General features: G+C 50.5%; 3 protein-coding genes across 3 annotated transcripts; all 3 read left to right on the forward strand.

Annotated features, from left to right (window-relative positions):
- Positions 1–9271: 9271 nt before the first annotated feature.
- LOC308610471 (Golgi-associated RAB2B interactor protein 3-like) lies at positions 9272–9875 on the forward strand (the record flags this gene model as incomplete). The annotated part of the gene is made up of 2 exons (XM_081259597.1): positions 9272–9802; positions 9849–9875. The coding sequence occupies 2 exons, from the start codon at positions 9272–9274 to the stop codon at positions 9873–9875; spliced, it is 558 nt and encodes a 185-aa protein (XP_081115723.1).
- Positions 9876–33025: 23150 nt separating this feature from the next.
- Positions 33026–48015, forward strand: LOC308610472 (uncharacterized protein; the record flags this gene model as incomplete). The annotated part of the gene is made up of 4 exons (XM_081259598.1): positions 33026–33628; positions 40213–40821; positions 47406–47942; positions 47989–48015. 4 exons carry the CDS (start codon positions 33026–33028, stop codon positions 48013–48015), a joined length of 1776 nt encoding a protein of 591 aa, XP_081115724.1.
- A 6841-nt stretch (positions 48016–54856) lies between these two features.
- Positions 54857–55460, forward strand: LOC308610473 (Golgi-associated RAB2B interactor protein 3-like; the record flags this gene model as incomplete). Its single annotated transcript, XM_081259599.1, has 2 exons — positions 54857–55387; positions 55434–55460. 2 exons carry the CDS (start codon positions 54857–54859, stop codon positions 55458–55460), a joined length of 558 nt encoding a protein of 185 aa, XP_081115725.1.
- Between the last annotated feature and the right edge of the window lie 16149 nt (positions 55461–71609).

The following is a 71609-nucleotide window of genomic DNA, read 5'->3' on the forward strand; positions in this document are numbered from 1 at the left end:
ACTGCAGCCGTGAAAAGCGCCGAAGGAGCAGCGGCAGGGTTGACCATGGGCCTGGCGGGAGCCACCATCAAGGATCCAGGAGAAAGCGGATCCGGCGAGGACACTGCAGGTGCTGCCAGCTTATCCTTGCAGGACACGAACCTGGTCTTGGCCGATGATGCCAGCACATCCTCGACGGGGGCAGATGGTCCAGAGAGCAGCATGAGCATGGTGTTGCCAGTTGCAGTCACAACCAGCAAGCCTGCTGCTGGAAGAGCTGAAGGGAAGGTCGCAGACCCCGTGGTCTCCACCTTGCAGACCGAAGGCTACATGTCTGAACGGGATGGAAGCCAGAAGGGCTTCCACCCCAGGGATGAAGCCTGGAGAGAAAAAAAGAAAAGAAGGACACGTCTTCATCGAGGAAAAGTTCCCATCACCGCAGGACACGTGAAGGTCACCACAGGACAGGAGGGGACAAGACCCAGAAATCATCCTCCCACTGGTCCTCATCTGGCCATGGAAACTCCAAAGTTGACAAAGGACGGGAGGACAGCTCGCAAACTGAGGAACAGCCAGTCCGCCACCAGTTCAGGGACTCTAAGTAAGACATCCAGTAAGATCCTCTCCTTCTTTAGGAGCTTCAGAGTCATTCCTGGTTCAGAAACAAGGCTCACACATGACCATTGAGAGGCAGACAAAGCCCCGGTTGGCTTCCATGTTTAGCACACATTTGCTAAAAGGGGAGAAAAAAACAAGGACATGATAAACACAAAATTCACAATACTGGATTTCTGTAGGGTCAAAACAAGGGAGGGATGGTCTGGGAGGAAAAGCTATTATGCAAAGCGGTATGTCCATGGGAATGTATTATCGTTTCCATTTTATTTTAACGTCTCTGACATCAGGATGATTCTTATACTGCTGTCAGCCAAGTGGCAGTCACTGCCTTAGAAATATCTCAACCAATTTGTTTCACTGTTGTTTTCCTTTCAATATATGCACAAGAGATGGATGACAAAGTCTGAAAGGTATCTTTCAAGAACTATAACATAAAGAAACTAAGGGACATAAATACTCACTATCCAGGAACACAAGAAAGGTTTAGATATATTGCTAAGGAATAACAGAATAATCCAAAATGCTCTGTACTGATGAACTATGCAAATTATGTATGCATGTGGAAAGCGATTCTAAAAATAAAAAAAATCATAAATGAGATTATGAAATCTCATTTCATACTGAGATTATGCATTTTTAAATGTCCATCATAAAAAAGTCTTTCCAGTTTAAAAAAAAGTTGTAAATAAATTTCATGAGTCCATGAAAATCATTAAATTGTTAACAACACTTGATGACAGTTGGATTAGAGTAACTGTTGATAACAGTTAACAACCGTCGGATTTGAGAAGAATGCCTCTGAGAACCATGTGTGTTTTTTGTTTTGCGGTTTTTTTTTTTTTTGCGGTATGCGGGCCTCTCGCTGCTGTGGCCTCTCCCATTGCGGAGCACAGGCTCCGGACGCACAGGCTCAGCGGCCATGGCTCACGGGCCCAGCGGCTCCACGGCATGTAGGATCTTCCCGGACAGGGACACGAACCCGTGCCCCCTGCATCGGCAGGCGGACTCCCAACCACTGCGCCACCAGGGAAGCCCCATGTGTCTTTGTATGAACCGGGGAGTCATCTGCTAGCCTTGCAATTCTCTGCTCATTCCCTTCTGTGACAACAGGGTCTACTAGGATGGAAGTTGGGTTTCCAGTAAAACTTAGGGACTTTCTCTGCAGAGCAAATTAAGTGGTAGAGGTGGAGGAGGTGAGAAATAAGATACGGATTCTGGGAGGAGTGGTAGCTTGGGAGGATGAGAGGAAGCCCTTCTCAGTTGCTCTGGTGGGTGGCTGGAAAATCCCATCTTGTGATTTCCGATACACAAAGACCAATAGATTGTGGGGATCAATGTGTCCTGGGAGTTACCTCTTGAAGCAGTGGGTCTTGGTAAGAGGAGAGAAAGAGCCATGTTCTCTAAGACCTGAGAGGGGTTTGGGGGAAGCCTTCCGGAAATGTGAGGAGTTACGGGGTAGAGGAGGGAGATAAAGGGGAACTCTTTCCAAAGCCTTTGACTCAGAGCCCCAGATTTTCACCATGCCAGAGGCTGAATCAGCCTACTTAAAACAGCTTCATCTTAGGATTCTGTACCCTTGGCTTTACCTTTTGTCTTTCTTAGCCTGTATTAGGCATTCTCACTCCCTCACCCCAAAGGACTTCTTTAACGTGAACCTAGTTAGTCCACTATGCAGGGCGTTAGCTGAGCAGACCCACAGTTGACACAATTTACACCTCCAGTGCAGTAGTAAAGTGGAGGTGGGGACTTGCCCACCGCAACGTGCCCTGCCTGGCACTTGCTCTGGATTTCCTTTTCTATCTTGACGGTTCATCAAGAGACACATGCACAGATACCTACGTATTTCAAAGCAACAGGCATCTTCCTCTGGAGGGAGACATCAATTTGGGTATCAAGTCAGTACACCCTATCAGATAAAGGCCAATATTTTGGACAGCAATATTCATCACCGTGGTAGCAATTCTGCAGCTGCAAGTGCAATTACGCAATGGATGGTTGATTACAAACTGACCAATGTCCCAAACTTCAAGTCTGGCAACACACATACATACTAGAAAGGGTTTTTTTCCCTACAGCAAAATAAGGTCATTCACAGGATTGTTGAAGATGTGCTACGGTGGGAGGCATATTGAAGGCAGTGTCGTGGCTGGCACAGCAAGCGTGATGTGATGCTGGGGAACACAGCAGGGGCCACGCCATGCAAGGCTTTGAGGTCCATTTAAAGGAGTTTGATTTCTGACCTTGGAGTGATGCAAAGCCATGATATGTTTTCAAGAGGGGAGTGGCCTGATCAAATGTGCACTTTGTGGAGGGTACTGTGGTTTCTGTGAAAAGAAGTATTTGGCTGGGGGGGTTGTTAATATGGGACTTTATGTTACTTCCTATTTGGGGCCACAGGATCTATATAATGAGGAGATTGGAGGGTATGCTTTGAAAGACACCGTTCCATTTGAAATATCCACGTGGGGTGCATTTCTTCAACGAAGGACTTGTGGCCCCAGCTGCTGGGGGTGCATCCCACAGAAAGCCTTCAGCTGGCAGTGAGTTTGGAAATTGCCTGGGTTCCTCACCCGAGGTGCACGGCAAGAAATGATTGATGTGGAGTGTGAAGGTCAGGCCGTCGTAGCCCAACACAGACCCTCTCGGAAGGGTCACTCCAGTTCAAGAGCTCAGCTTCGGGCTTCCCTGGTGGCGCAGTGGTTGGGAGTCCGCCTGCCGACACAGGGGACACGGGTTCGTGCCCCGGTCCGGGAGGGCCCCACATGCCGCGGAGCGGCTGGGCCCGTGAGCCATGGCTCCGGAGCCTGTGCTCCGCAACGAGAGAGGCCACAACAGTGAGAGGCCCGCGTACCGCAAAAAAAAAAAAAAAACAAACAAAAAAACAAGCAGGGGTCAAGGAGGGAAGGATTGGGAGTTTGGGATTAGCAGATACAAACTACAGGATGGATAAACAGCAGGGTCCTACTGTAGAGCACAGAGAACTATATTCAGTATCCTGTGATAAACCATAATGGAAAAGAATAGGAAAAAGAATGTATGTATACAAAAAACTGAATCAGAAATTAACCGAAGAAATTAACACAACACAAATTAACACAACATTGTAAATCAACTATACATTAATAAAAAAGAAGAAGGAAAAGAAAATAAATACAATCCAAGTTTGGGTTACCTTTGTGGGGAGGGAGCATGCAGAAGAGGGGCTGGCAGGGATCTATTTCTTGCTCTGGGTGGCAGCTACAAGGGTGTTCACTTTCTTGTTACTCATTAAGCTATATTTATGCTTTCTGCACTTTCATGAATGTGTGTTATATTTCACAATAAAAAGTTTCTAAAACTGTAAGAAATATAAATATAAATATAAACAAAAGTTAGCCTCCTTGAAAAGAGAAAATGGGTGAGAAAATTCTCCATATCCTGGAAATGACAGTACCAGTGGGACTCTGACAGGTAGCAGCACTCTTTCTAAGTTCCTGCCAGCACTGGGCTGTATACGCTGGGGGCACAGAGAACAGCAATCCCCATAGGATGCCTGCCCTTAGCAAGTACACGGTCCACTTCCAGGATTTTATCCCCAGGACATCATTCAGCAGAAGCGCCAAGATGATGGAGATCTGTAACAACAACAAGACTGGAAGCCACCCAGATATTTACAAGAGCAGGAGGGTTTTCTCAACCTTTTGAGTAGAAAGACTATCCAGCCTACCCACACCTATACCCTGGCAGGGTCAGCCTCTTCCCTATGGACGTGGTGGTTGGTTTAGGGGGAGGCTGGTGAGCCTGCCCCAAGGGGGTGGGGGCTTGGACGCTCAACAAAGGGGTGTGTGATGCGATGGTGACGGGTCACAAAGGGCTTGCGGTATAAATAGGGTCGGGTCAAGAGACTCTGGCAGAGTCCTGCAGGGAGGTGACGAGGTGCTTTCGTTCCCTCTCTCTCTCTCCCTCCGAGACTCAGTTTGTGGCTGGTGGCTCTGTCTTGAACGAAGAGAGCCATGAGCAGTGAGAGTTTACCTCATTACACGGCCAACAGCTACTGTTCAGTGGGGATGTCGAGGACCTCCATGGGGGTCCTGCAACGACAACTGTACGAGGGAGGAGAGTATGACATTTTCAAGCACGCTCCCATGTTGGAGAGCGACTTTATCCAGGTCAGCAAGGAAGGAGAACTGATTGACCTAGACAACCGCGTCCGAACGGTGACTGTGGGCGTCGCATCCACCAGCCCCCTCTTCCCGCTACCTGACGTCATGCTGCTGGCCCGACCAAGGAGAGTCTGTGCCGGGGTCACCAAGGGGAGAGGTTGCAAGCCCGTGAAGACCCTAGAGCTCACCAGGCTGCTCCCCTTGAAGTTTGTCAAGATCTCCATCCACAACCGGGAGAAACAGCAGCTGTGCCTGAATCTTGCTACCGGCCGGACTTTCTACCTGCAGCTGTGCCCCTCTTCCGACGCACAAGAAGACCTCTTTTCCTATTGGGAAAAGCTTGTCTATATCCTGAGACCACCGGTAGACAGTTACAGCAGTACCCCGATGCTCCAAACTGGAGATGCAGCGACTACAGAGGATGCCAACATCCTAGTGGTAAGCACCGACAGGGACTCAAGAACACGGGGCAGGGTGCTTTGGGAGAGCAGGGCAAAGCTGGTCCTTCATAGCCTTTGGTGCTCTCTGAGACTCGCCTGGGAAATACCTTCTACCGTTGAAAAGGGTCAGGGACAAACGAGCTATCACTACGGGAGTCCCCACACGGGAGAGGTTCCGAGTGCTTCTCCACCTTGTCCCACGAGGCCGAATTTCAGAGAGACCTTAGGTATCATCTCGGCTGCACTGGTCTCATCACCAGGGCTGTAATCCCTCCTACAGCATCCTGACTGTCTGCTCTCTTCCTGAACACTTACCCCAGCCCAGGTAGTCTCAGCAGGTGGGGAACGTCATTCACAGCTAGGAAGTCCTTCCTTCATTGTGTCTCCCCGGGACTCCGACATGCTGACTCAAATCAGCCCAACCCGTGGAGTCACCAAAATGTAGAAGGTGTGCATCCCTTGACCCAGGAACCCCACTTCTAGGAATCTGTCCTGCAGGGAGAGAAGCACAAGGGTATAAAGTTAAAGTGCATAGCATCATGGAGAATTGTATCAGTGCTCTCCCTGGCCCTGGGACTGTTCAAGTACAGTGGAGTGGCCGTTTGACAGGGGTGCAGTAGATGGGGTCTTGCATCCAATGGGAGCTTAGACTGGGTGATTTCAAAGGTTATTCTAAGTATAAGGCCTTGAGTTGCTCAGCTCCAGGATGAGAGAGGAGCGGACAGTTCTGAGCTCACTTTCTGTCATCTCTATCTTACCTGTCTCTCCTCCCCTTGGCTCAGACCACAGAGCTCCACAGAGAAAGGGATCAGGATGAGGTTGGGCTTCGCAAGCTTCGTGACGTGACTGGAGCCACGTCTTGTGCTTATGTGGGGGGAGAGGGAATCCATCATGCCCCCCGTGGGTCACCTGCAGCCCTGAAAGGCGCCGAAGGATCGGCGGCAGGGATGACCGTGGGCCTGGCGGGAGCCACCATCGAGGATCCAGGAGAAAGCGGATCCGGCCAGGCCACTGCAGGTGCTGCCAGCCTATCCCTGCAGGACACGAGCCTGGTCTCGGCGGATGTTGCCAGCACATCCTCGACGGGGGCAGATGGTCCAGAGAGCAGCATGAGCATGGTGTTGCCAGGTGCAGTCACAACCAGCAAGCCTGCTGCTGGAAGAGCTGAAGGGAAGGTCGCAGCCCCCGTGGTCTCCACCTTGCAGAGCGAAGGCTACACGTCTGAAGGGGATGGAAGCCAGAAGGTCTCCCACCCCAGGGATGAAGCCTGGAAGGAAAAAAAGGAAAGAAGGACACGTCTTCATCGAGGAAAAGTTCCCATCACCGCAGGACAGGTGAAGGTCACCACAGGACACGAGGGGACAAGACCCAGAAAGCATCCTCCCACTGGTCCTCATGCGGCCATGAAAACCCCAAAGTTGACCAAGGAGGGGAGGACAGCTCGCAGACGGAGGAAGAGCCAGCCCGCCACCAGTTCGGGGACTCTAAGTAAGGCATCCAGTGAGATCCTCTCCTTCTTTAGGCGCTTCAGTCACTCCTGATTCAGCACCAAGGCTCACACATGACCACTGGGAGGTAGACAAAGCCCCGGTTGGCTTGGGTCCTTCCCTAGAGAGGCAGTTCCTACTTTCTTTAATAAAGGAAACCGTACAACTCCAAAAGAAATGCTATCTTGTGTTTTCTATGTCCCCTCGCCTGGTAGGGACTTGACAGTGACTTCTGTGATGCGAATTGTGCTTTGGCCTGAGACCCCAGAATCAAAATTTTGTTGTACAAGATAGGTATTAAGTATCATTCAGCCATTCACTAGGGCTGGAAATAGATGCACTATACAGAAATGTTCATTGCGAGGTTGCGAATCTTTGGAAATAAGATTTACTATGTAAATATAGTTTGGGGAGAAGATAAGCTGGGGGAGGTGACTGCGTGATGTGTAAACTTGCGTTGCTGAATTAATTACTGAATTCATCAAGTATTTACGGGGTGTCTGTGCCGTGCTGTGCCTAGCACGAGGCTATGTTATGGAAAAACCATCCTTTTCTCAGCAAAGCCCTTTGGTTTGGTTATGGGCACTCTGTAGAAGGCAAGGAAATAAGCACAGAAAAAGGTTTTGGTCGCTTGCTCGCAGGTCACACGTGCATAGCCACTGCCCGAAAGAGAAGCCTGTTTTCCCAGCAAGGCTTCTCCAGGGCACGTAGGGTGGAGGGAGGACAAGTCTGCAGCCGGGGCTGAGCTTTAGGCCATAGCTGGGGTCAGAGGTTCACCTTATGAAAACAGAAACTCTCTCTGGCTTGTAAGGAAATGAAACCATTGGGAGTTATTTTACTTTGTGTAGGGTAAAACAGAACACGGGGGGGATCAGGGTTGTCATTGGCTCAACAAAGGGACACAATCTTTATGGTAGAAGCAGCACCAACGAGGAGTCAGGAAATCTGAGTTCCTATCCTGTCTGGGCCACTGACTCTCCTGGGTCACTCTGCCTCTCTGTAATGGTACCTCTGTGGGCAGCCACGGGGTCCCCAACTGTAAAACCAATGGATTGGACCGCTGCAGTGATTCTTACCCTTGGTTGTATGTTGGGAGTTCCCTGGGGAGCTTCAAAACAAACAAACAAACAAACATTGATAGCCTGACCCCAATCCCAGAGATTCTGATGACATTTAGGTGGGGTAAGCCCTCCAGCACCGGGAGTTTTAAAAATCTCACCCAATAATTCTACTGTGCAGCAGCCAAGTTGGAAAACCACTGGGCTAGGAGGTCTGGGGGGCCTCTTTCAGCCCCAGTATGCCATAACTTTACAGTGGAAGACAGTAGTTCTCCAACATTCACATGCATAAGGATCACCTGGGAAGCCTATTTAAAAAATAACATTTCTCACCACATGATAGCCCTTATACGTGGACTCTAAAGTACGACGCAAATGAACATATCTGCAAAACAGAAACAGACTCCCAGACATAGGGAAGAGACTTGGGGTTTTCAGTGGGGTTGGGGGCGGGGAAGGATTGGGAGTTTGGGATTAGCAGATACAAACTACAGGGTGGATAAACAGCAGGGTCCTACTGTAGAGCACAGAGAACTATAGTCAGTATCCTGTGATAAACCATAATGGAAAAGAATAGGAAAAAGACTATACATGAAATATACAAAGAATACACATGAAACTGAATCAGAAATTAACACAACAGAAACGAATACAACCTTGTAAATCAACTACACTGTCAATAAAAAAGAAGGGGGAAAAGAAAAAAAATAGAAGCCAAGGTTGGGTTCCCTTTGTGGGGAGGGAGCATGCAGAAGAGGGGCTGGCCGGGTTCTATTTCTTGCTCTGGGTGGCAGCTACAAGGGTGCTCACTTTCTTGTTACTCATTAAGCTATATATTTATGGTTTGTGCACTTTCATGAGTGTGTGTTGTATTTCACAATAAAAACAGTTTCTAAAACTGTAAAAAAAAAAAAAACCACAAATATAAAAAGTTAGCCTCCTTGAAAAGAGAAAATGGGTGAGAAAATTCTCCATATCCTGGAAATGACAGTACCAGTGGGACTCTGACAGGTAGCAGCACTCTTTCTAAGTTCCTGCCAGCACTGGGCTGTATACGCTGGGGGCACAGAGAACAGCAATCCCCATAGGATGCCTGCCCTTAGCAAGTACACGGTCCACTTCCAGGATTTTATCCCCAGGACATCATTCAGCAGAAGCGCCAAGATGATGGAGATCTGTAACAACAACAAGACTGGAAGCCACCCAGATATTTACAAGAGCAGGAGGGTTTTCTCAACCTTTTGAGTAGAAAGACTATCCAGCCTACCCACACCTATACCCTGGCAGGGTCAGCCTGTTCCCTATGGACATGGTGGTTGGTTTAGGGGGAGGCTGGTGAGCCTGCCCCAAGGGGGTGGGGACTTGGAGGCTCAACAAAGGGGTGTGCGATGTGATGGTGACGGGTCACAAAGGACTTGCGGTATAAATATGGTCGGGCCAAGAGACTCTGGCAGAGTCCTGCAGGGAGGTGACGAGTTGCTTTCGTTCCCTCTCTCTCTCCGAGACTCAATTTGTGGCTGGTGGCTCTGTCTTGAACGAAGAGAGCCATGAGCAGTGAGAGTTTACCTCATTACACGGCCAATAGCTACTGTTCAGTGGGGGTGTTGAGGACCTCCATGGGGGTCCTGCAACGACAACTGTACGAGGGAGGAGAGTATGACATTTTCAAGTACGCTCCCATGTTTGAGAGCGACTTTATCCAGGTCAGCAAGAAAGGAGAACTGATTGACCTAGACAACCGCGTCCGAAGGGTGACTGTGGGTGTCGCATCCACCAGCCCCCTCTTCCCACTACCTGACGTCATGCTGCTGGCCCGAACAACGAAAGTCTGTGAAGAGCATGTCAGACGCGCCGGGATCACCAAGGGGAGAGGTTGCAAGCCCGTGAAGACCCTAGAGCTCACCAGGCTGCTTCCCTTGAAGTTTGTCAAGATCTCCATCCACAACCGTGAGAAACAGCAGCTGTGCCTGAATCTTGCTACCGGCCGGACTTTCTATCTGCAGCTGTGCCCCTCTTCCGATGCACAAAAAGACCTCTTTTCCCATTGGGAAAAGCTTGTCTATATCCTGAGACCACCGGTAGACAGTTACAGCAGTACCCCGATGCTCCAAACTGGAGATGCAGCGACTACAGAGGATGCCAAAATCCTAGTGGGAAGCACCCACAGAGACTCAAGAACACGGGGCAGGGTGCTTTGGGAGAGCAGGGCAAAGCTGGTCCTTCATAGCCTTTGGTGCTCTCTGAGACTCACCTGGGAAATACCTTCTATTGTTGAAAAGGGTCAGGGACAAACGAGCTATCACTATGGGATTCACCACACTGGAGAGGTTCCGAGTGCTTCTCCACCTTGTCCCACAGGGCTGAATTTCAGAGAGACCTTAGGTATCATTATCAGCTGCACTGGTCTCCTCACCAGGGCTGTAATCCCTCCTACAGCATCCTGACTGTCTGGTCTCTTCTTGAACACTTACCCCAGCCCAGGTAGTCTCATCAGTTGTGGAACATCATTCACAGTTAGGAAGTCCTTCCTTCATTGTGTCTCCCCGTGACGCCGACATGCTGATTCAAATCAGCCCAACCCGTGGAGTCACCAAAATGCAGAAGGTGTGCATCCCTTGACCCGGGAACCCCACTTCTAGGAGTCTGTCCTGCAGAGAGAGAAGCACAAGGGTATAAAATTAAAGTGTGTATCATGGAGAACTGTATCAGTGCTTTCCCTGACCCTGGGACTGTTCAAGTAAAATGGAGTGGCCGTTTGAGAGCGGTGCAGTAGATGGGATCTAGCATCCAATGGGAGCTTAGACTGGGTGATCTCAAAGGTTATTCTAAGTATAAGCCCTTGAGTTGCTCAGCTCCAGGATGAGAGAGGAGCAGACAGTTCAGATCTCACTTTCTGTCATCTCTAACTTACCTGATTCTCCTCCCCTTGGCTCAGACCACAGAGCTCCACAGAGAAAGGGATCAGGATGAGGCTGGGCTTCACAAGCTTCGTGACGTGACTGGAGCCACAAAAAGTGCCGAAGGATCAGCAGGAGGAATGACCATGGGCCTGGCGGGAGCCACCATCAAGGATCCAGGAGAAAGCGGATCCGGCGAGGCCACTGCAGGTATCCCCGATGGATCAACTGCAGGCGTGAAAAGCGCCGAAGGATCAGCGGCAGGGTTGTCCATGGGCCTGGCGGGAGCCATTATCCAGGATCCAGGAGAAAGCAGATCCGGCGAGGCCATTGCAGGTACCCACCATGGATCTACTACCGCCGTGAAAAGCGACGAAGGAACAGTGGCAGGAATGGCCATGGGCCTGGCTGGAGCCACCATCAAGGAGCCACCATCAAGGATCCTGGAGAAAGCGGATCCGGCGAGGCCATTGCAGGTGCCACCATAGATCAAGTGCAGCCGTGAAAAGCTCCGAAGAATCAGCGGCAGGGATGACCACGGACCTGGCGGGAGCCACGGTCAAGGATCCAGGAAAAAGCGGATCCGGCGAGGCCACTGCAGGTGCCCCCCTTGGATCAACTGCAGCCGTGAAAAGCGCCGATGGATCAGCGGCAGGGATGACCACGGACCTGGCTGTAGCCACCATCAAGGATCCAAGAGAAAGCGGATTCAGCGAGGCCATTGCAGGTGCCCCCCATGTCTCAACTGCAGCCGTGAAAACCGCCGAAGGATCAGCGGCAGGGATGACCACCGGTCTGGCGGGAGCCACCATCAAGGATCCAGGAGAAAGCGGATCCGGTGAGGCCACTGCAGGTGCCCCCCCATGGATCAACTGCAGCCGTGAAATGCATCGAAGGATCAGCGGCAGGGATGTCCATGGGCCTGGCGGGAGCCATTATCAAGGATCCAGGAGAAAGCGGATCCGGCGAGGCCATTGCAGGTGCCCCCCATGGATCAAATGCAGCCGTGAAAAGCGCCGAAGGATCAGCGGCAGGAATGGCCATGGGCCTGGCTGGAGCCACCATCAAGGATCCAGGAGAAAGCGGATCTGGCGAGGCCATTGCAGGTGCCCCCCATGGATCAACTGCAGCCGTGAAAAGCGCCGAAGGATCAGCGGCAGGGTTGACCATGGGCCTGGCGGGAGCCACCATCAAGGATCCAGGAGAAAGCGGATCTGGCGAGGCCATTGCAGGTGCCCCCCATGGATCAACTGCAGCCGTGAAAAGCGCCGAAGGAGCAGCGGCAGGGTTGACCATGGGCCTGGCGGGAGCCACCATCAAGGATCCAGGAGAAAGCGGATCCGGCGAGGACACTGCAGGTGCTGCCAGCTTATCCTTGCAGGACACGAACCTGGTCTTGGCCGATGATGCCAGCACATCCTCGACGGGGGCAGATGGTCCAGAGAGCAGCATGAGCATGGTGTTGCCAGTTGCAGTCACAACCAGCAAGCCTGCTGCTGGAAGAGCTGAAGGGAAGGTCGCAGACCCCGTGGTCTCCACCTTGCAGACCGAAGGCTACATGTCTGAACGGGATGGAAGCCAGAAGGGCTTCCACCCCAGGGATGAAGCCTGGAGAGAAAAAAAGAAAAGAAGGACACGTCTTCATCGAGGAAAAGTTCCCATCACCGCAGGACACGTGAAGGTCACCACAGGACAGGAGGGGACAAGACCCAGAAATCATCCTCCCACTGGTCCTCATCTGGCCATGGAAACTCCAAAGTTGACAAAGGACGGGAGGACAGCTCGCAAACTGAGGAACAGCCAGTCCGCCACCAGTTCAGGGACTCTAAGTAAGACATCCAGTAAGATCCTCTCCTTCTTTAGGAGCTTCAGAGTCATTCCTGGTTCAGAAACAAGGCTCACACATGACCATTGAGAGGCAGACAAAGCCCCGGTTGGCTTCCATGTTTAGCACACATTTGCTAAAAGGGGAGAAAAAAACAAGGACATGATAAACACAAAATTCACAATACTGGATTTCTGTAGGGTCAAAACAAGGGAGGGATGGTCTGGGAGGAAAAGCTATTATGCAAAGCGGTATGTCCATGGGAATGTATTATCGTTTCCATTTTATTTTAACATCTCTGACATCAGGATGATTCTTATACTGCTGTCAGCCAAGTGGCAGTCACTGCCTTAGAAATATCTCAACCAATTTGTTTCACTGTTGTTTTCCTTTCAATATATGCACAAGAGATGGATGACAAAGTCTGAAAGATATCTTTCAAGAACTATAACATAAAGAAACTAAGGGACATAAATACTCACTATCCAGGAACACAAGAAAGGTTTAGATATATTGCTAAGGAATAACAGAATAATCCAAAATGCTCTGTACTGATGAACTATGCAAATTATGTATGCATGTGGAAAGCGATTCTAAAAATAAAAAAAATCATAAATGAGATTATGAAATCTCATTTCATACTGAGATTATGCATTTTTAAATGTCCATCATAAAAAAGTCTTTCCAGTTTAAAAAAAAGTTGTAAATAAATTTCATGAGTCCATGAAAATCATTAAATTGTTAACAACACTTGATAACAGTTGGATTAGAGTAACTGTTGATAACAGTTAACAACCGTCGGATTTGAGAAGAATGCCTCTGAGAACCATGTGTGTTTTTTGTTTTGCGGTTTGTTTTTTTTTTGCGGTATGCGGGCCTCTCGCTGCTGTGGCCTCTCCCATTGCGGAGCACAGGCTCCGGACGCACAGGCTCAGCGGCCATGGCTCACGGGCCCAGCGGCTCCACGGCATGTAGGATCTTCCCGGACAGGGACACGAACCCGTGCCCCCTGCATCGGCAGGCGGACTCCCAACCACTGCGCCACCAGGGAAGCCCCATGTGTCTTTGTATGAACCGGGGAGTCATCTGCTAGCCTTGCAATTCTCTGCTCATTCCCTTCTGTGACAACAGGGTCTACTAGGATGGAAGTTGGGTTTCCAGTAAAACTTAGGGACTTTCTCTGCAGAGCAAATTAAGTGGTAGAGGTGGAGGAGGTGAGAAATAAGATACGGATTCTGGGAGGAGTGGTAGCTTGGGAGGATGAGAGGAAGCCCTTCTCAGTTGCTCTGGTGGGTGGCTGGAAAATCCCATCTTGTGATTTCCGATACACAAAGACCAATAGATTGTGGGGATCAATGTGTCCTGGGAGTTACCTCTTGAAGCAGTGGGTCTTGGTAAGAGGAGAGAAAGAGCCATGTTCTCTAAGACCTGAGAGGGGTTTGGGGGAAGCCTTCCGGAAATGTGAGGAGTTACGGGGTAGAGGAGGGAGATAAAGGGGAACTCTTTCCAAAGCCTTTGACTCAGAGCCCCAGATTTTCACCATGCCAGAGGCTGAATCAGCCTACTTAAAACAGCTTCATCTTAGGATTCTGTACCCTTGGCTTTACCTTTTGTCTTTCTTAGCCTGTATTAGGCATTCTCACTCCCTCACCCCAAAGGACTTCTTTAACGTGAACCTAGTTAGTCCACTATGCAGGGCGTTAGCTGAGCAGACCCACAGTTGACACAATTTACACCTCCAGTGCAGTAGTAAAGTGGAGGTGGGGACTTGCCCACCGCAACGTGCCCTGCCTGGCACTTGCTCTGGATTTCCTTTTCTATCTTGACGGTTCATCAAGAGACACATGCACAGATACCTACGTATTTCAAAGCAACAGGCATCTTCCTCTGGAGGGAGACATCAATTTGGGTATCAAGTCAGTACACCCTATCAGATAAAGGCCAATATTTTGGACAGCAATATTCATCACCGTGGTAGCAATTCTGCAGCTGCAAGTGCAATTACGCAATGGATGGTTGATTACAAACTGACCAATGTCCCAAACTTCAAGTCTGGCAACACACATACATACTAGAAAGGGTTTTTTTCCCTACAGCAAAATAAGGTCATTCACAGGATTGTTGAAGATGTGCTACGGTGGGAGGCATATTGAAGGCAGTGTCGTGGCTGGCACAGCAAGCGTGATGTGATGCTGGGGAACACAGCAGGGGCCACGCCATGCAAGGCTTTGAGGTCCATTTAAAGGAGTTTGATTTCTGACCTTGGAGTGATGCAAAGCCATGATATGTTTTCAAGAGGGGAGTGGCCTGATCAAATGTGCACTTTGTGGAGGGTACTGTGGTTTCTGTGAAAAGAAGTATTTGGCTGGGGGGGTTGTTAATATGGGACTTTATGTTACTTCCTATTTGGGGCCACAGGATCTATATAATGAGGAGATTGGAGGGTATGCTTTGAAAGACACCGTTCCATTTGAAATATCCACGTGGGGTGCATTTCTTCAACGAAGGACTTGTGGCCCCAGCTGCTGGGGGTGCATCCCACAGAAAGCCTTCAGCTGGCAGTGAGTTTGGAAATTGCCTGGGTTCCTCACCCGAGGTGCACGGCAAGAAATGATTGATGTGGAGTGTGAAGGTCAGGCCGTCGTAGCCCAACACAGACCCTCTCGGAAGGGTCACTCCAGTTCAAGAGCTCAGCTTCGGGCTTCCCTGGTGGCGCAGTGGTTGGGAGTCCGCCTGCCGACACAGGGGACACGGGTTCGTGCCCCGGTCCGGGAGGGCCCCACATGCCGCGGAGCGGCTGGGCCCGTGAGCCATGGCTCCGGAGCCTGTGCTCCGCAACGAGAGAGGCCACAACAGTGAGAGGCCCGCGTACCGCAAAAAAAAAAAAAAAACAAACAAAAAAACAAGCAGGGGTCAAGGAGGGAAGGATTGGGAGTTTGGGATTAGCAGATACAAACTACAGGATGGATAAACAGCAGGGTCCTACTGTAGAGCACAGAGAACTATATTCAGTATCCTGTGATAAACCATAATGGAAAAGAATAGGAAAAAGAATGTATGTATACAAAAAACTGAATCAGAAATTAACCGAAGAAATTAACACAACACAAATTAACACAACATTGTAAATCAACTATACATTAATAAAAAAGAAGAAGGAAAAGAAAATAAATACAATCCAAGTTTGGGTTACCTTTGTGGGGAGGGAGCATGCAGAAGAGGGGCTGGCAGGGATCTATTTCTTGCTCTGGGTGGCAGCTACAAGGGTGTTCACTTTCTTGTTACTCATTAAGCTATATTTATGCTTTCTGCACTTTCATGAATGTGTGTTATATTTCACAATAAAAAGTTTCTAAAACTGTAAGAAATATAAATATAAATATAAACAAAAGTTAGCCTCCTTGAAAAGAGAAAATGGGTGAGAAAATTCTCCATATCCTGGAAATGACAGTACCAGTGGGACTCTGACAGGTAGCAGCACTCTTTCTAAGTTCCTGCCAGCACTGGGCTGTATACGCTGGGGGCACAGAGAACAGCAATCCCCATAGGATGCCTGCCCTTAGCAAGTACACGGTCCACTTCCAGGATTTTATCCCCAGGACATCATTCAGCAGAAGCGCCAAGATGATGGAGATCTGTAACAACAACAAGACTGGAAGCCACCCAGATATTTACAAGAGCAGGAGGGTTTTCTCAACCTTTTGAGTAGAAAGACTATCCAGCCTACCCACACCTATACCCTGGCAGGGTCAGCCTCTTCCCTATGGACGTGGTGGTTGGTTTAGGGGGAGGCTGGTGAGCCTGCCCCAAGGGGGTGGGGGCTTGGACGCTCAACAAAGGGGTGTGTGATGCGATGGTGACGGGTCACAAAGGGCTTGCGGTATAAATAGGGTCGGGTCAAGAGACTCTGGCAGAGTCCTGCAGGGAGGTGACGAGGTGCTTTCGTTCCCTCTCTCTCTCTCCCTCCGAGACTCAGTTTGTGGCTGGTGGCTCTGTCTTGAACGAAGAGAGCCATGAGCAGTGAGAGTTTACCTCATTACACGGCCAACAGCTACTGTTCAGTGGGGGTGTCGAGGACCTCCATGGGGGTCCTGCAACGACAACTGTACGAGGGAGGAGAGTATGACATTTTCAAGCACGCTCCCATGTTGGAGAGCGACTTTATCCAGGTCAGCAAGGAAGGAGAACTGATTGACCTAGACAACCGCGTCCGAACGGTGACTGTGGGCGTCGCATCCACCAGCCCCCTCTTCCCGCTACCTGACGTCATGCTGCTGGCCCGACCAAGGAGAGTCTGTGCCGGGGTCACCAAGGGGAGAGGTTGCAAGCCCGTGAAGACCCTAGAGCTCACCAGGCTGCTCCCCTTGAAGTTTGTCAAGATCTCCATCCACAACCGGGAGAAACAGCAGCTGTGCCTGAATCTTGCTACCGGCCGGACTTTCTACCTGCAGCTGTGCCCCTCTTCCGACGCACAAGAAGACCTCTTTTCCTATTGGGAAAAGCTTGTCTATATCCTGAGACCACCGGTAGACAGTTACAGCAGTACCCCGATGCTCCAAACTGGAGATGCAGCGACTACAGAGGATGCCAACATCCTAGTGGTAAGCACCGACAGGGACTCAAGAACACGGGGCAGGGTGCTTTGGGAGAGCAGGGCAAAGCTGGTCCTTCATAGCCTTTGGTGCTCTCTGAGACTCGCCTGGGAAATACCTTCTACCGTTGAAAAGGGTCAGGGACAAACGAGCTATCACTACGGGAGTCCCCACACGGGAGAGGTTCCGAGTGCTTCTCCACCTTGTCCCACGAGGCCGAATTTCAGAGAGACCTTAGGTATCATCTCGGCTGCACTGGTCTCATCACCAGGGCTGTAATCCCTCCTACAGCATCCTGACTGTCTGCTCTCTTCCTGAACACTTACCCCAGCCCAGGTAGTCTCAGCAGGTGGGGAACGTCATTCACAGCTAGGAAGTCCTTCCTTCATTGTGTCTCCCCGGGACTCCGACATGCTGACTCAAATCAGCCCAACCCGTGGAGTCACCAAAATGTAGAAGGTGTGCATCCCTTGACCCAGGAACCCCACTTCTAGGAATCTGTCCTGCAGGGAGAGAAGCACAAGGGTATAAAGTTAAAGTGCATAGCATCATGGAGAATTGTATCAGTGCTCTCCCTGGCCCTGGGACTGTTCAAGTACAGTGGAGTGGCCGTTTGACAGGGGTGCAGTAGATGGGGTCTTGCATCCAATGGGAGCTTAGACTGGGTGATTTCAAAGGTTATTCTAAGTATAAGGCCTTGAGTTGCTCAGCTCCAGGATGAGAGAGGAGCGGACAGTTCTGAGCTCACTTTCTGTCATCTCTATCTTACCTGTCTCTCCTCCCCTTGGCTCAGACCACAGAGCTCCACAGAGAAAGGGATCAGGATGAGGTTGGGCTTCGCAAGCTTCGTGACGTGACTGGAGCCACGTCTTGTGCTTATGTGGGGGGAGAGGGAATCCATCATGCCCCCCGTGGGTCACCTGCAGCCCTGAAAGGCGCCGAAGGATCGGCGGCAGGGATGACCGTGGGCCTGGCGGGAGCCACCATCGAGGATCCAGGAGAAAGCAGATCCGGCCAGGCCACTGCAGGTGCTGCCAGCCTATCCCTGCAGGACACGAGCCTGGTCTCGGCGGATGTTGCCAGCACATCCTCGACGGGGGCAGATGGTCCAGAGAGCAGCATGAGCATGGTGTTGCCAGGTGCAGTCACAACCAGCAAGCCTGCTGCTGGAAGAGCTGAAGGGAAGGTCGCAGCCCCCGTGGTCTCCACCTTGCAGAGCGAAGGCTACACGTCTGAAGGGGATGGAAGCCAGAAGGTCTCCCACCCCAGGGATGAAGCCTGGAAGGAAAAAAAGGAAAGAAGGACACGTCTTCATCGAGGAAAAGTTCCCATCACCGCAGGACAGGTGAAGGTCACCACAGGACACGAGGGGACAAGACCCAGAAAGCATCCTCCCACTGGTCCTCATGCGGCCATGAAAACCCCAAAGTTGACCAAGGAGGGGAGGACAGCTCGCAGACGGAGGAAGAGCCAGCCCGCCACCAGTTCGGGGACTCTAAGTAAGGCATCCAGTGAGATCCTCTCCTTCTTTAGGCGCTTCAGTCACTCCTGATTCAGCACCAAGGCTCACACATGACCACTGGGAGGTAGACAAAGCCCCGGTTGGCTTGGGTCCTTCCCTAGAGAGGCAGTTCCTACTTTCTTTAATAAAGGAAACCGTACAACTCCAAAAGAAATGCTATCTTGTGTTTTCTATGTCCCCTCGCCTGGTAGGGACTTGACAGTGACTTCTGTGATGCGAATTGTGCTTTGGCCTGAGACCCCAGAATCAAAATTTTGTTGTACAAGATAGGTATTAAGTATCATTCAGCCATTCACTAGGGCTGGAAATAGATGCACTATACAGAAATGTTCATTGCGAGGTTGCGAATCTTTGGAAATAAGATTTACTATGTAAATATAGTTTGGGGAGAAGATAAGCTGGGGGAGGTGACTGCGTGATGTGTAAACTTGCGTTGCTGAATTAATTACTGAATTCATCAAGTATTTACGGGGTGTCTGTGCCGTGCTGTGCCTAGCACGAGGCTATGTTATGGAAAAACCATCCTTTTCTCAGCAAAGCCCTTTGGTTTGGTTATGGGCACTCTGTAGAAGGCAAGGAAATAAGCACAGAAAAAGGTTTTGGTCGCTTGCTCGCAGGTCACACGTGCATAGCCACTGCCCGAAAGAGAAGCCTGTTTTCCCAGCAAGGCTTCTCCAGGGCACGTAGGGTGGAGGGAGGACAAGTCTGCAGCCGGGGCTGAGCTTTAGGCCATAGCTGGGGTCAGAGGTTCACCTTATGAAAACAGAAACTCTCTCTGGCTTGTAAGGAAATGAAACCATTGGGAGTTATTTTACTTTGTGTAGGGTAAAACAGAACACGGGGGGGATCAGGGTTGTCATTGGCTCAACAAAGGGACACAATCTTTATGGTAGAAGCAGCACCAACGAGGAGTCAGGAAATCTGAGTTCCTATCCTGTCTGGGCCACTGACTCTCCTGGGTCACTCTGCCTCTCTGTAATGGTACCTCTGTGGGCAGCCACGGGGTCCCCAACTGTAAAACCAATGGATTGGACCGCTGCAGTGATTCTTACCCTTGGTTGTATGTTGGGAGTTCCCTGGGGAGCTTCAAAACAAACAAACAAACAAACATTGATAGCCTGACCCCAATCCCAGAGATTCTGATGACATTTAGGTGGGGTAAGCCCTCCAGCACCGGGAGTTTTAAAAATCTCACCCAATAATTCTACTGTGCAGCAGCCAAGTTGGAAAACCACTGGGCTAGGAGGTCTGGGGGGCCTCTTTCAGCCCCAGTATGCCATAACTTTACAGTGGAAGACAGTAGTTCTCCAACATTCACATGCATAAGGATCACCTGGGAAGCCTATTTAAAAAATAACATTTCTCACCACATGATAGCCCTTATACGTGGACTCTAAAGTACGACGCAAATGAACATATCTGCAAAACAGAAACAGACTCCCAGACATAGGGAAGAGACTTGGGGTTTTCAGTGGGGTTGGGGGCGGGGAAGGATTGGGAGTTTGGGATTAGCAGATACAAACTACAGGGTGGATAAACAGCAGGGTCCTACTGTAGAGCACAGAGAACTATAGTCAGTATCCTGTGATAAACCATAATGGAAAAGAATAGGAAAAAGACTATACATGAAATATACAAAGAATACACATGAAACTGAATCAGAAATTAACACAACAGAAACGAATACAACCTTGTAAATCAACTACACTGTCAATAAAAAAGAAGGGGGAAAAGAAAAAAAATAGAAGCCAAGGTTGGGTTCCCTTTGTGGGGAGGGAGCATGCAGAAGAGGGGCTGGCCGGGTTCTATTTCTTGCTCTGGGTGGCAGCTACAAGGGTGCTCACTTTCTTGTTACTCATTAAGCTATATATTTATGGTTTGTGCACTTTCATGAGTGTGTGTTGTATTTCACAATAAAAACAGTTTCTAAAACTGTAAAAAAAAAAAAAACCACAAATATAAAAAGTTAGCCTCCTTGAAAAGAGAAAATGGGTGAGAAAATTCTCCATATCCTGGAAATGACAGTACCAGTGGGACTCTGACAGGTAGCAGCACTCTTTCTAAGTTCCTGCCAGCACTGGGCTGTATACGCTGGGGGCACAGAGAACAGCAATCCCCATAGGATGCCTGCCCTTAGCAAGTACACGGTCCACTTCCAGGATTTTATCCCCAGGACATCATTCAGCAGAAGCGCCAAGATGATGGAGATCTGTAACAACAACAAGACTGGAAGCCACCCAGATATTTACAAGAGCAGGAGGGTTTTCTCAACCTTTTGAGTAGAAAGACTATCCAGCCTACCCACACCTATACCCTGGCAGGGTCAGCCTGTTCCCTATGGACATGGTGGTTGGTTTAGGGGGAGGCTGGTGAGCCTGCCCCAAGGGGGTGGGGACTTGGAGGCTCAACAAAGGGGTGTGCGATGTGATGGTGACGGGTCACAAAGGACTTGCGGTATAAATATGGTCGGGCCAAGAGACTCTGGCAGAGTCCTGCAGGGAGGTGACGAGTTGCTTTCGTTCCCTCTCTCTCTCCGAGACTCAATTTGTGGCTGGTGGCTCTGTCTTGAACGAAGAGAGCCATGAGCAGTGAGAGTTTACCTCATTACACGGCCAATAGCTACTGTTCAGTGGGGGTGTTGAGGACCTCCATGGGGGTCCTGCAACGACAACTGTACGAGGGAGGAGAGTATGACATTTTCAAGTACGCTCCCATGTTTGAGAGCGACTTTATCCAGGTCAGCAAGAAAGGAGAACTGATTGACCTAGACAACCGCGTCCGAAGGGTGACTGTGGGTGTCGCATCCACCAGCCCCCTCTTCCCACTACCTGACGTCATGCTGCTGGCCCGAACAACGAAAGTCTGTGAAGAGCATGTCAGACGCGCCGGGATCACCAAGGGGAGAGGTTGCAAGCCCGTGAAGACCCTAGAGCTCACCAGGCTGCTTCCCTTGAAGTTTGTCAAGATCTCCATCCACAACCGTGAGAAACAGCAGCTGTGCCTGAATCTTGCTACCGGCCGGACTTTCTATCTGCAGCTGTGCCCCTCTTCCGATGCACAAAAAGACCTCTTTTCCCATTGGGAAAAGCTTGTCTATATCCTGAGACCACCGGTAGACAGTTACAGCAGTACCCCGATGCTCCAAACTGGAGATGCAGCGACTACAGAGGATGCCAAAATCCTAGTGGGAAGCACCCACAGAGACTCAAGAACACGGGGCAGGGTGCTTTGGGAGAGCAGGGCAAAGCTGGTCCTTCATAGCCTTTGGTGCTCTCTGAGACTCACCTGGGAAATACCTTCTATTGTTGAAAAGGGTCAGGGACAAACGAGCTATCACTATGGGATTCACCACACTGGAGAGGTTCCGAGTGCTTCTCCACCTTGTCCCACAGGGCTGAATTTCAGAGAGACCTTAGGTATCATTATCAGCTGCACTGGTCTCCTCACCAGGGCTGTAATCCCTCCTACAGCATCCTGACTGTCTGGTCTCTTCTTGAACACTTACCCCAGCCCAGGTAGTCTCATCAGTTGTGGAACATCATTCACAGTTAGGAAGTCCTTCCTTCATTGTGTCTCCCCGTGACGCCGACATGCTGATTCAAATCAGCCCAACCCGTGGAGTCACCAAAATGCAGAAGGTGTGCATCCCTTGACCCGGGAACCCCACTTCTAGGAGTCTGTCCTGCAGAGAGAGAAGCACAAGGGTATAAAATTAAAGTGTGTATCATGGAGAACTGTATCAGTGCTTTCCCTGACCCTGGGACTGTTCAAGTAAAATGGAGTGGCCGTTTGAGAGCGGTGCAGTAGATGGGATCTAGCATCCAATGGGAGCTTAGACTGGGTGATCTCAAAGGTTATTCTAAGTATAAGCCCTTGAGTTGCTCAGCTCCAGGATGAGAGAGGAGCAGACAGTTCAGATCTCACTTTCTGTCATCTCTAACTTACCTGATTCTCCTCCCCTTGGCTCAGACCACAGAGCTCCACAGAGAAAGGGATCAGGATGAGGCTGGGCTTCACAAGCTTCGTGACGTGACTGGAGCCACAAAAAGTGCCGAAGGATCAGCAGGAGGAATGACCATGGGCCTGGCGGGAGCCACCATCAAGGATCCAGGAGAAAGCGGATCCGGCGAGGCCACTGCAGGTATCCCCGATGGATCAACTGCAGGCGTGAAAAGCGCCGAAGGATCAGCGGCAGGGTTGTCCATGGGCCTGGCGGGAGCCATTATCCAGGATCCAGGAGAAAGCAGATCCGGCGAGGCCATTGCAGGTACCCACCATGGATCTACTACCGCCGTGAAAAGCGACGAAGGAACAGTGGCAGGAATGGCCATGGGCCTGGCTGGAGCCACCATCAAGGAGCCACCATCAAGGATCCTGGAGAAAGCGGATCCGGCGAGGCCATTGCAGGTGCCACCATAGATCAAGTGCAGCCGTGAAAAGCTCCGAAGAATCAGCGGCAGGGATGACCACGGACCTGGCGGGAGCCACGGTCAAGGATCCAGGAAAAAGCGGATCCGGCGAGGCCACTGCAGGTGCCCCCCTTGGATCAACTGCAGCCGTGAAAAGCGCCGATGGATCAGCGGCAGGGATGACCACGGACCTGGCTGTAGCCACCATCAAGGATCCAAGAGAAAGCGGATTCAGCGAGGCCATTGCAGGTGCCCCCCATGTCTCAACTGCAGCCGTGAAAACCGCCGAAGGATCAGCGGCAGGGATGACCACCGGTCTGGCGGGAGCCACCATCAAGGATCCAGGAGAAAGCGGATCCGGTGAGGCCACTGCAGGTGCCCCCCCATGGATCAACTGCAGCCGTGAAATGCATCGAAGGATCAGCGGCAGGGATGTCCATGGGCCTGGCGGGAGCCATTATCAAGGATCCAGGAGAAAGCGGATCCGGCGAGGCCATTGCAGGTGCCCCCCATGGATCAAATGCAGCCGTGAAAAGCGCCGAAGGATCAGCGGCAGGAATGGCCATGGGCCTGGCTGGAGCCACCATCAAGGATCCAGGAGAAAGCGGATCTGGCGAGGCCATTGCAGGTGCCCCCCATGGATCAACTGCAGCCGTGAAAAGCGCCGAAGGATCAGCGGCAGGGTTGACCATGGGCCTGGCGGGAGCCACCATCAAGGATCCAGGAGAAAGCGGATCTGGCGAGGCCATTGCAGGTGCCCCCCATGGATCAACTGCAGCCGTGAAAAGCGCCGAAGGAGCAGCGGCAGGGTTGACCATGGGCCTGGCGGGAGCCACCATCAAGGATCCAGGAGAAAGCGGATCCGGCGAGGACACTGCAGGTGCTGCCAGCTTATCCTTGCAGGACACGAACCTGGTCTTGGCCGATGATGCCAGCACATCCTCGACGGGGGCAGATGGTCCAGAGAGCAGCATGAGCATGGTGTTGCCAGTTGCAGTCACAACCAGCAAGCCTGCTGCTGGAAGAGCTGAAGGGAAGGTCGCAGACCCCGTGGTCTCCACCTTGCAGACCGAAGGCTACATGTCTGAACGGGATGGAAGCCAGAAGGGCTTCCACCCCAGGGATGAAGCCTGGAGAGAAAAAAAGAAAAGAAGGACACGTCTTCATCGAGGAAAAGTTCCCATCACCGCAGGACACGTGAAGGTCACCACAGGACAGGAGGGGACAAGACCCAGAAATCATCCTCCCACTGGTCCTCATCTGGCCATGGAAACTCCAAAGTTGACAAAGGACGGGAGGACAGCTCGCAAACTGAGGAACAGCCAGTCCGCCACCAGTTCAGGGACTCTAAGTAAGACATCCAGTAAGATCCTCTCCTTCTTTAGGAGCTTCAGAGTCATTCCTGGTTCAGAAACAAGGCTCACACATGACCATTGAGAGGCAGACAAAGCCCCGGTTGGCTTCCATGTTTAGCACACATTTGCTAAAAGGGGAGAAAAAAACAAGGACATGATAAACACAAAATTCACAATACTGGATTTCTGTAGGGTCAAAACAAGGGAGGGATGGTCTGGGAGGAAAAGCTATTATGCAAAGCGGTATGTCCATGGGAATGTATTATCGTTTCCATTTTATTTTAACGTCTCTGACATCAGGATGATTCTTATACTGCTGTCAGCCAAGTGGCAGTCACTGCCTTAGAAATATCTCAACCAATTTGTTTCACTGTTGTTTTCCTTTCAATATATGCACAAGAGATGGATGACAAAGTCTGAAAGGTATCTTTCAAGAACTATAACATAAAGAAACTAAGGGACATAAATACTCACTATCCAGGAACACAAGAAAGGTTTAGATATATTGCTAAGGAATAACAGAATAATCCAAAATGCTCTGTACTGATGAACTATGCAAATTATGTATGCATGTGGAAAGCGATTCTAAAAATAAAAAAAATCATAAATGAGATTATGAAATCTCATTTCATACTGAGATTATGCATTTTTAAATGTCCATCATAAAAAAGTCTTTCCAGTTTAAAAAAAAGTTGTAAATAAATTTCATGAGTCCATGAAAATCATTAAATTGTTAACAACACTTGATGACAGTTGGATTAGAGTAACTGTTGATAACAGTTAACAACCGTCGGATTTGAGAAGAATGCCTCTGAGAACCATGTGTGTTTTTTGTTTTGCGGTTTTTTTTTTTTTTGCGGTATGCGGGCCTCTCGCTGCTGTGGCCTCTCCCATTGCGGAGCACAGGCTCCGGACGCACAGGCTCAGCGGCCATGGCTCACGGGCCCAGCGGCTCCACGGCATGTAGGATCTTCCCGGACAGGGACACGAACCCGTGCCCCCTGCATCGGCAGGCGGACTCCCAACCACTGCGCCACCAGGGAAGCCCCATGTGTCTTTGTATGAACCGGGGAGTCATCTGCTAGCCTTGCAATTCTCTGCTCATTCCCTTCTGTGACAACAGGGTCTACTAGGATGGAAGTTGGGTTTCCAGTAAAACTTAGGGACTTTCTCTGCAGAGCAAATTAAGTGGTAGAGGTGGAGGAGGTGAGAAATAAGATACGGATTCTGGGAGGAGTGGTAGCTTGGGAGGATGAGAGGAAGCCCTTCTCAGTTGCTCTGGTGGGTGGCTGGAAAATCCCATCTTGTGATTTCCGATACACAAAGACCAATAGATTGTGGGGATCAATGTGTCCTGGGAGTTACCTCTTGAAGCAGTGGGTCTTGGTAAGAGGAGAGAAAGAGCCATGTTCTCTAAGACCTGAGAGGGGTTTGGGGGAAGCCTTCCGGAAATGTGAGGAGTTACGGGGTAGAGGAGGGAGATAAAGGGGAACTCTTTCCAAAGCCTTTGACTCAGAGCCCCAGATTTTCACCATGCCAGAGGCTGAATCAGCCTACTTAAAACAGCTTCATCTTAGGATTCTGTACCCTTGGCTTTACCTTTTGTCTTTCTTAGCCTGTATTAGGCATTCTCACTCCCTCACCCCAAAGGACTTCTTTAACGTGAACCTAGTTAGTCCACTATGCAGGGCGTTAGCTGAGCAGACCCACAGTTGACACAATTTACACCTCCAGTGCAGTAGTAAAGTGGAGGTGGGGACTTGCCCACCGCAACGTGCCCTGCCTGGCACTTGCTCTGGATTTCCTTTTCTATCTTGACGGTTCATCAAGAGACACATGCACAGATACCTACGTATTTCAAAGCAACAGGCATCTTCCTCTGGAGGGAGACATCAATTTGGGTATCAAGTCAGTACACCCTATCAGATAAAGGCCAATATTTTGGACAGCAATATTCATCACCGTGGTAGCAATTCTGCAGCTGCAAGTGCAATTACGCAATGGATGGTTGATTACAAACTGACCAATGTCCCAAACTTCAAGTCTGGCAACACACATACATACTAGAAAGGGTTTTTTTCCCTACAGCAAAATAAGGTCATTCACAGGATTGTTGAAGATGTGCTACGGTGGGAGGCATATTGAAGGCAGTGTCGTGGCTGGCACAGCAAGCGTGATGTGATGCTGGGGAACACAGCAGGGGCCACGCCATGCAAGGCTTTGAGGTCCATTTAAAGGAGTTTGATTTCTGACCTTGGAGTGATGCAAAGCCATGATATGTTTTCAAGAGGGGAGTGGCCTGATCAAATGTGCACTTTGTGGAGGGTACTGTGGTTTCTGTGAAAAGAAGTATTTGGCTGGGGGGGTTGTTAATATGGGACTTTATGTTACTTCTTATTTGGGGCCACAGGATCTATATAATGAGGAGATTGGAGGGTATGCTTTGAAAGACACCGTTCCATTTGAAATATCCACGTGGGGTGCATTTCTTCAACGAAGGACTTGTGGCCCCAGCTGCTGGGGGTGCATCCCACAGAAAGCCTTCAGCTGGCAGTGAGTTTGGAAATTGCCTGGGTTCCTCACCCAAGGTGCACGGCAAGAAATGATTGATGTGGAGTGTGAAGGTCAGGCCGTCGTAGCCCAACACAGACCCTCTCGGAAGGGTCACTCCAGTTCAAGAGCTCAGCTTCGGGCTTCCCTGGTGGCGCAGTGGTTGGGAGTCTGCCTGCCGACACAGGGGACACGGGTTCGTGCCCCGGTCCGGGAGGGCCCCACATGCCGCGGAGCGGCTGGGCCCGTGAGCCATGGCTCCGGAGCCTGTGCTCCGCAACGAGAGAGGCCACAACAGTGAGAGGCCCGCGTACCGCAAAAAAAAAAAAAAAAAAAAAAAAAAAAAACAAGCAGGGGTCAAGGAGGGAAGGATTGGGAGTTTGGGATTAGCAGATACAAACTACAGGATGGATAAACAGCAGGGTCCTACTGTAGAGCACAGAGAACTATATTCAGTATCCTGTGATAAACCATAATGGAAAAGAATAGGAAAAAGAATGTATGTATACAAAAAACTGAATCAGAAATTAACCGAAGAAATTAACACAACACAAATTAACACAACATTGTAAATCAACTATACATCAATAAAAAAGAAGAAGGAAAAGAAAATAAATACAATCCAAGTTTGGGTTACCTTTGTGGGGAGGGAGCATGCAGAAGAGGGGCTGGCAGGGTTCTATTTCTTGCTCTGGGTGGCAGCTACAAGGGTGTTCACTTTCTTGTTACTCATTAAGCTATATTTATGCTTTCTGCACTTTCATGAATGTGTGTTATATTTCACAATAAAAAGTTTCTAAAACTGTAAAAAATATAAATATAAATATAAATATAAACAAAAGTTAGCCTCCTTGAAAAGAGAAAATGGGTGAGAAAATTCTCCATATCCTGGAAATGACAGTACCAGTGGGACTCTGACAGGTAGCAGCACTCTTTCTAAGTTCCTGCCAGCACTGGGCTGTATACGCTGGGGGCACAGAGAACAGCAATCCCCATAGGATGCCTGCCCTTAGCAAGTACACGGTCCACTTCCAGGATTTTATCCCCAGGACATCATTCAGCAGAAGCGCCAAGATGATGGAGATCTGTAACAACAACAAGACTGGAAGCCACCCAGATATTTACAAGAGCAGGAGGGTTTTCTCAACCTTTTGAGTAGAAAGACTATCCAGCCTACCCACACCTATACCCTGGCAGGGTCAGCCTCTTCCCTATGGACGTGGTGGTTGGTTTAGGGGGAGGCTGGTGAGCCTGCCCCAAGGGGGTGGGGGCTTGGACGCTCAACAAAGGGGTGTGTGATGCGATGGTGACGGGTCACAAAGGGCTTGCGGTATAAATAGGGTCGGGTCAAGAGACTCTGGCAGAGTCCTGCAGGGAGGTGACGAGGTGCTTTCGTTCCCTCTCTCTCTCTCCCTCCGAGACTCAGTTTGTGGCTGGTGGCTCTGTCTTGAACGAAGAGAGCCATGAGCAGTGAGAGTTTACCTCATTACACGGCCAACAGCTACTGTTCAGTGGGGGTGTCGAGGACCTCCATGGGGGTCCTGCAACGACAACTGTACGAGGGAGGAGAGTATGACATTTTCAAGCACGCTCCCATGTTGGAGAGCGACTTTATCCAGGTCAGCAAGGAAGGAGAACTGATTGACCTAGACAACCGCGTCCGAACGGTGACTGTGGGCGTCGCATCCACCAGCCCCCTCTTCCCGCTACCTGACGTCATGCTGCTGGCCCGACCAAGGAGAGTCTGTGCCGGGGTCACCAAGGGGAGAGGTTGCAAGCCCGTGAAGACCCTAGAGCTCACCAGGCTGCTCCCCTTGAAGTTTGTCAAGATCTCCATCCACAACCGGGAGAAACAGCAGCTGTGCCTGAATCTTGCTACCGGCCGGACTTTCTACCTGCAGCTGTGCCCCTCTTCCGACGCACAAGAAGACCTCTTTTCCTATTGGGAAAAGCTTGTCTATATCCTGAGACCACCGGTAGACAGTTACAGCAGTACCCCGATGCTCCAAACTGGAGATGCAGCGACTACAGAGGATGCCAACATCCTAGTGGTAAGCACCGACAGGGACTCAAGAACACGGGGCAGGGTGCTTTGGGAGAGCAGGGCAAAGCTGGTCCTTCATAGCCTTTGGTGCTCTCTGAGACTCGCCTGGGAAATACCTTCTACCGTTGAAAAGGGTCAGGGACAAACGAGCTATCACTACGGGAGTCCCCACACGGGAGAGGTTCCGAGTGCTTCTCCACCTTGTCCCACGAGGCCGAATTTCAGAGAGACCTTAGGTATCATCTCGGCTGCACTGGTCTCATCACCAGGGCTGTAATCCCTCCTACAGCATCCTGACTGTCTGCTCTCTTCCTGAACACTTACCCCAGCCCAGGTAGTCTCAGCAGGTGGGGAACGTCATTCACAGCTAGGAAGTCCTTCCTTCATTGTGTCTCCCCGGGACTCCGACATGCTGACTCAAATCAGCCCAACCCGTGGAGTCACCAAAATGTAGAAGGTGTGCATCCCTTGACCCAGGAACCCCACTTCTAGGAATCTGTCCTGCAGGGAGAGAAGCACAAGGGTATAAAGTTAAAGTGCATAGCATCATGGAGAATTGTATCAGTGCTCTCCCTGGCCCTGGGACTGTTCAAGTACAGTGGAGTGGCCGTTTGACAGGGGTGCAGTAGATGGGGTCTTGCATCCAATGGGAGCTTAGACTGGGTGATTTCAAAGGTTATTCTAAGTATAAGGCCTTGAGTTGCTCAGCTCCAGGATGAGAGAGGAGCGGACAGTTCTGAGCTCACTTTCTGTCATCTCTATCTTACCTGTCTCTCCTCCCCTTGGCTCAGACCACAGAGCTCCACAGAGAAAGGGATCAGGATGAGGTTGGGCTTCGCAAGCTTCGTGACGTGACTGGAGCCACGTCTTGTGCTTATGTGGGGGGAGAGGGAATCCATCATGCCCCCCGTGGGTCACCTGCAGCCCTGAAAGGCGCCGAAGGATCGGCGGCAGGGATGACCGTGGGCCTGGCGGGAGCCACCATCGAGGATCCAGGAGAAAGCGGATCCGGCCAGGCCACTGCAGGTGCTGCCAGCCTATCCCTGCAGGACACGAGCCTGGTCTCGGCGGATGTTGCCAGCACATCCTCGACGGGGGCAGATGGTCCAGAGAGCAGCATGAGCATGGTGTTGCCAGGTGCAGTCACAACCAGCAAGCCTGCTGCTGGAAGAGCTGAAGGGAAGGTCGCAGCCCCCGTGGTCTCCACCTTGCAGAGCGAAGGCTACACGTCTGAAGGGGATGGAAGCCAGAAGGTCTCCCACCCCAGGGATGAAGCCTGGAAGGAAAAAAAGGAAAGAAGGACACGTCTTCATCGAGGAAAAGTTCCCATCACCGCAGGACAGGTGAAGGTCACCACAGGACACGAGGGGACAAGACCCAGAAAGCATCCTCCCACTGGTCCTCATGCGGCCATGAAAACCCCAAAGTTGACCAAGGAGGGGAGGACAGCTCGCAGACGGAGGAAGAGCCAGCCCGCCACCAGTTCGGGGACTCTAAGTAAGGCATCCAGTGAGATCCTCTCCTTCTTTAGGCGCTTCAGTCACTCCTGATTCAGCACCAAGGCTCACACATGACCACTGGGAGGTAGACAAAGCCCCGGTTGGCTTGGGTCCTTCCCTAGAGAGGCAGTTCCTACTTTCTTTAATAAAGGAAACCGTACAACTCCAAAAGAAATGCTATCTTGTGTTTTCTATGTCCCCTCGCCTGGTAGGGACTTGACAGTGACTTCTGTGATGCGAATTGTGCTTTGGCCTGAGACCCCAGAATCAAAATTTTGTTGTACAAGATAGGTATTAAGTATCATTCAGCCATTCACTAGGGCTGGAAATAGATGCACTATACAGAAATGTTCATTGCGAGGTTGCGAATCTTTGGAAATAAGATTTACTATGTAAATATAGTTTGGGGAGAAGATAAGCTGGGGGAGGTGACTGCGTGATGTGTAAACTTGCGTTGCTGAATTAATTACTGAATTCATCAAGTATTTACGGGGTGTCTGTGCCGTGCTGTGCCTAGCACGAGGCTATGTTATGGAAAAACCATCCTTTTCTCAGCAAAGCCCTTTGGTTTGGTTATGGGCACTCTGTAGAAGGCAAGGAAATAAGCACAGAAAAAGGTTTTGGTCGCTTGCTCGCAGGTCACACGTGCATAGCCACTGCCCGAAAGAGAAGCCTGTTTTCCCAGCAAGGCTTCTCCAGGGCACGTAGGGTGGAGGGAGGACAAGTCTGCAGCCGGGGCTGAGCTTTAGGCCATAGCTGGGGTCAGAGGTTCACCTTATGAAAACAGAAACTCTCTCTGGCTTGTAAGGAAATGAAACCATTGGGAGTTATTTTACTTTGTGTAGGGTAAAACAGAACACGGGGGGGATCAGGGTTGTCATTGGCTCAACAAAGGGACACAATCTTTATGGTAGAAGCAGCACCAACGAGGAGTCAGGAAATCTGAGTTCCTATCCTGTCTGGGCCACTGACTCTCCTGGGTCACTCTGCCTCTCTGTAATGGTACCTCTGTGGGCAGCCACGGGGTCCCCAACTGTAAAACCAATGGATTGGACCGCTGCAGTGATTCTTACCCTTGGTTGTATGTTGGGAGTTCCCTGGGGAGCTTCAAAACAAACAAACAAACAAACAAACAAACATTGATAGCCTGACCCCAATCCCAGAGATTCTGATGACATTTAGGTGGGGTAAGCCCTCCAGCACCGGGAGTTTTAAAAATCTCACCCAATAATTCTACTGTGCAGCAGCCAAGTTGGAAAACCACTGGGCTAGGAGGTCTGGGGGGCCTCTTTCAGCCCCAGTATGCCATAACTTTACAGTGGAAGACAGTAGTTCTCCAACATTCACATGCATAAGGATCACCTGGGAAGCCTATTTAAAAAATAACATTTCTCACCACATGATAGCCCTTATACGTGGACTCTAAAGTACGACGCAAATGAACATATCTGCAAAACAGAAACAGACTCCCAGACATAGGGAAGAGACTTGGGGTTTTCAGTGGGGTTGGGGGCGGGGAAGGATTGGGAGTTTGGGATTAGCAGATACAAACTACAGGGTGGATAAACAGCAGGGTCCTACTGTAGAGCACAGAGAACTATAGTCAGTATCCTGTGATAAACCATAATGGAAAAGAATAGGAAAAAGACTATACATGAAATATACAAAGAATACACATGAAACTGAATCAGAAATTAACACAACAGAAACGAATACAACCTTGTAAATCAACTACACTGTCAATAAAAAAGAAGGGGGAAAAGAAAAAAAATAGAAGCCAAGGTTGGGTTCCCTTTGTGGGGAGGGAGCATGCAGAAGAGGGGCTGGCAGGGTTCTATTTCTTGCTCTGGGTGGCAGCTACAAGGGTGCTCACTTTCTTGTTACTCATTAAGCTATATATTTATGGTTTGTGCACTTTCATGAGTGTGTGTTGTATTTCACAATAAAAACAGTTTCTAAAACTGTAAAAAAAAAAACCCACAAATATAAAAAGTTAGCCTCCTTGAAAAGAGAAAATGGGTGAGAAAATTCTCCATATCCTGGAAATGACAGTACCAGTGGGACTCTGACAGGTAGCAGCACTCTTTCTAAGTTCCTGCCAGCACTGGGCTGTATACGCTGGGGGCACAGAGAACAGCAATCCCCATAGGATGCCTGCCCTTAGCAAGTACACGGTCCACTTCCAGGATTTTATCCCCAGGACATCATTCAGCAGAAGCGCCAAGATGATGGAGATCTGTAACAACAACAAGACTGGAAGCCACCCAGATATTTACAAGAGCAGGAGGGTTTTCTCAACCTTTTGAGTAGAAAGACTATCCAGCCTACCCACACCTATACCCTGGCAGGGTCAGCCTGTTCCCTATGGACATGGTGGTTGGTTTAGGGGGAGGCTGGTGAGCCTGCCCCAAGGGGGTGGGGACTTGGAGGCTCAACAAAGGGGTGTGCGATGTGATGGTGACGGGTCACAAAGGACTTGCGGTATAAATATGGTCGGGCCAAGAGACTCTGGCAGAGTCCTGCAGGGAGGTGACGAGTTGCTTTCGTTCCCTCTCTCTCTCCGAGACTCAATTTGTGGCTGGTGGCTCTGTCTTGAACGAAGAGAGCCATGAGCAGTGAGAGTTTACCTCATTACACGGCCAATAGCTACTGTTCAGTGGGGGTGTTGAGGACCTCCATGGGGGTCCTGCAACGACAACTGTACGAGGGAGGAGAGTATGACATTTTCAAGTACGCTCCCATGTTTGAGAGCGACTTTATCCAGGTCAGCAAGAAAGGAGAACTGATTGACCTAGACAACCGCGTCCGAAGGGTGACTGTGGGTGTCGCATCCACCAGCCCCCTCTTCCCACTACCTGACGTCATGCTGCTGGCCCGAACAACGAAAGTCTGTGAAGAGCATGTCAGATGCGCCGGGATCACCAAGGGGAGAGGTTGCAAGCCCGTGAAGACCCTAGAGCTCACCAGGCTGCTTCCCTTGAAGTTTGTCAAGATCTCCATCCACAACCGTGAGAAACAGCAGCTGTGCCTGAATCTTGCTACCGGCCGGACTTTCTATCTGCAGCTGTGCCCCTCTTCCGATGCACAAAAAGACCTCTTTTCCCATTGGGAAAAGCTTGTCTATATCCTGAGACCACCGGTAGACAGTTACAGCAGTACCCCGATGCTCCAAACTGGAGATGCAGCGACTACAGAGGATGCCAAAATCCTAGTGGGAAGCACCCACAGAGACTCAAGAACACGGGGCAGGGTGCTTTGGGAGAGCAGGGCAAAGCTGGTCCTTCATAGCCTTTGGTGCTCTCTGAGACTCACCTGGGAAATACCTTCTATTGTTGAAAAGGGTCAGGGACAAACGAGCTATCACTATGGGATTCACCACACTGGAGAGGTTCCGAGTGCTTCTCCACCTTGTCCCACAGGGCTGAATTTCAGAGAGACCTTAGGTATCATTATCAGCTGCACTGGTCTCCTCACCAGGGCTGTAATCCCTCCTACAGCATCCTGACTGTCTGGTCTCTTCTTGAACACTTACCCCAGCCCAGGTAGTCTCATCAGTTGTGGAACATCATTCACAGTTAGGAAGTCCTTCCTTCATTGTGTCTCCCCGTGACGCCGACATGCTGATTCAAATCAGCCCAACCCGTGGAGTCACCAAAATGCAGAAGGTGTGCATCCCTTGACCCGGGAACCCCACTTCTAGGAGTCTGTCCTGCAGAGAGAGAAGCACAAGGGTATAAAATTAAAGTGTGTATCATGGAGAACTGTATCAGTGCTTTCCCTGACCCTGGGACTGTTCAAGTAAAATGGAGTGGCCGTTTGAGAGCGGTGCAGTAGATGGGATCTAGCATCCAATGGGAGCTTAGACTGGGTGATCTCAAAGGTTATTCTAAGTATAAGCCCTTGAGTTGCTCAGCTCCAGGATGAGAGAGGAGCAGACAGTTCAGATCTCACTTTCTGTCATCTCTAACTTACCTGATTCTCCTCCCCTTGGCTCAGACCACAGAGCTCCACAGAGAAAGGGATCAGGATGAGGCTGGGCTTCACAAGCTTCGTGACGTGACTGGAGCCACAAAAAGTGCCGAAGGATCAGCAGGAGGAATGACCATGGGCCTGGCGGGAGCCACCATCAAGGATCCAGGAGAAAGCGGATCCGGCGAGGCCACTGCAGGTATCCCCGATGGATCAACTGCAGGCGTGAAAAGCGCCGAAGGATCAGCGGCAGGGTTGTCCATGGGCCTGGCGGGAGCCATTATCCAGGATCCAGGAGAAAGCAGATCCGGCGAGGCCATTGCAGGTACCCACCATGGATCTACTACCGCCGTGAAAAGCGACGAAGGAACAGTGGCAGGAATGGCCATGGGCCTGGCTGGAGCCACCATCAAGGAGCCACCATCAAGGATCCTGGAGAAAGCGGATCCGGCGAGGCCATTGCAGGTGCCACCATAGATCAAGTGCAGCCGTGAAAAGCTCCGAAGAATCAGCGGCAGGGATGACCACGGACCTGGCGGGAGCCACGGTCAAGGATCCAGGAAAAAGCGGATCCGGCGAGGCCACTGCAGGTGCCCCCCTTGGATCAACTGCAGCCGTGAAAAGCGCCGATGGATCAGCGGCAGGGATGACCACGGACCTGGCTGTAGCCACCATCAAGGATCCAAGAGAAAGCGGATTCAGCGAGGCCATTGCAGGTGCCCCCCATGTCTCAACTGCAGCCGTGAAAACCGCCGAAGGATCAGCGGCAGGGATGACCACCGGTCTGGCGGGAGCCACCATCAAGGATCCAGGAGAAAGCGGATCCGGTGAGGCCACTGCAGGTGCCCCCCCATGGATCAACTGCAGCCGTGAAATGCATCGAAGGATCAGCGGCAGGGATGTCCATGGGCCTGGCGGGAGCCATTATCAAGGATCCAGGAGAAAGCGGATCCGGCGAGGCCATTGCAGGTGCCCCCCATGGATCAAATGCAGCCGTGAAAAGCGCCGAAGGATCAGCGGCAGGAATGGCCATGGGCCTGGCTGGAGCCACCATCAAGGATCCAGGAGAAAGCGGATCTGGCGAGGCCATTGCAGGTGCCCCCCATGGATCAACTGCAGCCGTGAAAAGCGCCGAAGGATCAGCGGCAGGGTTGACCATGGGCCTGGCGGGAGCCACCATCAAGGATCCAGGAGAAAGCGGATCTGGCGAGGCCATTGCAGGTGCCCCCCATGGATCAACTGCAGCCGTGAAAAGCGCCGAAGGAGCAGCGGCAGGGTTGACCATGGGCCTGGCGGGAGCCACCATCAAGGATCCAGGAGAAAGCGGATCCGGCGAGGACACTGCAGGTGCTGCCAGCTTATCCTTGCAGGACACGAACCTGGTCTTGGCCGATGATGCCAGCACATCCTCGACGGGGGCAGATGGTCCAGAGAGCAGCATGAGCATGGTGTTGCCAGTTGCAGTCACAACCAGCAAGCCTGCTGCTGGAAGAGCTGAAGGGAAGGTCGCAGACCCCGTGGTCTCCACCTTGCAGACCGAAGGCTACATGTCTGAACGGGATGGAAGCCAGAAGGGCTTCCACCCCAGGGATGAAGCCTGGAGAGAAAAAAAGAAAAGAAGGACACGTCTTCATCGAGGAAAAGTTCCCATCACCGCAGGACACGTGAAGGTCACCACAGGACAGGAGGGGACAAGACCCAGAAATCATCCTCCCACTGGTCCTCATCTGGCCATGGAAACTCCAAAGTTGACAAAGGACGGGAGGACAGCTCGCAAACTGAGGAACAGCCAGTCCGCCACCAGTTCAGGGACTCTAAGTAAGACATCCAGTAAGATCCTCTCCTTCTTTAGGAGCTTCAGAGTCATTCCTGGTTCAGAAACAAGGCTCACACATGACCATTGAGAGGCAGACAAAGCCCCGGTTGGCTTCCATGTTTAGCACACATTTGCTAAAAGGGGAGAAAAAAACAAGGACATGATAAACACAAAATTCACAATACTGGATTTCTGTAGGGTCAAAACAAGGGAGGGATGGTCTGGGAGGAAAAGCTATTATGCAAAGCGGTATGTCCATGGGAATGTATTATCGTTTCCATTTTATTTTAACGTCTCTGACATCAGGATGATTCTTATACTGCTGTCAGCCAAGTGGCAGTCACTGCCTTAGAAATATCTCAACCAATTTGTTTCACTGTTGTTTTCCTTTCAATATATGCACAAGAGATGGATGACAAAGTCTGAAAGATATCTTTCAAGAACTATAACATAAAGAAACTAAGGGACATAAATACTCACTATCCAGGAACACAAGAAAGGTTTAGATATATTGCTAAGGAATAACAGAATAATCCAAAATGCTCTGTACTGATGAACTATGCAAATTATGTATGCATGTGGAAAGCGATTCTAAAAATAAAAAAAATCATAAATGAGATTATGAAATCTCATTTCATACTGAGATTATGCATTTTTAAATGTCCATCATAAAAAAGTCTTTCCAGTTTAAAAAAAAGTTGTAAATAAATTTCATGAGTCCATGAAAATCATTAAATTGTTAACAACACTTGATGACAGTTGGATTAGAGTAACTGTTGATAACAGTTAACAACCGTCGGATTTGAGAAGAATGCCTCTGAGAACCATGTGTGTTTTTTGTTTTGCGGTTTTTTTTTTTTTGCGGTATGCGGGCCTCTCGCTGCTGTGGCCTCTCCCATTGCGGAGCACAGGCTCCGGACGCACAGGCTCAGCGGCCATGGCTCACGGGCCCAGCGGCTCCACGGCATGTAGGATCTTCCCGGACAGGGACACGAACCCGTGCCCCCTGCATCGGCAGGCGGACTCCCAACCACTGCGCCACCAGGGAAGCCCCATGTGTCTTTGTATGAACCGGGGAGTCATCTGCTAGCCTTGCAATTCTCTGCTCATTCCCTTCTGTGACAACAGGGTCTACTAGGATGGAAGTTGGGTTTCCAGTAAAACTTAGGGACTTTCTCTGCAGAGCAAATTAAGTGGTAGAGGTGGAGGAGGTGAGAAATAAGATACGGATTCTGGGAGGAGTGGTAGCTTGGGAGGATGAGAGGAAGCCCTTCTCAGTTGCTCTGGTGGGTGGCTGGAAAATCCCATCTTGTGATTTCCGATACACAAAGACCAATAGATTGTGGGGATCAATGTGTCCTGGGAGTTACCTCTTGAAGCAGTGGGTCTTGGTAAGAGGAGAGAAAGAGCCATGTTCTCTAAGACCTGAGAGGGGTTTGGGGGAAGCCTTCCGGAAATGTGAGGAGTTACGGGGTAGAGGAGGGAGATAAAGGGGAACTCTTTCCAAAGCCTTTGACTCAGAGCCCCAGATTTTCACTATGCCAGAGGCTGAATCAGCCTACTTAAAACAGCTTCATCTTAGGATTCTGTACCCTTGGCTTTACCTTTTGTCTTTCTTAGCCTGTATTAGGCATTCTCACTCCCTCACCCCAAAGGACTTCTTTAACGTGAACCTAGTTAGTCCACTATGCAGGGCGTTAGCTGAGCAGACCCACAGTTGACACAATTTACACCTCCAGTGCAGTAGTAAAGTGGAGGTGGGGACTTGCCCACCGCAACGTGCCCTGCCTGGCACTTGCTCTGGATTTCCTTTTCTATCTTGACGGTTCATCAAGAGACACATGCACAGATACCTACGTATTTCAAAGCAACAGGCATCTTCTTCTGGAGGGAGACATCAATTTGGGTATCAAGTCAGTACACCCTATCAGATAAAGGCCAATATTTTGGACAGCAATATTCATCACCGTGGTAGCAATTCTGCAGCTGCAAGTGCAATTACGCAATGGATGGTTGATTACAAACTAACCAATGTCCCAAACTTCAAGTCTGGCAACACACATACATACTAGAAAGGGTTTTTTTCCCTACAGCAAAATAAGGTCATTCACAGGATTGTTGAAGATGTGCTACGGTGGGAGGCATATTGAAGGCAGTGTCGTGGCTGGCACAGCAAGCGTGATGTGATGCTGGGGAACACAGCAGGGGCCACGCCATGCAAGGCTTTGAGGTCCATTTAAAGGAGTTTGATTTCTGACCTTGGAGTGATGCAAAGCCATGATATGTTTTCAAGAGGGGAGTGGCCTGATCAAATGTGCACTTTGTGGAGGGTACTGTGGTTTCTGTGAAAAGAAGTATTTGGCTGGGGGGGTTGTTAATATGGGACTTTATGTTACTTCCTATTTGGGGCCACAGGATCTATATAATGAGGAGATTGGAGGGTATGCTTTGAAAGACACCGTTCCATTTGAAATATCCACGTGGGGTGCATTTCTTCAACGAAGGACTTGTGGCCCCAGCTGCTGGGGGTGCATCCCACAGAAAGCCTTCAGCTGGCAGTGAGTTTGGAAATTGCCTGGGTTCCTCACCCAAGGTGCACGGCAAGAAATGATTGATGTGGAGTGTGAAGGTCAGGCCGTCGTAGCCCAACACAGACCCTCTCGGAAGGGTCACTCCAGTTCAAGAGCTCAGCTTCGGGCTTCCCTGGTGGCGCAGTGGTTGGGAGTCTGCCTGCCGACACAGGGGACACGGGTTCGTGCCCCGGTCCGGGAGGGCCCCACATGCCGCGGAGCGGCTGGGCCCGTGAGCCATGGCTCCGGAGCCTGTGCTCCGCAACGAGAGAGGCCACAACAGTGAGAGGCCCGCGTACCGCAAAAAAAAAAAAAAAAAAAAACAAAAAAACAAGCAGGGGTCAAGGAGGGAAGGATTGGGAGTTTGGGATTAGCAGATACAAACTACAGGATGGATAAACAGCAGGGTCCTACTGTAGAGCACAGAGAACTATATTCAGTATCCTGTGATAAACCATAATGGAAAAGAATAGGAAAAAGAATGTATGTATACAAAAAACTGAATCAGAAATTAACCGAAGAAATTAACACAACACAAATTAACACAACATTGTAAATCAACTATACATCAATAAAAAAGAAGAAGGAAAAGAAAATAAATGCAATCCAAGTTTGGGTTACCTTTGTGGGGAGGGAGCATGCAGAAGAGGGGCTGGCAGGGTTCTATTTCTTGCTCTGGGTGGCAGCTACAAGGGTGTTCACTTTCTTGTTACTCATTAAGCTATATTTATGCTTTCTGCACTTTCATGAATGTGTGTTATATTTCACAATAAAAAGTTTCTAAAACTGTAAAAAATATAAATATAAATATAAATATAAACAAAAGTTAGCCTCCTTGAAAAGAGAAAATGGGTGAGAAAATTCTCCATATCCTGGAAATGACAGTACCAGTGGGACTCTGACACGTAGCACTCTTTCTAAGTTCCTGCCAGCACTGTGCTATATACGCTGGGGACACAGAGAACAGCAATTCCCATAGGATGCCTGCCCTTAGCAAGTACACAGTCCACTTCCAGGATTTTATCCCCAGGACATCATTCAGCAGAAGCACGAAGATGACCCCTGCAGGGAGATTTGTAACAACAACAAGACTGGAAACCACCCAGATATTTACAAAAGCAGGAGGGTTTTCTCAACCTTTTGAGTAGAAAGACTATCCAGCCTACCCACACCTATACCCTGGCAGGGTCAGCCTGTTCCCTATGGACATGGTGGTTGGTTTAGGGGGAGGCTGGTGAGCCTGCCCCAAGGGGGTGGGGACTTGGAGGCTCAACAAAGGGGTGTGCGATGTGATGGTGACGGGTCACAAAGGACTTGCGGTATAAATATGGTCGGGCCAAGAGACTCTGGCAGAGTCCTGCAGGGAGGTGACGAGTTGCTTTCGTTCCCTCTCTCTCTCCGAGACTCAATTTGTGGCTGGTGGCTCTGTCTTGAACGAAGAGAGCCATGAGCAGTGAGAGTTTACCTCATTACACGGCCAATAGCTACTGTTCAGTGGGGGTGTTGAGGACCTCCATGGGGGTCCTGCAACGACAACTGTACGAGGGAGGAGAGTATGACATTTTCAAGTACGCTCCCATGTTTGAGAGCGACTTTATCCAGGTCAGCAAGAAAGGAGAACTGATTGACCTAGACAACCGCGTCCGAAGGGTGACTGTGGGTGTCGCATCCACCAGCCCCCTCTTCCCACTACCTGACGTCATGCTGCTGGCCCGAACAACGAAAGTCTGTGAAGAGCATGTCAGACGCGCCGGGATCACCAAGGGGAGAGGTTGCAAGCCCGTGAAGACCCTAGAGCTCACCAGGCTGCTTCCCTTGAAGTTTGTCAAGATCTCCATCCACAACCGTGAGAAACAGCAGCTGTGCCTGAATCTTGCTACCGGCCGGACTTTCTATCTGCAGCTGTGCCCCTCTTCCGATGCACAAAAAGACCTCTTTTCCCATTGGGAAAAGCTTGTCTATATCCTGAGACCACCGGTAGACAGTTACAGCAGTACCCCGATGCTCCAAACTGGAGATGCAGCGACTACAGAGGATGCCAAAATCCTAGTGGGAAGCACCCACAGAGACTCAAGAACACGGGGCAGGGTGCTTTGGGAGAGCAGGGCAAAGCTGGTCCTTCATAGCCTTTGGTGCTCTCTGAGACTCACCTGGGAAATACCTTCTATTGTTGAAAAGGGTCAGGGACAAACGAGCTATCACTATGGGATTCACCACACTGGAGAGGTTCCGAGTGCTTCTCCACCTTGTCCCACAGGGCTGAATTTCAGAGAGACCTTAGGTATCATTATCAGCTGCACTGGTCTCCTCACCAGGGCTGTAATCCCTCCTACAGCATCCTGACTGTCTGGTCTCTTCTTGAACACTTACCCCAGCCCAGGTAGTCTCATCAGTTGTGGAACATCATTCACAGTTAGGAAGTCCTTCCTTCATTGTGTCTCCCCGTGACGCCGACATGCTGATTCAAATCAGCCCAACCCGTGGAGTCACCAAAATGCAGAAGGTGTGCATCCCTTGACCCGGGAACCCCACTTCTAGGAGTCTGTCCTGCAGAGAGAGAAGCACAAGGGTATAAAATTAAAGTGTGTATCATGGAGAACTGTATCAGTGCTTTCCCTGACCCTGGGACTGTTCAAGTAAAATGGAGTGGCCGTTTGAGAGCGGTGCAGTAGATGGGATCTAGCATCCAATGGGAGCTTAGACTGGGTGATCTCAAAGGTTATTCTAAGTATAAGCCCTTGAGTTGCTCAGCTCCAGGATGAGAGAGGAGCAGACAGTTCAGATCTCACTTTCTGTCATCTCTAACTTACCTGATTCTCCTCCCCTTGGCTCAGACCACAGAGCTCCACAGAGAAAGGGATCAGGATGAGGCTGGGCTTCACAAGCTTCGTGACGTGACTGGAGCCACAAAAAGTGCCGAAGGATCAGCAGGAGGAATGACCATGGGCCTGGCGGGAGCCACCATCAAGGATCCAGGAGAAAGCGGATCCGGCGAGGCCACTGCAGGTATCCCCGATGGATCAACTGCAGGCGTGAAAAGCGCCGAAGGATCAGCGGCAGGGTTGTCCATGGGCCTGGCGGGAGCCATTATCCAGGATCCAGGAGAAAGCAGATCCGGTGAGGCCATTGCAGGTACCCACCATGGATCTACTACCGCCGTGAAAAGCGACGAAGGAACAGTGGCAGGAATGGCCATGGGCCTGGCTGGAGCCACCATCAAGGAGCCACCATCAAGGATCCTGGAGAAAGCGGATCCGGCGAGGCCATTGCAGGTGCCACCATAGATCAAGTGCAGCCGTGAAAAGCTCCGAAGAATCAGCGGCAGGGATGACCACGGACCTGGCGGGAGCCACGGTCAAGGATCCAGGAAAAAGCGGATCCGGCGAGGCCACTGCAGGTGCCCCCCTTGGATCAACTGCAGCCGTGAAAAGCGCCGATGGATCAGCGGCAGGGATGACCACGGACCTGGCTGTAGCCACCATCAAGGATCCAAGAGAAAGCGGATTCAGCGAGGCCATTGCAGGTGCCCCCCATGTCTCAACTGCAGCCGTGAAAACCGCCGAAGGATCAGCGGCAGGGATGACCACCGGTCTGGCGGGAGCCACCATCAAGGATCCAGGAGAAAGCGGATCCGGTGAGGCCACTGCAGGTGCCCCCCCATGGATCAACTGCAGCCGTGAAATGCATCGAAGGATCAGCGGCAGGGATGTCCATGGGCCTGGCGGGAGCCATTATCAAGGATCCAGGAGAAAGCGGATCCGGCGAGGCCATTGCAGGTGCCCCCCATGGATCAAATGCAGCCGTGAAAAGCGCCGAAGGATCAGCGGCAGGAATGGCCATGGGCCTGGCTGGAGCCACCATCAAGGATCCAGGAGAAAGCGGATCTGGCGAGGCCATTGCAGGTGCCCCCCATGGATCAACTGCAGCCGTGAAAAGCGCCGAAGGATCAGCGGCAGGGTTGACCATGGGCCTGGCGGGAGCCACCATCAAGGATCCAGGAGAAAGCGGATCTGGCGAGGCCATTGCAGGTGCCCCCCATGGATCAACTGCAGCCGTGAAAAGCGCCGAAGGAGCAGCGGCAGGGTTGACCATGGGCCTGGCGGGAGCCACCATCAAGGATCCAGGAGAAAGCGGATCCGGCGAGGACACTGCAGGTGCTGCCAGCTTATCCTTGCAGGACACGAACCTGGTCTTGGCCGATGATGCCAGCACATCCTCGACGGGGGCAGATGGTCCAGAGAGCAGCATGAGCATGGTGTTGCCAGTTGCAGTCACAACCAGCAAGCCTGCTGCTGGAAGAGCTGAAGGGAAGGTCGCAGACCCCGTGGTCTCCACCTTGCAGACCGAAGGCTACATGTCTGAACGGGATGGAAGCCAGAAGGGCTTCCACCCCAGGGATGAAGCCTGGAGAGAAAAAAAGAAAAGAAGGACACGTCTTCATCGAGGAAAAGTTCCCATCACCGCAGGACACGTGAAGGTCACCACAGGACAGGAGGGGACAAGACCCAGAAATCATCCTCCCACTGGTCCTCATCTGGCCATGGAAACTCCAAAGTTGACAAAGGACGGGAGGACAGCTCGCAAACTGAGGAACAGCCAGTCCGCCACCAGTTCAGGGACTCTAAGTAAGACATCCAGTAAGATCCTCTCCTTCTTTAGGAGCTTCAGAGTCATTCCTGGTTCAGAAACAAGGCTCACACATGACCATTGAGAGGCAGACAAAGCCCCGGTTGGCTTCCATGTTTAGCACACATTTGCTAAAAGGGGAGAAAAAAACAAGGACATGATAAACACAAAATTCACAATACTGGATTTCTGTAGGGTCAAAACAAGGGAGGGATGGTCTGGGAGGAAAAGCTATTATGCAAAGCGGTATGTCCATGGGAATGTATTATCGTTTCCATTTTATTTTAACGTCTCTGACATCAGGATGATTCTTATACTGCTGTCAGCCAAGTGGCAGTCACTGCCTTAGAAATATCTCAACCAATTTGTTTCACTGTTGTTTTCCTTTCAATATATGCACAAGAGATGGATGACAAAGTCTGAAAGATATCTTTCAAGAACTATAACATAAAGAAACTAAGGGACATAAATACTCACTATCCAGGAACACAAGAAAGGTTTAGATATATTGCTAAGGAATAACAGAATAATCCAAAATGCTCTGTACTGATGAACTATGCAAATTATGTATGCATGTGGAAAGCGATTCTAAAAATAAAAAAAATCATAAATGAGATTATGAAATCTCATTTCATACTGAGATTATGCATTTTTAAATGTCCATCATAAAAAAGTCTTTCCAGTTTAAAAAAAAGTTGTAAATAAATTTCATGAGTCCATGAAAATCATTAAATTGTTAACAACACTTGATGACAGTTGGATTAGAGTAACTGTTGATAACAGTTAACAACCGTCGGATTTGAGAAGAATGCCTCTGAGAACCATGTGTGTTTTTTGTTTTGCGGTTTTTTTTTTTTTTGCGGTATGCGGGCCTCTCGCTGCTGTGGCCTCTCCCATTGCGGAGCACAGGCTCCGGACGCACAGGCTCAGCGGCCATGGCTCACGGGCCCAGCGGCTCCACGGCATGTAGGATCTTCCCGGACAGGGACACGAACCCGTGCCCCCTGCATCGGCAGGCGGACTCCCAACCACTGCGCCACCAGGGAAGCCCCATGTGTCTTTGTATGAACCGGGGAGTCATCTGCTAGCCTTGCAATTCTCTGCTCATTCCCTTCTGTGACAACAGGGTCTACTAGGATGGAAGTTGGGTTTCCAGTAAAACTTAGGGACTTTCTCTGCAGAGCAAATTAAGTGGTAGAGGTGGAGGAGGTGAGAAATAAGATACGGATTCTGGGAGGAGTGGTAGCTTGGGAGGATGAGAGGAAGCCCTTCTCAGTTGCTCTGGTGGGTGGCTGGAAAATCCCATCTTGTGATTTCCAATACACAAAGACCAATAGATTGTGGGGATCAATGTGTCCTGGGAGTTACCTCTTGAAGCAGTGGGTCTTGGTAAGAGGAGAGAAAGAGCCATGTTCTCTAAGACCTGAGAGGGGTTTGGGGGAAGCCTTCCGGAAATGTGAGGAGTTACGGGGTAGAGGAGGGAGATAAAGGGGAACTTTTTCCAAAGCCTTTGACTCAGAGCCCCAGATTTTCACTATGCCAGAGGCTGAATCAGCCTACTTAAAACAGCTTCATCTTAGGATTCTGTACCCTTGGCTTTACCTTTTGTCTTTCTTAGCCTGTATTAGGCATTCTCACTCCCTCACCCCAAAGGACTTCTTTAACGTGAACCTAGTTAGTCCACTATGCAGGGCGTTAGCTGAGCAGACCCACAGTTGACACAATTTACACCTCCAGTGCAGTAGTAAAGTGGAGGTGGGGACTTGCCCACCGCAACGTGCCCTGCCTGGCACTTGCTCTGGATTTCCTTTTCTATCTTGACGGTTCATCAAGAGACACATGCACAGATACCTACGTATTTCAAAGCGACAGGCATCTTCCTCTGGAGGGAGACATCAATTTGGGTATCAAGTCAGTACACCCTATCAGATAAAGGCCAATATTTTGGACAGCAATATTCATCACCGTGGTAGCAATTCTGCAGCTGCAAGTGCAATTAGGCAATGGATGGTTGATTACAAACTAACCAATGTCCCAAACTTCAAGTCTGGCAACACACATACATACTAGAAAGGGTTTTCTTCCCTACAGCAAAATAAGGTCATTCACAGGATTGTTGAAGATGTGCTACGGTGGGAGGCATATTGAAGGCAGTGTCGTGGCTGGCACAGCAAGCGTGATGTGATGCTGGGGAACACAGCAGGGGCCACGCCATGCAAGGCTTTGAGGTCCATTTAAAGGAGTTTGATTTCTGACCTTGGAGTGATGCAAAGCCATGATATGTTTTCAAGAGGGGAGTGGCCTGATCAAATGTGCACTTTGTGGAGGGTACTGTGGTTTCTGTGAAAAGAAGTATTTGGCTGGGGGGGTTGTTAATATGGGACTTTATGTTACTTCCTATTTGGGGCCACAGGATCTATATAATGAGGAGATTGGAGGGTATGCTTTGAAAGACACCGTTCCATTTGAAATATCCACGTGGGGTGCATTTCTTCAACGAAGGACTTGTGGCCCCAGCTGCTGGGGGTGCATCCCACAGAAAGCCTTCAGCTGGCAGTGAGTTTGGAAATTGCCTGGGTTCCTCACCCGAGGTGCACGGCAAGAAATGATTGATGTGGAGTGTGAAGGTCAGGCCGTCGTAGCCCAACACAGACCCTCTCGGAAGGGTCACTCCAGTTCAAGAGCTCAGCTTCGGGCTTCCCTGGTGGCGCAGTGGTTGGGAGTCTGCCTGCCGACACAGGGGACACGGGTTCGTGCCCCGGTCCGGGAGGGCCCCACATGCCGCGGAGCGGCTGGGCCCGTGAGCCATGGCTCCGGAGCCTGTGCTCCGCAACGAGAGAGGCCACAACAGTGAGAGGCCCGCGTACCGCAAAAAAAAAAAAAAAACAAACAAAAAAACAAGCAGGGGTCAAGGAGGGAAGGATTGGGAGTTTGGGATTAGCAGATACAAACTACAGGATGGATAAACAGCAGGGTCCTACTGTAGAGCACAGAGAACTATATTCAGTATCCTGTGATAAACCATAATGGAAAAGAATAGGAAAAAGAATGTATGTATACAAAAAACTGAATCAGAAATTAACCGAAGAAATTAACACAACACAAATTAACACAACATTGTAAATCAACTATACATCAATAAAAAAGAAGAAGGAAAAGAAAATAAATGCAATCCAAGTTTGGGTTACCTTTGTGGGGAGGGAGCATGCAGAAGAGGGGCTGGCAGGGTTCTATTTCTTGCTCTGGGTGGCAGCTACAAGGGTGTTCACTTTCTTGTTACTCATTAAGCTATATTTATGCTTTCTGCACTTTCATGAATGTGTGTTATATTTCACAATAAAAAGTTTCTAAAACTGTAAAAAATATAAATATAAATATAAATATAAACAAAAGTTAGCCTCCTTGAAAAGAGAAAATGGGTGAGAAAATTCTCCATATCCTGGAAATGACAGTACCAGTGGGACTCTGACACGTAGCACTCTTTCTAAGTTCCTGCCAGCACTGTGCTATATACGCTGGGGACACAGAGAACAGCAATTCCCATAGGATGCCTGCCCTTAGCAAGTACACAGTCCACTTCCAGGATTTTATCCCCAGGACATCATTCAGCAGAAGCACGAAGATGACCCCTGCAGGGAGATTTGTAACAACAACAAGACTGGAAACCACCCAGATATTTACAAGAGCAGGAGGGTTTTCTCAACCTTTTGAGTAGAAAGACTATCCAGCCTACCCACACCTATACCCTGGCAGGGTCAGCCTGTTCCCTATGGACATGGTGGTTGGTTTAGGGGGAGGCTGGTGAGCCTGCCCCAAGGGGGTGGGGACTTGGAGGCTCAACAAAGGGGTGTGCGATGTGATGGTGACGGGTCACAAAGGACTTGCGGTATAAATATGGTCGGGCCAAGAGACTCTGGCAGAGTCCTGCAGGGAGGTGACGAGTTGCTTTCGTTCCCTCTCTCTCTCCGAGACTCAATTTGTGGCTGGTGGCTCTGTCTTGAACGAAGAGAGCCATGAGCAGTGAGAGTTTACCTCATTACACGGCCAATAGCTACTGTTCAGTGGGGGTGTTGAGGACCTCCATGGGGGTCCTGCAACGACAACTGTACGAGGGAGGAGAGTATGACATTTTCAAGTACGCTCCCATGTTTGAGAGCGACTTTATCCAGGTCAGCAAGAAAGGAGAACTGATTGACCTAGACAACCGCGTCCGAAGGGTGACTGTGGGTGTCGCATCCACCAGCCCCCTCTTCCCACTACCTGACGTCATGCTGCTGGCCCGAACAACGAAAGTCTGTGAAGAGCATGTCAGATGCGCCGGGATCACCAAGGGGAGAGGTTGCAAGCCCGTGAAGACCCTAGAGCTCACCAGGCTGCTTCCCTTGAAGTTTGTCAAGATCTCCATCCACAACCGTGAGAAACAGCAGCTGTGCCTGAATCTTGCTACCGGCCGGACTTTCTATCTGCAGCTGTGCCCCTCTTCCGATGCACAAAAAGACCTCTTTTCCCATTGGGAAAAGCTTGTCTATATCCTGAGACCACCGGTAGACAGTTACAGCAGTACCCCGATGCTCCAAACTGGAGATGCAGCGACTACAGAGGATGCCAAAATCCTAGTGGGAAGCACCCACAGAGACTCAAGAACACGGGGCAGGGTGCTTTGGGAGAGCAGGGCAAAGCTGGTCCTTCATAGCCTTTGGTGCTCTCTGAGACTCACCTGGGAAATACCTTCTATTGTTGAAAAGGGTCAGGGACAAACGAGCTATCACTATGGGATTCACCACACTGGAGAGGTTCCGAGTGCTTCTCCACCTTGTCCCACAGGGCTGAATTTCAGAGAGACCTTAGGTATCATTATCAGCTGCACTGGTCTCCTCACCAGGGCTGTAATCCCTCCTACAGCATCCTGACTGTCTGGTCTCTTCTTGAACACTTACCCCAGCCCAGGTAGTCTCATCAGTTGTGGAACATCATTCACAGTTAGGAAGTCCTTCCTTCATTGTGTCTCCCCGTGACGCCGACATGCTGATTCAAATCAGCCCAACCCGTGGAGTCACCAAAATGCAGAAGGTGTGCATCCCTTGACCCGGGAACCCCACTTCTAGGAGTCTGTCCTGCAGAGAGAGAAGCACAAGGGTATAAAATTAAAGTGTGTATCATGGAGAACTGTATCAGTGCTTTCCCTGACCCTGGGACTGTTCAAGTAAAATGGAGTGGCCGTTTGAGAGCGGTGCAGTAGATGGGATCTAGCATCCAATGGGAGCTTAGACTGGGTGATCTCAAAGGTTATTCTAAGTATAAGCCCTTGAGTTGCTCAGCTCCAGGATGAGAGAGGAGCAGACAGTTCAGATCTCACTTTCTGTCATCTCTAACTTACCTGATTCTCCTCCCCTTGGCTCAGACCACAGAGCTCCACAGAGAAAGGGATCAGGATGAGGCTGGGCTTCACAAGCTTCGTGACGTGACTGGAGCCACAAAAAGTGCCGAAGGATCAGCAGGAGGAATGACCATGGGCCTGGCGGGAGCCACCATCAAGGATCCAGGAGAAAGCGGATCCAGCGAGGCCACTGCAGGTATCCCCGATGGATCAACTGCAGGCGTGAAAAGCGCCGAAGGATCAGCGGCAGGGTTGCCCATGGGCCTGGCGGGAGCCATTATCCAGGATCCAGGAGAAAGCAGATCCGGCGAGGCCATTGCAGGTACCCACCATGGATCTACTACCGCCGTGAAAAGCGACGAAGGAACAGTGGCAGGAATGGCCATGGGCCTGGCTGGAGCCACGATCAAGGAGCCACCATCAAGGATCCTGGAGAAAGCGGATCCGGCGAGGCCATTGCAGGTGCCACCACACATCAAGTGCAGCCGTGAAAAGCTCCGAAGAATCAGCGGCAGGGATGACCACGGACCTGGCGGGAGCCACGGTCAAGGATCCAGGAAAAAGCGGATCCGGCGAGGCCACTGCAGGTGCCCCCCTTGGATCAACTGCAGCCGTGAAAAGTGCCGATGGATCAGCGGCAGGGATGACCACGGACCTGGCTGTAGCCACCATCAAGGATCCAAGAGAAAGCGGATTCAGCGAGGCCATTGCAGGTGCCCCCCATGGATCAACTGCAGCCGTGAAAAGCACAGAAGGATCACCGGCAGGGATGACCACGGGCCTGGCGGGAACCACCATCAAAGATTCAGGAGAAAGCGGTTCCGGCGAGGCCATTGCAGGTGCCCAGCCATGGATCAACTGCAGCCGTGAAAAGCGCCGAAGGATCAGCGACAGGGATATCCATCGGCTGGCGGGAGGCACCATCACGGATACAGGAGAAAGCGGTTCCGGCGAGGCCATTGCAGGTGCCCCCCATGTCTCAACTGCAGCCGTGAAAACCGCCGAAGGATCAGCGGCAGGGATGACCACCGGTCTGGCGGGAGCCACCATCAAGGATCCAGGAGAAAGCGGATCCGGTGAGGCCACTGCAGGTGCCCCCCCATGGATCAACTGCAGCCGTGAAATGCATCGAAGGATCAGCGGCAGGGATGTCCATGGGCCTGGCGGGAGCCATTATCAAGGATCCAGGAGAAAGCGGATCCGGCGAGGCCATTGCAGGTGCCCCCCATGGATCAAATGCAGCCGTGAAAAGCGCCGAAGGATCAGCGGCAGGAATGGCCATGGGCCTGGCTGGAGCCACCATCAAGGATCCAGGAGAAAGCGGATCTGGCGAGGCCATTGCAGGTGCCCCCCATGGATCAACTGCAGCCGTGAAAAGCGCCGAAGGATCAGCGGCAGGGTTGACCATGGGCCTGGCGGGAGCCACCATCAAGGATCCAGGAGAAAGCGGATCTGGCGAGGCCATTGCAGGTGCCCCCCATGGATCAACTGCAGCCGTGAAAAGCGCCGAAGGAGCAGCGGCAGGGTTGACCATGGGCCTGGCGGGAGCCACCATCAAGGATCCAGGAGAAAGCGGATCCGGCGAGGACACTGCAGGTGCTGCCAGCTTATCCTTGCAGGACACGAACCTGGTCTTGGCCGATGATGCCAGCACATCCTCGACGGGGGCAGATGGTCCAGAGAGCAGCATGAGCATGGTGTTGCCAGTTGCAGTCACAACCAGCAAGCCTGCTGCTGGAAGAGCTGAAGGGAAGGTCGCAGACCCCGTGGTCTCCACCTTGCAGACCGAAGGCTACATGTCTGAACGGGATGGAAGCCAGAAGGGCTTCCACCCCAGGGATGAAGCCTGGAGAGAAAAAAAGAAAAGAAGGACACGTCTTCATCGAGGAAAAGTTCCCATCACCGCAGGACACGTGAAGGTCACCACAGGACAGGAGGGGACAAGACCCAGAAATCATCCTCCCACTGGTCCTCATCTGGCCATGGAAACTCCAAAGTTGACAAAGGACGGGAGGACAGCTCGCAAACTGAGGAACAGCCAGTCCGCCACCAGTTCAGGGACTCTAAGTAAGACATCCAGTAAGATCCTCTCCTTCTTTAGGAGCTTCAGAGTCATTCCTGGTTCAGAAACAAGGCTCACACATGACCATTGAGAGGCAGACAAAGCCCCGGTTGGCTTCCATGTTTAGCACACATTTGCTAAAAGGGGAGAAAAAAACAAGGACATGATAAACACAAAATTCACAATACTGGATTTCTGTAGGGTCAAAACAAGGGAGGGATGGTCTGGGAGGAAAAGCTATTATGCAAAGCGGTATGTCCATGGGAATGTATTATCGTTTCCATTTTATTTTAACATCTCTGACATCAGGATGATTCTTATACTGCTGTCAGCCAAGTGGCAGTCACTGCCTTAGAAATATCTCAACCAATTTGTTTCACTGTTGTTTTCCTTTCAATATATGCACAAGAGATGGATGACAAAGTCTGAAAGATATCTTTCAAGAACTATAACATAAAGAAACTAAGGGACATAAATACTCACTATCCAGGAACACAAGAAAGGTTTAGATATATTGCTAAGGAATAACAGAATAATCCAAAATGCTCTGTACTGATGAACTATGCAAATTATGTATGCATGTGGAAAGCGATTCTAAAAATAAAAAAAATCATAAATGAGATTATGAAATCTCATTTCATACTGAGATTATGCATTTTTAAATGTCCATCATAAAAAAGTCTTTCCAGTTTAAAAAAAAGTTGTAAATAAATTTCATGAGTCCATGAAAATCATTAAATTGTTAACAACACTTGATAACAGTTGGATTAGAGTAACTGTTGATAACAGTTAACAACCGTCGGATTTGAGAAGAATGCCTCTGAGAACCATGTGTGTTTTTTGTTTTGCGGTTTGTTTTTTTTTTGCGGTATGCGGGCCTCTCGCTGCTGTGGCCTCTCCCATTGCGGAGCACAGGCTCCGGACGCACAGGCTCAGCGGCCATGGCTCACGGGCCCAGCGGCTCCACGGCATGTAGGATCTTCCCGGACAGGGACACGAACCCGTGCCCCCTGCATCGGCAGGCGGACTCCCAACCACTGCGCCACCAGGGAAGCCCCATGTGTCTTTGTATGAACCGGGGAGTCATCTGCTAGCCTTGCAATTCTCTGCTCATTCCCTTCTGTGACAACAGGGTCTACTAGGATGGAAGTTGGGTTTCCAGTAAAACTTAGGGACTTTCTCTGCAGAGCAAATTAAGTGGTAGAGGTGGAGGAGGTGAGAAATAAGATACGGATTCTGGGAGGAGTGGTAGCTTGGGAGGATGAGAGGAAGCCCTTCTCAGTTGCTCTGGTGGGTGGCTGGAAAATCCCATCTTGTGATTTCCGATACACAAAGACCAATAGATTGTGGGGATCAATGTGTCCTGGGAGTTACCTCTTGAAGCAGTGGGTCTTGGTAAGAGGAGAGAAAGAGCCATGTTCTCTAAGACCTGAGAGGGGTTTGGGGGAAGCCTTCCGGAAATGTGAGGAGTTACGGGGTAGAGGAGGGAGATAAAGGGGAACTCTTTCCAAAGCCTTTGACTCAGAGCCCCAGATTTTCACCATGCCAGAGGCTGAATCAGCCTACTTAAAACAGCTTCATCTTAGGATTCTGTACCCTTGGCTTTACCTTTTGTCTTTCTTAGCCTGTATTAGGCATTCTCACTCCCTCACCCCAAAGGACTTCTTTAACGTGAACCTAGTTAGTCCACTATGCAGGGCGTTAGCTGAGCAGACCCACAGTTGACACAATTTACACCTCCAGTGCAGTAGTAAAGTGGAGGTGGGGACTTGCCCACCGCAACGTGCCCTGCCTGGCACTTGCTCTGGATTTCCTTTTCTATCTTGACGGTTCATCAAGAGACACATGCACAGATACCTACGTATTTCAAAGCAACAGGCATCTTCCTCTGGAGGGAGACATCAATTTGGGTATCAAGTCAGTACACCCTATCAGATAAAGGCCAATATTTTGGACAGCAATATTCATCACCGTGGTAGCAATTCTGCAGCTGCAAGTGCAATTACGCAATGGATGGTTGATTACAAACTGACCAATGTCCCAAACTTCAAGTCTGGCAACACACATACATACTAGAAAGGGTTTTTTTCCCTACAGCAAAATAAGGTCATTCACAGGATTGTTGAAGATGTGCTACGGTGGGAGGCATATTGAAGGCAGTGTCGTGGCTGGCACAGCAAGCGTGATGTGATGCTGGGGAACACAGCAGGGGCCACGCCATGCAAGGCTTTGAGGTCCATTTAAAGGAGTTTGATTTCTGACCTTGGAGTGATGCAAAGCCATGATATGTTTTCAAGAGGGGAGTGGCCTGATCAAATGTGCACTTTGTGGAGGGTACTGTGGTTTCTGTGAAAAGAAGTATTTGGCTGGGGGGGTTGTTAATATGGGACTTTATGTTACTTCCTATTTGGGGCCACAGGATCTATATAATGAGGAGATTGGAGGGTATGCTTTGAAAGACACCGTTCCATTTGAAATATCCACGTGGGGTGCATTTCTTCAACGAAGGACTTGTGGCCCCAGCTGCTGGGGGTGCATCCCACAGAAAGCCTTCAGCTGGCAGTGAGTTTGGAAATTGCCTGGGTTCCTCACCCAAGGTGCACGGCAAGAAATGATTGATGTGGAGTGTGAAGGTCAGGCCGTCGTAGCCCAACACAGACCCTCTCGGAAGGGTCACTCCAGTTCAAGAGCTCAGCTTCGGGCTTCCCTGGTGGCGCAGTGGTTGGGAGTCTGCCTGCCGACACAGGGGACACGGGTTCGTGCCCCGGTCCGGGAGGGCCCCACATGCCGCGGAGCGGCTGGGCCCGTGAGCCATGGCTCCGGAGCCTGTGCTCCGCAACGAGAGAGGCCACAACAGTGAGAGGCCCGCGTACCGCAAAAAAAAAAAAAAAAAAAACAAAAAAACAAGCAGGGGTCAAGGAGGGAAGGATTGGGAGTTTGGGATTAGCAGATACAAACTACAGGATGGATAAACAGCAGGGTCCTACTGTAGAGCACAGAGAACTATATTCAGTATCCTGTGATAAACCATAATGGAAAAGAATAGGAAAAAGAATGTATGTATACAAAAAACTGAATCAGAAATTAACCGAAGAAATTAACACAACACAAATTAACACAACATTGTAAATCAACTATACATCAATAAAAAAGAAGAAGGAAAAGAAAATAAATACAATCCAAGTTTGGGTTACCTTTGTGGGGAGGGAGCATGCAGAAGAGGGGCTGGCAGGGTTCTATTTCTTGCTCTGGGTGGCAGCTACAAGGGTGTTCACTTTCTTGTTACTCATTAAGCTATATTTATGCTTTCTGCACTTTCATGAATGTGTGTTATATTTCACAATAAAAAGTTTCTAAAACTGTAAAAAATATAAATATAAATATAAATATAAACAAAAGTTAGCCTCCTTGAAAAGAGAAAATGGGTGAGAAAATTCTCCATATCCTGGAAATGACAGTACCAGTGGGACTCTGACACGTAGCACTCTTTCTAAGTTCCTGCCAGCACTGTGCTATATACGCTGGGGACACAGAGAACAGCAATTCCCATAGGATGCCTGCCCTTAGCAAGTACACAGTCCACTTCCAGGATTTTATCCCCAGGACATCATTCAGCAGAAGCACGAAGATGACCCCTGCAGGGAGATTTGTAACAACAACAAGACTGGAAACCACCCAGATATTTACAAAAGCAGGAGGGTTTTCTCAACCTTTTGAGTAGAAAGACTATCCAGCCTACCCACACCTATACCCTGGCAGGGTCAGCCTGTTCCCTATGGACATGGTGGTTGGTTTAGGGGGAGGCTGGTGAGCCTGCCCCAAGGGGGTGGGGACTTGGAGGCTCAACAAAGGGGTGTGCGATGTGATGGTGACGGGTCACAAAGGACTTGCGGTATAAATATGGTCGGGCCAAGAGACTCTGGCAGAGTCCTGCAGGGAGGTGACGAGTTGCTTTCGTTCCCTCTCTCTCTCCGAGACTCAATTTGTGGCTGGTGGCTCTGTCTTGAACGAAGAGAGCCATGAGCAGTGAGAGTTTACCTCATTACACGGCCAATAGCTACTGTTCAGTGGGGTTGTTGAGGACCTCCATGGGGGTCCTGCAACGACAACTGTACGAGGGAGGAGAGTATGACATTTTCAAGTACGCTCCCATGTTTGAGAGCGACTTTATCCAGGTCAGCAAGAAAGGAGAACTGATTGACCTAGACAACCGCGTCCGAAGGGTGACTGTGGGTGTCGCATCCACCAGCCCCCTCTTCCCACTACCTGACGTCATGCTGCTGGCCCGAACAACGAAAGTCTGTGAAGAGCATGTCAGATGCGCCGGGATCACCAAGGGGAGAGGTTGCAAGCCCGTGAAGACCCTAGAGCTCACCAGGCTGCTTCCCTTGAAGTTTGTCAAGATCTCCATCCACAACCGTGAGAAACAGCAGCTGTGCCTGAATCTTGCTACCGGCCGGACTTTCTATCTGCAGCTGTGCCCCTCTTCCGATGCACAAAAAGACCTCTTTTCCCATTGGGAAAAGCTTGTCTATATCCTGAGACCACCGGTAGACAGTTACAGCAGTACCCCGATGCTCCAAACTGGAGATGCAGCGACTACAGAGGATGCCAAAATCCTAGTGGGAAGCACCCACAGAGACTCAAGAACACGGGGCAGGGTGCTTTGGGAGAGCAGGGCAAAGCTGGTCCTTCATAGCCTTTGGTGCTCTCTGAGACTCACCTGGGAAATACCTTCTATTGTTGAAAAGGGTCAGGGACAAACGAGCTATCACTATGGGATTCACCACACTGGAGAGGTTCCGAGTGCTTCTCCACCTTGTCCCACAGGGCTGAATTTCAGAGAGACCTTAGGTATCATTATCAGCTGCACTGGTCTCCTCACCAGGGCTGTAATCCCTCCTACAGCATCCTGACTGTCTGGTCTCTTCTTGAACACTTACCCCAGCCCAGGTAGTCTCATCAGTTGTGGAACATCATTCACAGTTAGGAAGTCCTTCCTTCATTGTGTCTCCCCGTGACGCCGACATGCTGATTCAAATCAGCCCAACCCGTGGAGTCACCAAAATGCAGAAGGTGTGCATCCCTTGACCCGGGAACCCCACTTCTAGGAGTCTGTCCTGCAGAGAGAGAAGCACAAGGGTATAAAATTAAAGTGTGTATCATGGAGAACTGTATCAGTGCTTTCCCTGACCCTGGGACTGTTCAAGTAAAATGGAGTGGCCGTTTGAGAGCGGTGCAGTAGATGGGATCTAGCATCCAATGGGAGCTTAGACTGGGTGATCTCAAAGGTTATTCTAAGTATAAGCCCTTGAGTTGCTCAGCTCCAGGATGAGAGAGGAGCAGACAGTTCAGATCTCACTTTCTGTCATCTCTAACTTACCTGATTCTCCTCCCCTTGGCTCAGACCACAGAGCTCCACAGAGAAAGGGATCAGGATGAGGCTGGGCTTCACAAGCTTCGTGACGTGACTGGAGCCACAAAAAGTGCCGAAGGATCAGCAGGAGGAATGACCATGGGCCTGGCGGGAGCCACCATCAAGGATCCAGGAGAAAGCGGATCCGGCGAGGCCACTGCAGGTATCCCCGATGGATCAACTGCAGGCGTGAAAAGCGCCGAAGGATCAGCGGCAGGGTTGTCCATGGGCCTGGCGGGAGCCATTATCCAGGATCCAGGAGAAAGCAGATCCGGCGAGGCCATTGCAGGTACCCACCATGGATCTACTACCGCCGTGAAAAGCGACGAAGGAACAGTGGCAGGAATGGCCATGGGCCTGGCTGGAGCCACCATCAAGGAGCCACCATCAAGGATCCTGGAGAAAGCGGATCCGGCGAGGCCATTGCAGGTGCCACCATAGATCAAGTGCAGCCGTGAAAAGCTCCGAAGAATCAGCGGCAGGGATGACCACGGACCTGGCGGGAGCCACGGTCAAGGATCCAGGAAAAAGCGGATCCGGCGAGGCCACTGCAGGTGCCCCCCTTGGATCAACTGCAGCCGTGAAAAGCGCCGATGGATCAGCGGCAGGGATGACCACGGACCTGGCTGTAGCCACCATCAAGGATCCAAGAGAAAGCGGATTCAGCGAGGCCATTGCAGGTGCCCCCCATGTCTCAACTGCAGCCGTGAAAACCGCCGAAGGATCAGCGGCAGGGATGACCACCGGTCTGGCGGGAGCCACCATCAAGGATCCAGGAGAAAGCGGATCCGGTGAGGCCACTGCAGGTGCCCCCCCATGGATCAACTGCAGCCGTGAAATGCATCGAAGGATCAGCGGCAGGGATGTCCATGGGCCTGGCGGGAGCCATTATCAAGGATCCAGGAGAAAGCGGATCCGGCGAGGCCATTGCAGGTGCCCCCCATGGATCAACTGCAGCCGTGAAAAGCGCCGAAGGATCAGCGGCAGGAATGGCCATGGGCCTGGCTGGAGCCACCATCAAGGATCCAGGAGAAAGCGGATCTGGCGAGGCCATTGCAGGTGCCCCCCATGGATCAACTGCAGCCGTGAAAAGCGCCGAAGGATCAGCGGCAGGGTTGACCATGGGCCTGGCGGGAGCCACCATCAAGGATCCAGGAGAAAGCGGATCTGGCGAGGCCATTGCAGGTGCCCCCCATGGATCAACTGCAGCCGTGAAAAGCGCCGAAGGAGCAGCGGCAGGGTTGACCATGGGCCTGGCGGGAGCCACCATCAAGGATCCAGGAGAAAGCGGATCCGGCGAGGACACTGCAGGTGCTGCCAGCTTATCCTTGCAGGACACGAACCTGGTCTTGGCCGATGATGCCAGCACATCCTCGACGGGGGCAGATGGTCCAGAGAGCAGCATGAGCATGGTGTTGCCAGTTGCAGTCACAACCAGCAAGCCTGCTGCTGGAAGAGCTGAAGGGAAGGTCGCAGACCCCGTGGTCTCCACCTTGCAGACCGAAGGCTACATGTCTGAACGGGATGGAAGCCAGAAGGGCTTCCACCCCAGGGATGAAGCCTGGAGAGAAAAAAAGAAAAGAAGGACACGTCTTCATCGAGGAAAAGTTCCCATCACCGCAGGACACGTGAAGGTCACCACAGGACAGGAGGGGACAAGACCCAGAAATCATCCTCCCACTGGTCCTCATCTGGCCATGGAAACTCCAAAGTTGACAAAGGACGGGAGGACAGCTCGCAAACTGAGGAACAGCCAGTCCGCCACCAGTTCAGGGACTCTAAGTAAGACATCCAGTAAGATCCTCTCCTTCTTTAGGAGCTTCAGAGTCATTCCTGGTTCAGAAACAAGGCTCACACATGACCATTGAGAGGCAGACAAAGCCCCGGTTGGCTTCCATGTTTAGCACACATTTGCTAAAAGGGGAGAAAAAAACAAGGACATGATAAACACAAAATTCACAATACTGGATTTCTGTAGGGTCAAAACAAGGGAGGGATGGTCTGGGAGGAAAAGCTATTATGCAAAGCGGTATGTCCATGGGAATGTATTATCGTTTCCATTTTATTTTAACGTCTCTGACATCAGGATGATTCTTATACTGCTGTCAGCCAAGTGGCAGTCACTGCCTTAGAAATATCTCAACCAATTTGTTTCACTGTTGTTTTCCTTTCAATATATGCACAAGAGATGGATGACAAAGTCTGAAAGATATCTTTCAAGAACTATAACATAAAGAAACTAAGGGACATAAATACTCACTATCCAGGAACACAAGAAAGGTTTAGATATATTGCTAAGGAATAACAGAATAATCCAAAATGCTCTGTACTGATGAACTATGCAAATTATGTATGCATGTGGAAAGCGATTCTAAAAATAAAAAAAATCATAAATGAGATTATGAAATCTCATTTCATACTGAGATTATGCATTTTTAAATGTCCATCATAAAAAAGTCTTTCCAGTTTAAAAAAAAGTTGTAAATAAATTTCATGAGTCCATGAAAATCATTAAATTGTTAACAACACTTGATGACAGTTGGATTAGAGTAACTGTTGATAACAGTTAACAACCGTCGGATTTGAGAAGAATGCCTCTGAGAACCATGTGTGTTTTTTGTTTTGCGGTTTTTTTTTTTTTGCGGTATGCGGGCCTCTCGCTGCTGTGGCCTCTCCCATTGCGGAGCACAGGCTCCGGACGCACAGGCTCAGCGGCCATGGCTCACGGGCCCAGCGGCTCCACGGCATGTAGGATCTTCCCGGACAGGGACACGAACCCGTGCCCCCTGCATCGGCAGGCGGACTCCCAACCACTGCGCCACCAGGGAAGCCCCATGTGTCTTTGTATGAACCGGGGAGTCATCTGCTAGCCTTGCAATTCTCTGCTCATTCCCTTCTGTGACAACAGGGTCTACTAGGATGGAAGTTGGGTTTCCAGTAAAACTTAGGGACTTTCTCTGCAGAGCAAATTAAGTGGTAGAGGTGGAGGAGGTGAGAAATAAGATACGGATTCTGGGAGGAGTGGTAGCTTGGGAGGATGAGAGGAAGCCCTTCTCAGTTGCTCTGGTGGGTGGCTGGAAAATCCCATCTTGTGATTTCCGATACACAAAGACCAATAGATTGTGGGGATCAATGTGTCCTGGGAGTTACCTCTTGAAGCAGTGGGTCTTGGTAAGAGGAGAGAAAGAGCCATGTTCTCTAAGACCTGAGAGGGGTTTGGGGGAAGCCTTCCGGAAATGTGAGGAGTTACGGGGTAGAGGAGGGAGATAAAGGGGAACTCTTTCCAAAGCCTTTGACTCAGAGCCCCAGATTTTCACTATGCCAGAGGCTGAATCAGCCTACTTAAAACAGCTTCATCTTAGGATTCTGTACCCTTGGCTTTACCTTTTGTCTTTCTTAGCCTGTATTAGGCATTCTCACTCCCTCACCCCAAAGGACTTCTTTAACGTGAACCTAGTTAGTCCACTATGCAGGGCGTTAGCTGAGCAGACCCACAGTTGACACAATTTACACCTCCAGTGCAGTAGTAAAGTGGAGGTGGGGACTTGCCCACCGCAACGTGCCCTGCCTGGCACTTGCTCTGGATTTCCTTTTCTATCTTGACGGTTCATCAAGAGACACATGCACAGATACCTACGTATTTCAAAGCAACAGGCATCTTCTTCTGGAGGGAGACATCAATTTGGGTATCAAGTCAGTACACCCTATCAGATAAAGGCCAATATTTTGGACAGCAATATTCATCACCGTGGTAGCAATTCTGCAGCTGCAAGTGCAATTACGCAATGGATGGTTGATTACAAACTAACCAATGTCCCAAACTTCAAGTCTGGCAACACACATACATACTAGAAAGGGTTTTTTTCCCTACAGCAAAATAAGGTCATTCACAGGATTGTTGAAGATGTGCTACGGTGGGAGGCATATTGAAGGCAGTGTCGTGGCTGGCACAGCAAGCGTGATGTGATGCTGGGGAACACAGCAGGGGCCACGCCATGCAAGGCTTTGAGGTCCATTTAAAGGAGTTTGATTTCTGACCTTGGAGTGATGCAAAGCCATGATATGTTTTCAAGAGGGGAGTGGCCTGATCAAATGTGCACTTTGTGGAGGGTACTGTGGTTTCTGTGAAAAGAAGTATTTGGCTGGGGGGGTTGTTAATATGGGACTTTATGTTACTTCCTATTTGGGGCCACAGGATCTATATAATGAGGAGATTGGAGGGTATGCTTTGAAAGACACCATTCCATTTGAAATATCCACGTGGGGTGCATTTCTTCAACGAAGGACTTGTGGCCCCAGCTGCTGGGGGTGCATCCCACAGAAAGCCTTCAGCTGGCAGTGAGTTTGGAAATTGCCTGGGTTCCTCACCCAAGGTGCACGGCAAGAAATGATTGATGTGGAGTGTGAAGGTCAGGCCGTCGTAGCCCAACACAGACCCTCTCGGAAGGGTCACTCCAGTTCAAGAGCTCAGCTTCGGGCTTCCCTGGTGGCGCAGTGGTTGGGAGTCTGCCTGCCGACACAGGGGACACGGGTTCGTGCCCCGGTCCGGGAGGGCCCCACATGCCGCGGAGCGGCTGGGCCCGTGAGCCATGGCTCCGGAGCCTGTGCTCCGCAACGAGAGAGGCCACAACAGTGAGAGGCCCGCGTACCGCAAAAAAAAAAAAAAAAAAAAAACAAAAAAACAAGCAGGGGTCAAGGAGGGAAGGATTGGGAGTTTGGGATTAGCAGATACAAACTACAGGATGGATAAACAGCAGGGTCCTACTGTAGAGCACAGAGAACTATATTCAGTATCCTGTGATAAACCATAATGGAAAAGAATAGGAAAAAGAATGTATGTATACAAAAAACTGAATCAGAAATTAACCGAAGAAATTAACACAACACAAATTAACACAACATTGTAAATCAACTATACATCAATAAAAAAGAAGAAGGAAAAGAAAATAAATACAATCCAAGTTTGGGTTACCTTTGTGGGGAGGGAGCATGCAGAAGAGGGGCTGGCAGGGTTCTATTTCTTGCTCTGGGTGGCAGCTACAAGGGTGTTCACTTTCTTGTTACTCATTAAGCTATATTTATGCTTTCTGCACTTTCATGAATGTGTGTTATATTTCACAATAAAAAGTTTCTAAAACTGTAAAAAATATAAATATAAATATAAATATAAACAAAAGTTAGCCTCCTTGAAAAGAGAAAATGGGTGAGAAAATTCTCCATATCCTGGAAATGACAGTACCAGTGGGACTCTGACACGTAGCACTCTTTCTAAGTTCCTGCCAGCACTGTGCTATATACGCTGGGGACACAGAGAACAGCAATTCCCATAGGATGCCTGCCCTTAGCAAGTACACAGTCCACTTCCAGGATTTTATCCCCAGGACATCATTCAGCAGAAGCACGAAGATGACCCCTGCAGGGAGATTTGTAACAACAACAAGACTGGAAACCACCCAGATATTTACAAAAGCAGGAGGGTTTTCTCAACCTTTTGAGTAGAAAGACTATCCAGCCTACCCACACCTATACCCTGGCAGGGTCAGCCTGTTCCCTATGGACATGGTGGTTGGTTTAGGGGGAGGCTGGTGAGCCTGCCCCAAGGGGGTGGGGACTTGGAGGCTCAACAAAGGGGTGTGCGATGTGATGGTGACGGGTCACAAAGGACTTGCGGTATAAATATGGTCGGGCCAAGAGACTCTGGCAGAGTCCTGCAGGGAGGTGACGAGTTGCTTTCGTTCCCTCTCTCTCTCCGAGACTCAATTTGTGGCTGGTGGCTCTGTCTTGAACGAAGAGAGCCATGAGCAGTGAGAGTTTACCTCATTACACGGCCAATAGCTACTGTTCAGTGGGGGTGTTGAGGACCTCCATGGGGGTCCTGCAACGACAACTGTACGAGGGAGGAGAGTATGACATTTTCAAGTACGCTCCCATGTTTGAGAGCGACTTTATCCAGGTCAGCAAGAAAGGAGAACTGATTGACCTAGACAACCGCGTCCGAAGGGTGACTGTGGGTGTCGCATCCACCAGCCCCCTCTTCCCACTACCTGATGTCATGCTGCTGGCCCGAACAACGAAAGTCTGTGAAGAGCATGTCAGATGCGCCGGGATCACCAAGGGGAGAGGTTGCAAGCCCGTGAAGACCCTAGAGCTCACCAGGCTGCTTCCCTTGAAGTTTGTCAAGATCTCCATCCACAACCGTGAGAAACAGCAGCTGTGCCTGAATCTTGCTACCGGCCGGACTTTCTATCTGCAGCTGTGCCCCTCTTCCGATGCACAAAAAGACCTCTTTTCCCATTGGGAAAAGCTTGTCTATATCCTGAGACCACCGGTAGACAGTTACAGCAGTACCCCGATGCTCCAAACTGGAGATGCAGCGACTACAGAGGATGCCAAAATCCTAGTGGGAAGCACCCACAGAGACTCAAGAACACGGGGCAGGGTGCTTTGGGAGAGCAGGGCAAAGCTGGTCCTTCATAGCCTTTGGTGCTCTCTGAGACTCACCTGGGAAATACCTTCTATTGTTGAAAAGGGTCAGGGACAAACGAGCTATCACTATGGGATTCACCACACTGGAGAGGTTCCGAGTGCTTCTCCACCTTGTCCCACAGGGCTGAATTTCAGAGAGACCTTAGGTATCATATCAGCTGCACTGGTCTCCTCACCAGGGCTGTAATCCCTCCTACAGCATCCTGACTGTCTGGTCTCTTCTTGAACACTTACCCCAGCCCAGGTAGTCTCATCAGTTGTGGAACATCATTCACAGTTAGGAAGTCCTTCCTTCACTGTGTCTCCCCGTGACGCCGACATGCTGATTCAAATCAGCCCAACCCGTGGAGTCACCAAAATGCAGAAGGTGTGCATCCCTTGACCCGGGAACCCCACTTCTAGGAGTCTGTCCTGCAGAGAGAGAAGCACAAGGGTATAAAATTAAAGTGTGTATCATGGAGAACTGTATCAGTGCTTTCCCTGACCCTGGGACTGTTCAAGTAAAATGGAGTGGCCGTTTGAGAGCGGTGCAGTAGATGGGATCTAGCATCCAATGGGAGCTTAGACTGGGTGATCTCAAAGGTTATTCTAAGTATAAGCCCTTGAGTTGCTCAGCTCCAGGATGAGAGAGGAGCAGACAGTTCAGATCTCACTTTCTGTCATCTCTAACTTACCTGATTCTCCTCCCCTTGGCTCAGACCACAGAGCTCCACAGAGAAAGGGATCAGGATGAGGCTGGGCTTCACAAGCTTCGTGACGTGACTGGAGCCACAAAAAGTGCCGAAGGATCAGCAGGAGGAATGACCATGGGCCTGGCGGGAGCCACCATCAAGGATCCAGGAGAAAGCGGATCCGGCGAGGCCACTGCAGGTATCCCCGATGGATCAACTGCAGGCGTGAAAAGCGCCGAAGGATCAGCGGCAGGGTTGCCCATGGGCCTGGCGGGAGCCATTATCCAGGATCCAGGAGAAAGCAGATCTGGCGAGGCCATTGCAGGTACCCACCATGGATCTACTACCGCCGTGAAAAGCGACGAAGGAACAGTGGCAGGAATGGCCATGGGCCTGGCTGGAGCCACGATCAAGGAGCCGCCATCAAGGATCCTGGGGAAAGCGGATCCGGCGAGGCCATTGCAGGTGCCACCACACATCAAGTGCAGCCGTGAAAAGCTCCGAAGAATCAGCGGCAGGGATGACCACGGACCTGGCGGGAGCCACGGTCAAGGATCCAGGAAAAAGCGGATCCGGCGAGGCCACTGCAGGTGCCCCCCTTGGATCAACTGCAGCCGTGAAAAGTGCCGATGGATCAGCGGCAGGGATGACCACGGACCTGGCTGTAGCCACCATCAAGGATCCAAGAGAAAGCGGATTCAGCGAGGCCATTGCAGGTGCCCCCCATGGATCAACTGCAGCCGTGAAAAGCACAGAAGGATCACCGGCAGGGATGACCACGGGCCTGGCGGGAACCACCATCAAAGATTCAGGAGAAAGCGGTTCCGGCGAGGCCATTGCAGGTGCCCCCCTTGGATCAACTGCAGCCGTGAAAAGCGCCGAAGGATCAGCGACAGGGATATCCATCGGCTGGCGGGAGGCACCATCACGGATACAGGAGAAAGCGGTTCCGGCGAGGCCATTGCAGGTGCCCCCCATGTCTCAACTGCAGCCGTGAAAACCGCCGAAGGATCAGCGGCAGGGATGACCACCGGTCTGGCGGGAGCCACCATCAAGGATCCAGGAGAAAGCGGATCCGGTGAGGCCACTGCAGGTGCCCCCCCATGGATCAACTGCAGCCGTGAAATGCATCGAAGGATCAGCGGCAGGGATGTCCATGGGCCTGGCGGGAGCCATTATCAAGGATCCAGGAGAAAGCGGATCCGGCGAGGCCATTGCAGGTGCCCCCCATGGATCAAATGCAGCCGTGAAAAGCGCCGAAGGATCAGCGGCAGGAATGGCCATGGGCCTGGCTGGAGCCACCATCAAGGATCCAGGAGAAAGCGGATCTGGCGAGGCCATTGCAGGTGCCCCCCATGGATCAACTGCAGCCGTGAAAAGCGCCGAAGGATCAGCGGCAGGGTTGACCATGGGCCTGGCGGGAGCCACCATCAAGGATCCAGGAGAAAGCGGATCTGGCGAGGCCATTGCAGGTGCCCCCCATGGATCAACTGCAGCCGTGAAAAGCGCCGAAGGAGCAGCGGCAGGGTTGACCATGGGCCTGGCGGGAGCCACCATCAAGGATCCAGGAGAAAGCGGATCCGGCGAGGACACTGCAGGTGCTGCCAGCTTATCCTTGCAGGACACGAACCTGGTCTTGGCCGATGATGCCAGCACATCCTCGACGGGGGCAGATGGTCCAGAGAGCAGCATGAGCATGGTGTTGCCAGTTGCAGTCACAACCAGCAAGCCTGCTGCTGGAAGAGCTGAAGGGAAGGTCGCAGACCCCGTGGTCTCCACCTTGCAGACCGAAGGCTACATGTCTGAACGGGATGGAAGCCAGAAGGGCTTCCACCCCAGGGATGAAGCCTGGAGAGAAAAAAAGAAAAGAAGGACACGTCTTCATCGAGGAAAAGTTCCCATCACCGCAGGACACGTGAAGGTCACCACAGGACAGGAGGGGACAAGACCCAGAAATCATCCTCCCACTGGTCCTCATCTGGCCATGGAAACTCCAAAGTTGACAAAGGACGGGAGGACAGCTCGCAAACTGAGGAACAGCCAGTCCGCCACCAGTTCAGGGACTCTAAGTAAGACATCCAGTAAGATCCTCTCCTTCTTTAGGAGCTTCAGAGTCATTCCTGGTTCAGAAACAAGGCTCACACATGACCATTGAGAGGCAGACAAAGCCCCGGTTGGCTTCCATGTTTAGCACACATTTGCTAAAAGGGGAGAAAAAAACAAGGACATGATAAACACAAAATTCACAATACTGGATTTCTGTAGGGTCAAAACAAGGGAGGGATGGTCTGGGAGGAAAAGCTATTATGCAAAGCGGTATGTCCATGGGAATGTATTATCGTTTCCATTTTATTTTAACGTCTCTGACATCAGGATGATTCTTATACTGCTGTCAGCCAAGTGGCAGTCACTGCCTTAGAAATATCTCAACCAATTTGTTTCACTGTTGTTTTCCTTTCAATATATGCACAAGAGATGGATGACAAAGTCTGAAAGATATCTTTCAAGAACTATAACATAAAGAAACTAAGGGACATAAATACTCACTATCCAGGAACACAAGAAAGGTTTAGATATATTGCTAAGGAATAACAGAATAATCCAAAATGCTCTGTACTGATGAACTATGCAAATTATGTATGCATGTGGAAAGCGATTCTAAAAATAAAAAAAATCATAAATGAGATTATGAAATCTCATTTCATACTGAGATTATGCATTTTTAAATGTCCATCATAAAAAAGTCTTTCCAGTTTAAAAAAAAGTTGTAAATAAATTTCATGAGTCCATGAAAATCATTAAATTGTTAACAACACTTGATAACAGTTGGATTAGAGTAACTGTTGATAACAGTTAACAACCGTCGGATTTGAGAAGAATGCCTCTGAGAACCATGTGTGTTTTTTGTTTTGCGGTTTGTTTTTTTTTTGCGGTATGCGGGCCTCTCGCTGCTGTGGCCTCTCCCATTGCGGAGCACAGGCTCCGGACGCACAGGCTCAGCGGCCATGGCTCACGGGCCCAGCGGCTCCACGGCATGTAGGATCTTCCCGGACAGGGACACGAACCCGTGCCCCCTGCATCGGCAGGCGGACTCCCAACCACTGCGCCACCAGGGAAGCCCCATGTGTCTTTGTATGAACCGGGGAGTCATCTGCTAGCCTTGCAATTCTCTGCTCATTCCCTTCTGTGACAACAGGGTCTACTAGGATGGAAGTTGGGTTTCCAGTAAAACTTAGGGACTTTCTCTGCAGAGCAAATTAAGTGGTAGAGGTGGAGGAGGTGAGAAATAAGATACGGATTCTGGGAGGAGTGGTAGCTTGGGAGGATGAGAGGAAGCCCTTCTCAGTTGCTCTGGTGGGTGGCTGGAAAATCCCATCTTGTGATTTCCGATACACAAAGACCAATAGATTGTGGGGATCAATGTGTCCTGGGAGTTACCTCTTGAAGCAGTGGGTCTTGGTAAGAGGAGAGAAAGAGCCATGTTCTCTAAGACCTGAGAGGGGTTTGGGGGAAGCCTTCCGGAAATGTGAGGAGTTACGGGGTAGAGGAGGGAGATAAAGGGGAACTCTTTCCAAAGCCTTTGACTCAGAGCCCCAGATTTTCACCATGCCAGAGGCTGAATCAGCCTACTTAAAACAGCTTCATCTTAGGATTCTGTACCCTTGGCTTTACCTTTTGTCTTTCTTAGCCTGTATTAGGCATTCTCACTCCCTCACCCCAAAGGACTTCTTTAACGTGAACCTAGTTAGTCCACTATGCAGGGCGTTAGCTGAGCAGACCCACAGTTGACACAATTTACACCTCCAGTGCAGTAGTAAAGTGGAGGTGGGGACTTGCCCACCGCAACGTGCCCTGCCTGGCACTTGCTCTGGATTTCCTTTTCTATCTTGACGGTTCATCAAGAGACACATGCACAGATACCTACGTATTTCAAAGCAACAGGCATCTTCCTCTGGAGGGAGACATCAATTTGGGTATCAAGTCAGTACACCCTATCAGATAAAGGCCAATATTTTGGACAGCAATATTCATCACCGTGGTAGCAATTCTGCAGCTGCAAGTGCAATTACGCAATGGATGGTTGATTACAAACTGACCAATGTCCCAAACTTCAAGTCTGGCAACACACATACATACTAGAAAGGTTTTTTTTCCCTACAGCAAAATAAGGTCATTCACAGGATTGTTGAAGATGTGCTACGGTGGGAGGCATATTGAAGGCAGTGTCGTGGCTGGCACAGCAAGCGTGATGTGATGCTGGGGAACACAGCAGGGGCCACGCCATGCAAGGCTTTGAGGTCCATTTAAAGGAGTTTGATTTCTGACCTTGGAGTGATGCAAAGCCATGATATGTTTTCAAGAGGGGAGTGGCCTGATCAAATGTGCACTTTGTGGAGGGTACTGTGGTTTCTGTGAAAAGAAGTATTTGGCTGGGGGGGTTGTTAATATGGGACTTTATGTTACTTCCTATTTGGGGCCACAGGATCTATATAATGAGGAGATTGGAGGGTATGCTTTGAAAGACACCGTTCCATTTGAAATATCCACGTGGGGTGCATTTCTTCAACGAAGGACTTGTGGCCCCAGCTGCTGGGGGTGCATCCCACAGAAAGCCTTCAGCTGGCAGTGAGTTTGGAAATTGCCTGGGTTCCTCACCCGAGGTGCACGGCAAGAAATGATTGATGTGGAGTGTGAAGGTCAGGCCGTCGTAGCCCAACACAGACCCTCTCGGAAGGGTCACTCCAGTTCAAGAGCTCAGCTTCGGGCTTCCCTGGTGGCGCAGTGGTTGGGAGTCCGCCTGCCGACACAGGGGACACGGGTTCGTGCCCCGGTCCGGGAGGGCCCCACATGCCGCGGAGCGGCTGGGCCCGTGAGCCATGGCTCCGGAGCCTGTGCTCCGCAACGAGAGAGGCCACAACAGTGAGAGGCCCGCGTACCGCAAAAAAAAAAAACAAACAAACAAAAAAACAAGCAGGGGTCAAGGAGGGAAGGATTGGGAGTTTGGGATTAGCAGATACAAACTACAGGATGGATAAACAGCAGGGTCCTACTGTAGAGCACAGAGAACTATATTCAGTATCCTGTGATAAACCATAATGGAAAAGAATAGGAAAAAGAATGTATGTATACAAAAAACTGAATCAGAAATTAACCGAAGAAATTAACACAACACAAATTAACACAACATTGTAAATCAACTATACATTAATAAAAAAGAAGAAGGAAAAGAAAATAAATACAATCCAAGTTTGGGTTACCTTTGTGGGGAGGGAGCATGCAGAAGAGGGGCTGGCAGGGATCTATTTCTTGCTCTGGGTGGCAGCTACAAGGGTGTTCACTTTCTTGTTACTCATTAAGCTATATTTATGCTTTCTGCACTTTCATGAATGTGTGTTATATTTCACAATAAAAAGTTTCTAAAACTGTAAGAAATATAAATATAAATATAAACAAAAGTTAGCCTCCTTGAAAAGAGAAAATGGGTGAGAAAATTCTCCATATCCTGGAAATGACAGTATCAGTGGGACTCTGACAGGTAGCAGCACTCTTTCTAAGTTCCTGCCAGCACTGGGCTGTATACGCTGGGGGCACAGAGAACAGCAATCCCCATAGGATGCCTGCCCTTAGCAAGTACACGGTCCACTTCCAGGATTTTATCCCCAGGACATCATTCAGCAGAAGCGCCAAGATGATGGAGATCTGTAACAACAACAAGACTGGAAGCCACCCAGATATTTACAAGAGCAGGAGGGTTTTCTCAACCTTTTGAGTAGAAAGACTATCCAGCCTACCCACACCTATACCCTGGCAGGGTCAGCCTCTTCCCTATGGACGTGGTGGTTGGTTTAGGGGGAGGCTGGTGAGCCTGCCCCAAGGGGGTGGGGGCTTGGACGCTCAACAAAGGGGTGTGTGATGCGATGGTGACGGGTCACAAAGGGCTTGCGGTATAAATAGGGTCGGGTCAAGAGACTCTGGCAGAGTCCTGCAGGGAGGTGACGAGGTGCTTTCGTTCCCTCTCTCTCTCTCCCTCCGAGACTCAGTTTGTGGCTGGTGGCTCTGTCTTGAACGAAGAGAGCCATGAGCAGTGAGAGTTTACCTCATTACACGGCCAACAGCTACTGTTCAGTGGGGGTGTCGAGGACCTCCATGGGGGTCCTGCAACGACAACTGTACGAGGGAGGAGAGTATGACATTTTCAAGCACGCTCCCATGTTGGAGAGCGACTTTATCCAGGTCAGCAAGGAAGGAGAACTGATTGACCTAGACAACCGCGTCCGAACGGTGACTGTGGGCGTCGCATCCACCAGCCCCCTCTTCCCGCTACCTGACGTCATGCTGCTGGCCCGACCAAGGAGAGTCTGTGCCGGGGTCACCAAGGGGAGAGGTTGCAAGCCCGTGAAGACCCTAGAGCTCACCAGGCTGCTCCCCTTGAAGTTTGTCAAGATCTCCATCCACAACCGGGAGAAACAGCAGCTGTGCCTGAATCTTGCTACCGGCCGGACTTTCTACCTGCAGCTGTGCCCCTCTTCCGACGCACAAGAAGACCTCTTTTCCTATTGGGAAAAGCTTGTCTATATCCTGAGACCACCGGTAGACAGTTACAGCAGTACCCCGATGCTCCAAACTGGAGATGCAGCGACTACAGAGGATGCCAACATCCTAGTGGTAAGCACCGACAGGGACTCAAGAACACGGGGCAGGGTGCTTTGGGAGAGCAGGGCAAAGCTGGTCCTTCATAGCCTTTGGTGCTCTCTGAGACTCGCCTGGGAAATACCTTCTACCGTTGAAAAGGGTCAGGGACAAACGAGCTATCACTACGGGAGTCCCCACACGGGAGAGGTTCCGAGTGCTTCTCCACCTTGTCCCACGAGGCCGAATTTCAGAGAGACCTTAGGTATCATCTCGGCTGCACTGGTCTCATCACCAGGGCTGTAATCCCTCCTACAGCATCCTGACTGTCTGCTCTCTTCCTGAACACTTACCCCAGCCCAGGTAGTCTCAGCAGGTGGGGAACGTCATTCACAGCTAGGAAGTCCTTCCTTCATTGTGTCTCCCCGGGACTCCGACATGCTGACTCAAATCAGCCCAACCCGTGGAGTCACCAAAATGTAGAAGGTGTGCATCCCTTGACCCAGGAACCCCACTTCTAGGAATCTGTCCTGCAGGGAGAGAAGCACAAGGGTATAAAGTTAAAGTGCATAGCATCATGGAGAATTGTATCAGTGCTCTCCCTGGCCCTGGGACTGTTCAAGTACAGTGGAGTGGCCGTTTGACAGGGGTGCAGTAGATGGGGTCTTGCATCCAATGGGAGCTTAGACTGGGTGATTTCAAAGGTTATTCTAAGTATAAGGCCTTGAGTTGCTCAGCTCCAGGATGAGAGAGGAGCGGACAGTTCTGAGCTCACTTTCTGTCATCTCTATCTTACCTGTCTCTCCTCCCCTTGGCTCAGACCACAGAGCTCCACAGAGAAAGGGATCAGGATGAGGTTGGGCTTCGCAAGCTTCGTGACGTGACTGGAGCCACGTCTTGTGCTTATGTGGGGGGAGAGGGAATCCATCATGCCCCCCGTGGGTCACCTGCAGCCCTGAAAGGCGCCGAAGGATCGGCGGCAGGGATGACCGTGGGCCTGGCGGGAGCCACCATCGAGGATCCAGGAGAAAGCAGATCCGGCCAGGCCACTGCAGGTGCTGCCAGCCTATCCCTGCAGGACACGAGCCTGGTCTCGGCGGATGTTGCCAGCACATCCTCGACGGGGGCAGATGGTCCAGAGAGCAGCATGAGCATGGTGTTGCCAGGTGCAGTCACAACCAGCAAGCCTGCTGCTGGAAGAGCTGAAGGGAAGGTCGCAGCCCCCGTGGTCTCCACCTTGCAGAGCGAAGGCTACACGTCTGAAGGGGATGGAAGCCAGAAGGTCTCCCACCCCAGGGATGAAGCCTGGAAGGAAAAAAAGGAAAGAAGGACACGTCTTCATCGAGGAAAAGTTCCCATCACCGCAGGACAGGTGAAGGTCACCACAGGACACGAGGGGACAAGACCCAGAAAGCATCCTCCCACTGGTCCTCATGCGGCCATGAAAACCCCAAAGTTGACCAAGGAGGGGAGGACAGCTCGCAGACGGAGGAAGAGCCAGCCCGCCACCAGTTCGGGGACTCTAAGTAAGGCATCCAGTGAGATCCTCTCCTTCTTTAGGCGCTTCAG

The sequence above is a fragment of the Mesoplodon bidens genome (genome assembly GCF_964165515.1).
Source record: "Mesoplodon bidens genome assembly, contig: HAP1_SCAFFOLD_873, whole genome shotgun sequence".
In the NCBI taxonomy this organism is placed as follows: Eukaryota; Metazoa; Chordata; class Mammalia; order Artiodactyla; family Ziphiidae; genus Mesoplodon; species Mesoplodon bidens.